The sequence below is a fragment of the Hevea brasiliensis genome, chromosome 1, assembly GCF_030052815.1.
Source record: "Hevea brasiliensis isolate MT/VB/25A 57/8 chromosome 1, ASM3005281v1, whole genome shotgun sequence".
In the NCBI taxonomy this organism is placed as follows: domain Eukaryota; kingdom Viridiplantae; phylum Streptophyta; class Magnoliopsida; order Malpighiales; family Euphorbiaceae; genus Hevea; species Hevea brasiliensis.
Window position 1 is genome coordinate 99,562,776 of NC_079493.1, and position 72,089 is coordinate 99,634,864.

General features: G+C 32.0%; 1 protein-coding gene and 1 long non-coding RNA gene across 4 annotated transcripts; one reads left to right on the plus strand and one right to left on the minus strand.

Annotated features, from left to right (window-relative positions):
- The first annotated feature begins 11,894 nt into the window (after positions 1 to 11,894).
- LOC110661771 (probable LRR receptor-like serine/threonine-protein kinase At1g53430) lies at positions 11,895 to 58,390 on the plus strand. The gene is made up of 26 exons (XM_021820519.2): positions 11,895 to 12,047; positions 14,456 to 14,597; positions 14,691 to 14,765; positions 14,937 to 15,008; positions 15,183 to 15,254; positions 15,423 to 15,494; positions 15,588 to 15,659; positions 15,788 to 15,859; positions 15,953 to 16,024; positions 16,104 to 16,175; positions 17,161 to 17,232; positions 17,344 to 17,415; positions 17,619 to 17,690; positions 18,125 to 18,193; positions 18,286 to 18,354; positions 27,330 to 27,392; positions 27,501 to 27,512; positions 27,612 to 27,661; positions 27,869 to 28,206; positions 28,290 to 28,470; positions 28,561 to 28,686; positions 28,861 to 28,976; positions 29,074 to 29,287; positions 30,452 to 30,680; positions 57,670 to 57,820; positions 57,941 to 58,390. Exons 1-26 carry the CDS (start codon positions 11,951 to 11,953, stop codon positions 58,160 to 58,162), a joined length of 2,874 nt encoding a protein of 957 aa, XP_021676211.2. The 5' UTR covers positions 11,895 to 11,950; the 3' UTR covers positions 58,163 to 58,390.
- LOC110661772 (uncharacterized) lies at positions 32,493 to 57,429 on the minus strand. Of its 3 annotated transcripts, XR_009148379.1 has the most exons (4): positions 57,013 to 57,429; positions 56,236 to 56,304; positions 53,340 to 53,408; positions 52,600 to 52,710 (listed from the first exon to the last, which is right to left on the minus strand). It is a non-coding gene; the product is annotated as an uncharacterized LOC110661772 (long non-coding RNA). The 3 variants fall into 3 exon arrangements; XR_002496202.2 differs by lacking the exons at positions 52,600 to 52,710; positions 53,340 to 53,408 and adding an exon at positions 32,493 to 33,566; XR_009148378.1 differs by lacking the exons at positions 52,600 to 52,710; positions 53,340 to 53,408 and having other exon boundaries at positions 55,843 to 56,304.
- Positions 58,391 to 72,089: the final 13,699 nt, after the last annotated feature.

The following is a 72,089-nucleotide window of genomic DNA, read 5'->3' on the forward strand; positions in this document are numbered from 1 at the left end:
AGTGCCCATTGTTGAACCTATCAGAAGCACCGAGTGTTCAGTACCGGGAGTCTATGTTGATAGTTACATAGAGACATCGAGTACCCATTATTAAATCAGTCAGAGACACCGAGTATTTAGTACCGGGAGTCTCATATCCAATCCATACAATTTTGTCATACGTTACTATAGGCACATAACAAATCTTAAAATGTGATTCAATTAAGTATAATGAGAATTATGTTAAACCTTGAAACTTTAAAGATTTCATATTATTGTTGTATCATTTAATCGATTTAGTATGTTTGCATTTGGAAATGATCATAGATTTGATATTTTGGATTTTTTTTATTCTTGAATATTATTTATAAAATCTCTTACAGTATGTATGCAAGTTTTATTTTTATTTTTTTTAAATTAAGAGTGCACCACTAAGCTGTAAAGCTTAGCGCGTAGGTTTTTCCTCGCGTAGATACAGAAGGTAAGGAATAGATAGTCAGACAGGAGAGGAAAGAGTGGATCTGTAGGAAGGTCCAAAGTCACCTCATACTTGGACTTTATGGTAGATGCACTACCAATACTAGATGCATTTTGTCACTCATTTTTTTGTATGCCCTTTTGTTATGTACCAAAAACACTTTATGTGAATTTATTTTGGATGACTATAAATTTAAGTACAAACATATTTTGTTACATTTACAGGTTAAAAAACTTATATATTTAACTAAAGGATGCCTAAATATATGTTATGCCATTATTTGCATATGATGAAGGAATGAAGTTGAATACAATATGATAAGAATTGATTGTCAACATTGTTGTAATTGGAAATTATAAATATTGTTATTAACAAGTGGATGTTAAATTTTTAGGGAAAACTCTTGTAGTTTTTCCATTTGAAATTTATGATTAAAATTCAAAACTAAACAATAATAAAGAAAATTATTCTAATACAAGTTTAGGTGCTCCGTGCACAGAATGTGGCATTGCTTTGCTCAGTTTCACTATAGATCGGGTATGGGTTATTACATTTAGTGGTATCAGAGCTTTGGTTTAGGCGTTCCTAGACCTAGATAGATAGAAAGACATGACATGTATGTAATCATGCATTGCATCTATAGGGAATTGAGGTAACACTAATGCATATCTACTCTTTTGTCTATTTTAGGTTAAGGAATAGAGTCAGATTCACAGAAGGCTATTAATGAAGAGGTAAAAAGTCATGCCCCTGGTACTAGTGGTGACAGAGGCATAAGAGATCCAGGTTCTACACATTCATACATTTACACCACTATACCAGAAGAAAGAAGTTTACAAAAAAGCACAATTGAGCAAGATATTCTATTTACAAACCCTTTAGGCCATTGTGTGACAGTGAATAGGGTCTATAAGGATTGTCCTTTGAGAATTCAACAATATTAGTTTCTAGGTGATTTGATAGCATTACCTTTTCATGATTTTGATGTGATTTAATGGATGGATTGGTTGTTAAAACACCAAGTTATTGTGGATTATTGCCTAACAAGAATCACATTAAAAACTTATAATAATGAAGAGATGACAGTTATGGGTGAGAGAACGGATTATCTGTCTAATGTCATATCAGCCATTATAGCAAGGAAATTTATAAGGAAGGGTTGTGAAGCTTACTTAGCTAGTGTGGTTGATACTATGAAGGTAGGGCCTAGTATTTATGACATACCCACATTGTGTGATTTCCCGAATGTATTTCCTGAGGAATTACCTGGTTTGCCATTAGAGAGAGGGGTGGAGTTCACCATTGATGTGATGCTTGGTACAGCACCAATATCTATTGCTCCTTATAGGATGGCACCTACTGAGTTGAAGGAGTTGAAAAAACAGTTTTAAGAGTTGCTTGATAAAGGCTTTATATGCCCTGGTGTGTCACCCTAGGGAGCACTAGTGTTATTTGTGAAGAAGAAAGACGGGACACTCAGATTATGCATTGATTACAGATAATTAAATAAGGTGACTGTGAAGAATAAATATCCCTTGCCCAGGATAGATGATTTGTTTGACCAACTAAAAGGAGCTAGCATTTTTTCCAAGATTGATCTTAGATCTGGGTATTACCAATTGAGACTAAAGGAGTCTGATGTGCCTAAGATAGCTTTCAGAACCCGCTATGGGCATTATGAGTTCCTGGTGATGCCATTTGGACTAACTAATGCACCAGCGGCTTTCATGGACCTTATGAATCGCATTTTTCGTTCTTACTTGGATTGATTTGTAGTGATCTTCATTAATGACATTTTGGTGTATTCTAATAACAGGGAGGAACATGATGAACATCTAAGGATTGTACTGCAGACATTGAGGGAGAAAAAGCTATATGCCAAGTTGTCCAAGTGTGAGTTTTGGTTGAATGAGATCTCTTTCCTTGGGCATATAATGTCAGCTGATGGGATTAGGATTGATCCCAAAAAGATAGAAGCCATCGTGGAGTGGAAACCGCTTAAGAATGCAACAGAAGTTAGAAACTTCTTAGGGTTGGGAGGCTACTGCACGAGATTTGTGAAGGGGTTCTCACTCATTGTAACTCAATTGACCATATTATTGCATAAGAATGTCAAGTTTGAATAGAATTGTCAAGCAAGTTTTGAGAAGTTGAAGGCAATGCTTACAGAAGCATCCATTCTTACACAGCCAGTATCAAGGAATGACTTTGTGATTTATAGTGATGCCTCGCACAATTGACTGGGATGTGTGCTAATGTAAGAAGGAAAAGTGGTTGCTTGTGCTTCCAGGCAACTTAAGCCGCATGAAAAGAATTACCCAACTCACGATTTGGAACTTACAGCAATTGTGATTTCATTAAAGATATAGAAGCATTATTTACATGAGGAGAAGTGTTATATCTATACAGATCACAAAAGTCTTAAATACTTGCCAACTCAGAAGGAACTCAATTTGAGGCAAAGAAGATGGATCGAATTCTTGAAAGATTATGATTGCATAATTGATTACCACACTGGGAAGGTGAATGTAGTAGTTGATGCTTTAAGCAGGAAATCTCTGGCAGCTTTGAGAGCCGTGAATGCTCGCCTGACTCTAGCACTAGATGGAGCTATTGTAGTTGAGCTGAAAGTAAAACCAAGTTTATTGCAGCAAATTAAAGAAGCTCAGAAGCTGGATGGGAAATTGGTAACTATTATTGCATAAACCCAAGAAGGGAATGAGAGTGAGTATGAGATCAAAGGAAATGGTCACTTATATTATAAAGGGAAGATATATGTTCCAAATGACAAAGAACTTAAGAGAAACATTCTTAAAGAGGCACATAGCAGCTTTTATGCCATGCATCTAGGAAGTATCAAGATGTACAGAGACTTGAATACTCATTATTGGTGGCATGGTACAAAGAAAGATATTGTCAATTATGCGACAAAATGCCTGACATGTCAACAAATCAAGATTGAATATCAAGTTTCATCAGATTTATTGCAACCAATCACAATACCTGAGTGAAAATGGGATCGCATCATAATGGACTTTATTATTGGTCTGCCTCTTACACAGAAGAAGTATGATGCAGTATGGGTGGTATTTGACATGTTAACTAAGTCTGCTCACTTTTTACCTGTCAGAATCGACTACTCATTGGAGAAATTATTAAAACTACACATAAATGAGATAGTTCAGTTACATGGAGTACCTGCATCCATCATTTCTGATAAAGACTCGAGGTTCACATCGAGGTTTTCAAAGAAGTTACATGAAGCCTTACGTACCAAGTTGAATTTTAGCATAGCTTTCCACTCGCAAATGGATGGTCAGTTAGAAAGAGTGACCTAGGTACTTGAGGATATGCTTAGAAGTTGTATTATTGATTTTGGAGGGAGCTAGGATAGGTACCTCCCATTGATGAAATTTGCATACAATAATAGTTACCTATCAAGCATAAAAATGGCACCATATGAGGCTTTGTATGGAAGAAAATATAGAATGCCTCTGTGTTGGACTGAGCCTAGTGAAGATAAGTTAATAGGATCAAACTTGGTGAGATAAACTGAGGAGAAAGTAAAGATCATCAAGGATATTTTGAAAGCCGCCTCGAATAGATAGAAGTCTTATGCATATTTGAAGAGGAAATATATTAAATACGAGGTTAATGATAAAGTCTTCTTGAAAGTGTCACCATGGAGAAGGTGCTTAGATTTGGAAAGAAGGGTAAGCTGAGCCCTAGTTTTATCAGTCCATACGAGATCATCGAACGTGTGGGTCCAATAGCCTATAGGCTAGCATTACCACCAGAACTGGACAAGATTCATAATGTATTTCATGTCTCGATGCTAAGGAGATATAGATCAGATCTCTCACATGTCTTATCGATGGAGACCATTGATGTACAACCTAATTTGACATATGAAGAGGAACTAGTAAAGATCATAGCTCGAGAAATCAAGAAACTGAAGAATAAAAGAATTCCATTAGTGAAAGTGTTGTGGAGAAACCACAAAACGGAGGAAGTGACATGGGAGAGCAAAGAAATTATGAGACAACAACATCCACAGTTATTTGAATCAAGTAAATTTCAAGGATGAAATTTATATTAAGAGGGGAAGAATTATAATACCCTCACTTTAGATAGTTTCATACATTCTACTGTTCTAGTGACTAATGCCTGCTTGGATGGCTGGAATGTCTGGAACCACCCTTAAATTAAAGTAAGTAGTTATAATTTAATTTAATAAAGATCAAGTAAGGTTGAAGGAAAATAAAAGAAATGGATTAGAAATTAGTTAAATGTGCACAAGTCCCGGCGATAAGTAACTCCCTTGGGAAGTGGCTAAAAATTGGCATTACGGGTCTATTTACTACTTCAATTTGTGTAGGACCATGTAAACTGTTAATTAAGACTTAATTAAGGTATAACTATGAATTAAAAAGTCAAGGAAATGAAAAGAAGTAAAAGTATTCACATAAATGGTAAACTAAGTGGGTCTGCACTTGCTTCCTTTTATACCTAGGAAGTTAGCCGCTAAGAGTTAGAAGACTAAAATGAATTAATCAATAAGTTAAAGAGTAAATAAAAGATTGGAGGACTAATTTGAATATATTAAAAAGTTAAGGGAAAAATTTAGGAATAATTGAAAAACATCTTTATGGATCAAGGGTAAAGAATGATGGACCATTGGGTAAAAACTAAGAAGCTTCTACATAAAAATCTCCCCAACTAGACGGTAACCCATTTCATCCTTCTCCTCTTCATTTGTTCTTTCTTTTAACAGCCATTTTTTCTGAAATTTGAAGGAGAGAAACCAGACCAAAACCCTAGATTAGACCATTTTTGGAAGGCATAAGCAAGGAAGCAAGAAGAATTAGTGATTCAAGCTTAAAGGAATCTACTTTCCTTGAGGGATTTGGTGGAGTCTTGAAAGGAAAGGGATAGTAGCTGGTTTTCCCTTAAGGTTAGTGCTATAACCTTTAATTTTGATCAAGTTTGAGTAAGGATAACACTAGGGATAAGGGAAAAATATAAGATAGTGAGAAATATAATTGGTAGGGGTGATGGAACCCTAGTTCTGCCAGTAGGATTGTAAGATCAATTAATATTTAAAAATTCATAACTTAAGCTAAGAGAGCTAAATTTCTGTGCTCTTTATGTCTATGAAAACCATGATGAATGCTCTAAAACTTTGTAGTTTTGTGCTAGACCCAATTCCCCTGCTAAGATGGTGGTTGAGGGCAAAACTTTTTGTTGCTCAAATCTAGAAAATTGGCCTAATGGTTTCTAGAAGCAGGACACCCGACTTTGAAAATTCATAACTTGTGCTGAAAAACTTGAAATAGTGTGATTCTTAAACCATTGGAAAGCTAAATGAATACCCTAAAACTTTGCAGTTATGACTGAAAATTGATTTTATTAGATGTATAGTGAAATTCTTGTATTTCCTGTTACTGCTCTAACTATGACTAGAGACTGAAATAGTTTACACATTTTCATTCATAACCTGAGTTGTAGCCCTGATTTTGATATGATTCAAATTAAAGATTGAAATAGACATATGGAAGTTCAATTCTGGAAAAGATGCCATGAAACCTTATTACTAAAATTTTTGGTGGAATTTTAACTTTGCTACCCTGTTTACCTGAATTGACTAAAAATTTAGGATAGTAATGATTCATATGCCTATAATTTGTATTCTATAATCCCAAATGACATGAAATTTATGGCAAATGAATGTTAAGACATAAGGCTAAAACTTTCATGAAGGAATGTTGTCCAAAAATTGTGTGTAAGTGACTTTAAAATTTGCTAGAATATAGGGCACAGAATCTGGAACTTGGTAGGAGTGCATTCTAGATTGTGCAGAGTAAAATAGGTATAACTTATCCTAGGAAACTCCAAATGAGGTGATTCATGTTTTGTTGGAAATTTAAGATCTAAGGGAACAACTTTCATAGAGAACGAATTGGCAAAATTAGATTGCAACCTGTTCAAATTTAGACTCAAAATTTTGTCCAAAACCTGCCCTGTAACTAGTGAAGTTGAAATTTTTCCTAAGGACAACTGTTGATTAATTAGTCATAACTTTTGATCTTTGAATCCAAATTAAGTGATTCAAAAACTATATTAAAGTTAAGACATAGATTTAAAAATCTCATGAAGAAAGTCGAATTTAATTCCTGCAATTACTAGATTAAAATGCTTGAGCAAAGTAATGCATAAAGTCTTATTTTTGTTGGAATTTGACAATGGTCATCATATGGATAAATTTTGCATAAATATATGAAATTTAAATGCATGCGATATGAAAATATAGTAATGGAAAAAGTTTATGTGCATACAAGTATTATTGATTACATCATGTGAAAATAAAAATGATAATTACCTTATTAAGCCCGTGTAAATCTAGACAATGAATTATAGTTTTGGATAGATTGACATGCTAATAAGGGACATCATTAGTAGTATTGCATTAATTATGTTACTGGACTAATAAATGACTATTAGAGGCACCGAGTGCCTATTGTTGAACAATCAGAGACTCCGAGTGTTCAATATCGGGAGTCTATGTTGACAGTTATATAGAGGCACCGAGTGCCCATTGTTAAACCGGTCAGAGACACTGAGTGTTCAGTACCGGGAGTCCCATATCCAATCCATACAGTTCTGACATAGGTTACTGTGAGCACATAACAAGTCTTAAAATGTGATTCAATTAAGAGAATGTGCACAAATATAATGAGAATTATGTTAAATATTGAAACTTTAAAGATTTCATATTATCATTGTATCATTTAATCTATTTAGTATGTTTGCATTTGGAAATGGTCATAAATTTGATATTTTGTATTTTCTTTATTTTTGAATATTATTTATAAAATCTCTTACAGTATATTTGCAAGTTTTACTTTTATTTTTTTTTTTAAATTAAGAGTGCACCGCTAAGCTGTAAAGCTTAGCGCAAAGGTACAGAAGGTAAAAAGTAGATAGTCAGACAGAAGAGGAGAGAGTGGATTTACAGAAAAGTCCGAAGTCACCTCATACTTGGACTTTGTGGTAGATGCACTACCAACACTAGATGTATTTTGTCACTCATTTTTTTGTATGCTTTTTTGTCATGTACCAAAAACACCTTATGTAAATTTATTTTGGATGACTGTAAATTTAAGTATAAACATATTTTGTTACATTTACAGGTTTATAAATTTATATATTTAACTAAAGAATGTCTGAACATATGTTTTGTTATTATTTGCATCTGATGAAGGAATGAAGTTGAGTATAATATGATGAGAATTGATTGTCAATATTGTCGCAATTGGAAATTATAAATATTGTTATTAACAGGTAGACGTTAAATGTTTAGGGAAAACTCTTGCAGTTTTTCCATTTGAAATTTATTATTAAAATTAAAAAGTAAACAATAAGAAAGAAAATTGTTCTAATACAACTTTAGGTGCTCCGTATAAAGAATGTGGCATTTCTTTGCTCGATTTCACTGTAGATCTGGTAGGGGATGTTACAATAAATGAAACTTTGCACGTAAATAAGTTTCATACGTAATATGTTTCTTATGAAGTTAATGAGAGTTTAGCAAATTGCTGCCAAATTTATTTCTTATCAATATATTATTATTGTGGCAAATTCCTTAGACTTATCACTCACAAGTATGGCATCTAACCTAGTTATTGGTCTTCTTTTGTGGTTAAATCTTCTTATCAAAAGAATATCAATTACCACCCTTGCTTTGGAGTTCTTATGGCATTTTCACAAGTTATCAAGTTCTTCTTTGCAAGAATATCACTCTTATTTCTACCTTTCTTTTACTTTTGTTGCAACTTTAAAACCATAAAATTTCAAAAAGATTGGCATGAGCCAGAGCACAGACATGTTGTTAAGGCATGCACCAATCTGCCTAACTTTAAATTATTCCTATTTTTTTTAATTTGTTTATTCTTTAAATATCACCAAAGTCTTTGGCGCGTTTAATTTCTTACGTTAAACTTTGTTTGATTTTCATTTTAATCATGTTTTAGTTTGTCAATTCCTAACCTAAAGTTCTGGTGTTACTCATATACAATTTCCCTTTGTGTTTAGGCTACCAAAACAGTCCATATTCTTTTATGTTTCTTTAGGCACATTAGTTTGGTATCAGAGCTTAGGGATTTTTGGTAGCACTTTGCGAAGAGTGAAACACATAAGGGAGTGTTCTATAAAAAAAAAATTCATAATAAGTCATGGAGAGATGGTATCGCAACTTCACCACATCAGTCAAGCTTTGGAGAGAATGAATAGGCTTTACAACTTGAACTAAGGTGACAAAGTGTGTGCAAAAGAATACTTGATGGAGTTCATAGAGTGTTATGATTTTCAAAAGCCTTGAGAATTAACAATTGTGAGATTCCTTATAGGATTGAGGCATGATATTGGAAGGATAGTTGAATTGCAACCATTTGAGTCTTTAGATGAATCAACTCAACTTGCATATAAGGTAAAGTGGCAATGTGTGCATGGTGCATACATATTCAATTCAACTTCTACATCATCAAAGTTCCATCAAAAGAAGGAGGAAAGTTTGCAACCTTCACAAGAGGTCAAGCACAAATTACTCTAGATGAAAGGAGAGCAAGAGAGGCCTATGGAAGAAAGTGTTGTGTATGTTAATGAAAAGGAGTTACTTGCCTTGATTCATAAAGCACATGTTGGAGGGAAGCAATAAAAGGATTTAATGCCTCTTTCTCTAGCCATTGCCAATGAACTTGCACTCTCTTTTTCAAATTATAGGTCCTTCATGGAAGAAGAGGTGTGTGAAATGGTGCCTATGAGTGTCAATCGTCATTTCGTAGGAAGTATTTGGTAATGCGATAAGAAGGAACCTATTCTCAAAGCAAATGTGTTTGATTCTTTTGTTTGTCCATTGATATAAAAGGATCATGATGTGTCTGATCAGGGAAAGAATGGATACTCATTGATGAAATAAGTTCTAAGAAGGGGAGAACTTCAATATTCATATGCCATTATTGTCCTTTGCAAAAAAATCATATTTGAGTACAAATCCTTTTTCAAGAAGGGGATATGATGTGCCTCAAGGGGGAAAAAACTTTTTATCAAATTTAGAATCTTAAAACATGTTCATCAAAAAAATGGAAAGTGGAATCAACATGGGGAACACCCAAACTATGGTTGTATGGGCTTTATTAGAGCAAAGAATTATACCTATTTGGGGTCAAGAAGAACAAAACCAAATAGAGCAAGCCCAGTGAAGCATACTAATAGGGCATGTATGGGTTAGTGTGGGCCTAAATGTGACAAGTCCAAAACCATGAAGCCCAATACACAAAAGTGGCATCTAGGAGTGATGAGGCTTGTGTACTGTTTGAAATGGACAAACACCAAGTTGTGCAAGGAATTGTGGGCTGCCAATAAAGTAACAAGGTTTGAAAAATCAAAATCCAACTTCTACTTGGACAAGGATGGCATGCGCAAAAAAAGAAGGAAAGGAAAATCCTAAAACTACATGGTTTGACTTATCAAACTCCACTGCAAATAGAATTCTTTCAGCCTTGAATTGAGAGAGGAAGAAGACTTTTTCAAGCTTGTTTATTCCTATTTTGCTTCCTTAAAATTCCATATTTGTATCAGAACAAATTCCTAATTAGTTTTAGCTATTAGTTTAGGTCATATTTTCCAAGCCAACTTATTTTTTTTCCTAAATAGTTATTGCAACTATGCATATAAATAGGTTTCATATGTAAAGTACTTCTTATGAAGTTAATAAGAGTTTAGCAAATAGCAGCCAAATTTATTTTTCATCAATCTATTATGCCTTGTGGCAAAATCTTTAGACATATCACTCACAAGTGTGGCATCTAACCTGTTGTTGGTCTTCTTTGGTGGCAAATTCTTCTTGTCAAAAGAACTTCAATCACCATCCTTGCTTTGGAGTATTGTGGTATTTTCACAACTTATCAATTTTTTTTTTTTTGTAAGTTTATCATTCTTATTTCTACCTTTCTTTTACTTTTATTGCAACTTTAAAACTATAAAATACCAAAAAGATTGGAGTGGGTTGTAACACAACCATACTAGAAGGGCATGCACCAATCTACCTAACTTCGAATTGTTCTTGTTTCACTTAATTTATTTGTTCTTTCAATATCACCGAAGTCTTTTACTTACGTGATTCTTACACCTTAAGCTTTTTTCAGCTTTCGTTAATTTTGTTTTAGTTAGTCAATTCCAAACTTAAAATTTTAGTGTTACTCATGTTAAGATTTTTCTTTTGTGTTCAAGCTACCAAAATTATCCATATTCTTCTTTGTTTCTTTAGGCACATCACATAATATTAATAATATATTTTAAATAATTATATACATAATAAGGTAATATTATTTCTAAATTTAAGTACATCTAAATTCAACAACCAAATTAAAATTTAAAATAATTCCATAAAAATATATTTAAATAATAAAATATAATAAATTTCAAGGCATCACAAATTTTCCCAAGGGTATCAAAAATATAAATATGCACATGTAGCATTATTTTGAAGGATTTTATTTGTCTAAATTTTGTTCACTATAATAAAAATATAAATATGTAAGATATATAAAATAGATAAATTTCAATATATACATATATATTTTACATTCACGAGACGTCATTTATTTCCTGCTTTAAATGTTTGAAAGAAAAAAGCGAAAGTATTGCTTTCTTTTTCTTTTACTGTGAATGCATCTTGCATTTAAAAAAGGGGAAAAAAGTAGTCTTGTTGGTATTGCTTTTTGCTTTTTGCTTTTAAAAGGCATTGCATTTTGTATAATTTTCTTTTTCAAAAAAGAAGGAAATGTTTTGTCAATCATAAGTGTTTTTGTTTGTCTCCTCAGTCTTTAAATATGAAAATAACTTTGAAAAAACTTTTTTTTTTCAACATTTAAAATATTGCTTTTCTCAAGAGCACTTTTTCATTCACTTAATCGTAATCTCAAATCAAACTGGCGAGAATCCCTAGGCTCAAAATTAAATCGAACCTTATAATCACTAATACAGTTCTTTGAGCTGTCTGGAATCGACGAGCACTGAACAATTTATGTTAAAACTCAAACGAATTGGACCATGTACCAACAAGTGTGGCATGAAGAACATGTTACTAATTAAATAAAAGCATACGTGTTGAAAAGATAAAATGCCAAGCTCGATCAAGCGGTAAAAAGATATAATGAAATTGAAGAACTTTTTAACGTAATAAAATCATTGGCTCACTAATGAGATGCTACGTCAGCTATGACGTTACGCTACCCATAGGATATTGGTAAAGTTAAAAAATTCTCAATTTAATTGATAATTTTATAATATGTAATAAAATTATAAAAATTCTAAGACACAAGGTTTTTTTTTTTTACAATAATTTAAAAAAATTATCGCTTTTTGAGCTTTGTCGTCATTCTGATTTATTTAAATCTAAGAATGGCAAACTGAACATGCCAAACAGAGGACAGAATGGGCCTTGGTATGGCTAAGCTTATTCCCTTCTTCATCTTCCTCACCTGTCTGTTCGGATATGGGAATTCTGATAGCAAATTGCCCAAGGATGAAGGTACTTATAATTTATTTCTTTTTCTTTTAAATTTTCTTAAAATTATTCTTGTTGTTTATTAACTTCATATTAGTAATTTAAATTTGCTTCAATAATTTTTGAAGTTTGAGAATTATAATTTGTAAGATGGTAAAACTGTGTGCATGCATGCTTTCCTTTTTTTTATTTTTCTATATATTTCACACAATCCATTTTATGGAATCCTTCATTTTCCAGCTGAATTGACTGGTTCATGGTTATCTCAGAAAATTTTCTTTTAATTGATAAATAAAAGAATCACGCTTTAAAATAGATTTTTGTTCTATGAACTTGTTTTGGGTCTGTATTTGGCATGATAAGTCCAAAGAAAACAAGCCAACGAGTTCGATATAACTACTGATTTTTTTTTTCATTTTCTAAAATTCAGAAACTATTTTTGCTTTTTATTGTCAGTTCCCTTAAAAACTATTTTATTAGCAAGTAATAAATATGTACAGCAACATCAAACATTCCAAGGACACAAGTTGATTCTCAAAAGAAAACGTTGTCGTTTCCTTCGCTTTTCTTCTCTTTTCTTACTCTACTTACTACCCCTGCTCCCACTCCCCCTCGCCTGCCACCAGATTTTCCAGTTGTCTTGGTCGGGCTTCCTCCCACACGACCCCGTACCAAACAATTGGATATCGTTCGCATTGCTGGTGACCTTGATCGCCGGCCTGACCACTCCCTTGGATCCTTTCTACTGGATGCTTTTTGCTTTTGTTGTCTTGGCTTTTAGGATAGTGGACGATGGGGATTCAGGTGCTTTTCTGCTGTCTTGATTGATTCGTTTGTGGTAAGTTTGGGATGGTTGTTTCAGAGAGGACTTCTTTGATTGTTTCTCCTTCAAGTGAAGCAGGTGGTGGGGTTATGGCAACATGAGATTTCTTGACTTCTTGGGTTTTGGTGCTGGAGGTTTTGGAGGAGAACTGTGGTGATCTTGGGCTTTCCGTTGATGTGGCTCTCTTTCGGCTCTACAGCTCATTCGCGAGAATATGGCTTTGAGTAAAGAGTACTGTAGTAGATGTGAGAGTTAAGTGACAGAGAAATATTAAAAAAAAAAAAAAACAAAAAAACCTGGATTTGTGGTTTTTATTTTTTAGGTTTTTATTTCAAAACACCTTACCTGATAAGTGAGGGCAATAAAATGGCATCTGTTGTCACTGAACAAGTTGTGTGTTTTCTTTTCCAAATAAAAAACAAAAAACTGAAAACAACGACCATATTCAACATGCGTTCGTACTATATATTCCACCTTTTTCTTTCTGAAAAGTATTTTTAATTAGCAAAATAAAAAGAAATAGATTGAGAATTTAAAATAATTTATGGAATTATATTCAACGTATATGAAATAGAACTGTACATAACATTTTAGGAATTATAGAGTAACTTAATTGTAAATTTCTCTCCCCAAACTTATCTACCACTAAAAAAAGGTTTTAAAAAATTTTAAAAAAAATTTTTTAGTGATGGATATATTGACGAATCAAAATTCAGTCGCTAAGAATATTAATTAGCAACAATATTTTTGATGGTGAGTTGAAATTCGTTGCCAAATGTTAGATTTTAATTAACTATGACTTAGCGACAGTCATAATCGTCAGCTACCAATTTTTGGCGATGGTGATTACAATTCTATCATGTATTTGATATTATTTGATATTTTTATTTTAATGAATAATAAAATTTTGATTAACAATATTAGAGTCATAATTAAAATTTATAAAATCTTATGCAAACTTTGTTGCTGATTGTTTAGCAAGGCAAAGATTATCTAGAATTACAGATTTTGTCGCCTTTTTCTTACGTTGACTCTTGTTCAGTAGCTTTTGGTTCTCCACTGCAGTAGATTGTTCTTCCCTGGTTGTCTCGCATCTGTTTCTTGTGTTTTATTTTCATTTGAGTGTCTTTTTGTTGATCATGTTGAGTGGAAAAAGAGAATCTATATAGCGGATCTTAAATTTTTGGAACAAAAATTTAGTTGAGTTGAGTTGACTCTTTTTGTCGATTATGTTGTTTTGCTTTTCTTTTAGTTTCAAGTATGTTCAAATTTGTTTCTTTGGTACGTAGTGTGGTCTCAATGTGTTAATTTTGTAAGTTTCAGATTTTTTCACTAAACATAATACCTTTTAAGTCAAGTATTATTGGACTGGTCTGCTGACCTAAGTTAGTTTGATGTTCTCATATTAAGTTTTTCCTTGATTAATATTTTGCTTATAAAAAAAAATAATCTTAAATTTAAATTAACAATAATAAGAAGACCATGACGATGACGATGACGATGACGATGACGATGAAAAGGATAAAAATGCATGACTTAAAACTGATAAATTAAATAAGTTGCTTAATTAAAGCAAATTTATATTAATATTGAAGTACTAATTTTGCAGCGGATGCTCTTAGAGCAGTGATCTCTAAATTGAGGTTAATGCCAGCAGCATACAGTTCCCCCTCTAATTGTCCATCGGCTCCAGGTTCTGTCATCTTATGCAACTGCAGTTATCCAGACAACACTTGCCACGTAACCGAGATGTATGTGATGAAGCCCAGAGCAATAAAAATCAATGGTTTCTGTTCATTTTATTTCTTTTCATTTGTGAACATCTATTTTTGTTTGGGTTGCAGAAACACGGATGGCATGGACTCAAGCGGTGGAGTTATTGATAATAATATATCTCGCCTCAAGTACCTGAAAGTTTTGTGAGTCTCATATCACATTCTTATATATTATTTTGTTTTTATAAAATTCATTTATACCCAAAAATAGTTATGTATGAGAATTTATAAAAGTACATATAAATTATAAACTGAGATTTTGAGGTATCATATTGTTGATGGATTTACCTTCATATGTTATATATTTATAATCAGAAATCTTGGAAACAGTCAATTGTCTGGTTACATACCATGGACCTTGGGAGACCTGCCACATCTAGAAACACTGTAAGCCTTGTCAATGAATTAAATTATGGGCATGGTTGTCGATTAATTTTCTTATGTTATATATTAGCATCTGATTTGTAAACTCCACTTGTACTTTTTCTGTAATTTGTCATGGATATATATAATTGGTTAACTGCTAAACTCATAGCACTCTTCCGTTTTCCCACCTTACAGAAATCTGTACAAGAACTTACTCACAGGCTTCATACCTTCATCATTAGGGAACTTGTCATCCCTCAAAACTCTGTAAGTTTCATTTTCAAGTGTTCTATAAATAGAAGCTGAACAATTATTTGTTAATTATTATAATTAAATATTAAATTATTCGTTAATTGTCGAAAATTTGATTGCATCTGCAGTCATATATTCTCTATCGCTCACTGTTTGTTTCCTTTTTCATTTTTATTTTTTCAGTAGACTACATGGGAATGTGCTGTCAGGTCAAATTCCTAGTGCATTGGGCAGCCTCTCTAACCTCGAGATACTGTATATAACCTCATTTAAATATACTTAATTAGTTAATTTCAATAATTTTTATTAATTTCTGTTTGTACACGTTCTTCTATTGGTTTTCAAAAGGAGACTAGAACAGAATCAACTCAGTGGTTCAATTCCAATGGAGATTGGAAACTTGACGAATCTTAAACAACTGTAAGACTAATTACATTTGTCTCGCATCTCTCTCTCTTTATATATATGGTTCTTATTTCTTAAGAATTATTTCCTTCTTGTATTTAGCCATTTGTTTTAATTTTTATCTGGTTAACTTGATTTTTAAGGAGATTGGATGAGAATCAACTGGTTGGTGCACTTCCATCTGAACTTGGAAACTTGGTAGATCTTTCACAACTGTAAGTTGCCAAGACAAATAAGCACAAAATGAAACTTATTGTCAAAAATATATAATAAAGGCACATTATAATTAAGTCTTCCTACTGTTGCAGTGATGTGAGTTCTAATTATCTCACTGGAGAACTAAGCCAAAGTTATGCGAAACTTAAATCTCTCAACTTCTTGTAAGTAAATTTTCATGCCTTGTTCGCCTAAATATATAATGAAAATAAATTGACAAAAGGAAACTTTCTGGCAATGCAGTGCCGTGGCTGGGAATTCGTTGACTGGTCCGATTCCAAAATTTATAGCCAGATGGACAAGTCTCACTAACTTGTATGTGAATAATACTGATTTTACTTTCTTTCTTTATGTCCATTAATTAATTATCTACAAACTTAATTGTTTCATATATCTTTATTTATTAATATATCTTTAATTATTGTAAGGATGTTTAATTTCCATTTATTTATTTAACTATTTTTCATATCAACTATTAAAACTAAAAATAAAATAGGCTGCAGAAATTAAAATAACACTGTGAATTAAAATTAAAAGATAGAAAATTGCTTAAATAATTAATTTGAAATAATTTTTTTTTTTAGTATTTCTTGTAATATATATTCTAGAGTTGTGGTTGACTATTGTTTTTATTTTGCTAATTTAAATAAAAACTAGAGGCAAATATATTTCAAATATTTTACTTTTTTTTTTTATTTTGTTCTTCTCTTGAACTATTTCACACTAAATTTTAGTCATATTTGTTCTGCCAAGGGCAACTTGTTATAGGGTAAGCAATTTAGATTAAACTGAAAAATTGATTGAATCGGCTTAATTTTATTTAATTTTTAGTAATTCGATTTATTTTGATTTTTTATTTTGAGAAATTTAATTTATTTAATTTAATTTATTTTTTAAAAAAATAAAATAAATCAAATTAAATTGATTTTTTTAATTGATTATTAAATCTCAAATTAAAACTAAAAATATAAAGTATAAATGATATTGAATATAAAATAATTCCAAAATAAGTCTTAAAAAATGTTCAACATGAAGTTTACATTCAATCAAATTGAATCAAACAAGTTTGATTAAATTTGATCTGCTAAAAATTTAATTTATTTATTTTTTATATTTTTTTAAATCAAATCAAACCAATTGATACTCTAGTTATAATGGTATGGGACATGTTTTAAGTAACACATTTCTAGAATAATTTCAAGATTTAATGTAGTATATATTAAGGGGAACAAACTGTTAAAAACAAAAAAAATACATAGTCGATTATTCAGATGATTGAATTATAGTGCACTCATCACAGATATCTCATCGGCAATGACTTTGAAGGAGGGCTGCCTCATGAAATTTTTGATATGTCAAATCTTGAATACTTGTAAGTGCAGTTTCTGTATTCTAGTTTTATTTTATATATGATTTTCATAAACAAAGCTTAGTAAAAATATTCTATTAATGTTCTAATTATTTTTGTGATTATTTGTTATAGGTTGGTTAGTGACCTCAGAAATTCAAGTTTCTCTTTCCCACAGCAAGCAAATATGACAAATATATATACTTTGTGAGTGATTTGTTTGACGTCCAATTATTCAACAAAAAATATATAAATAAATAAATAAAAATAAACCATCATATTCGATTCACTCTTTTTGTGGACCTAATTCATCGCATGGCTTATGAGCCACCCAAAGAAGCAATGATATCAAACTGACTCATCTGACTCAACTGATCAGCAGATCTTATTTTTATGCATGGTTTTGGTAGGGTATTAAGGAATTGTTCGATTTCTGGTTATATCCCTGAATATATTGGAAATTGGTTATCACTCGAATACCTGTGAGTTCTTCTTCTCTTCATAAATTTAATAACATTTTTTCTTGACTAAAATCTATTTATCATAAATTTAAAATATAAAAATATAGTATCCACATATTTAGAATTCCACTATATATATATTTATGTTGTATTTTAAATTTATAATAGACCAGATATAGATAATAATTTTTTCCTAACAATGTATATAATAAAATTGTCATACCAAATATGACCTAATTTTCATATCAAACATATATATAATAAAATTCATATATTTATATTTTAAATCTACAATAGATCAGGCCTAGGTAAGTTTCCCCTTCCCTTGCATTTGAATTTTATGCTGCTTCCTCTTTATATAGGAACTCATCTCTTATATATAGATGAAATTACAGTAAAAATCTCTCAAGTTAGCCACAATTATTTACTAAAATGTATTTTTTTTTATCTTACAGTGATTTGAGCTTTAACTACTTAACTGGTCAGATTCCAGAATCATTCAAGAATCTAAACTTAAATGAAATGTATGTGAGCAAAATTTAGCATTCTCAATTATTATCTGGCCTCTAATTTCTTTAAGAGAATATGATAGCTTACTGTTGATGGATTTTTCTAGGTTTCTTACGAGAAATTTACTCAATGGAAAAATTCCTCTGTGGATCCCCAACATCGTCCAATCTAAAGGGTATGCTTAATTTCCATGATCAATAAAATTCCTTGCTGATTTTGAAACCTCTTACCGCACGATAGCTAATATATAGCGATATCAATTTTTTCTTTTTTCTTTTTTCATATAAGAAAATTTTTTATTGATTAGAAAGTCTAGGAAAAATTTAGCATAAACTAATCAGGCCAATAAGCCAACCCCAATACACCCAAAACTAGACGTATCATTAGGGGTGCGCAAATTTCGGTCTGAACTGAAAAATCAAACCAAATTAAGTCAATACGATTCATTCGGTTCGGTTTTAAAATTCAATCAGTTTGGTTCGGTTTATAAATTTTAATAATTTTGATTAATCAATTCGATTTGGTTATTTTTATAATAAATCAAAAAAAATCAAACCGAACCGAAATTACTAATATATATATATATATATATATATATATATATATATATATATATATATATATATATCAAGGAAGCCCTAAGATTTTTGAATTTTGATTTCTAAGTTTTTTTATGTTTTTGTTATTGAGATTTAATGTTGAAAGTATGAAATCTTACAAAATTCGATTTGATCGGTTTAAAATCAAACCAAACCAATATTATCGGTTTGGTTCGGTTCGGTTGTCTCTTAGTGATCAGTTTGATTTGGTTTTCAAATTTTTGATTCTCGATTTTTGATTTATCAACTCAGTTCAGTTCGGAACTGAACCGACTATTTGCACACCCCTACGTATCATAATAAGTGAAAAAACTGAGAGAAACAAAACTGATAATCCTAGACCAAAAATCATGATCAAAACAGAAGGGTCCAAGAAAACTAATGCAAACAGACCCGAAACCAGAACAGAACAAAACGAAATACAGCTGCAAAAAACACATAAAAACCTCGCGAGAAACAAGACCAATTGATACACAATAATTCAATCTAGAAAGAATGGAGAGATGATTTGCTAATTAATCTCGATGAACTTTATTCTTTAGAGATGAAAGTTTCTCAAACGTAAACTGAAAAGTTTTCTTTGAAACACTTGATTTCATGCCTTTAATTCGTAAAAACATGTTGAATTATATAGCTAAGTTTGAAAACTAGTAGTTGTTCACTGGTACAGTGACCAACGAATCTTAGAAAACTTAAATATGGTTGTTATTTTATCTTTCAGTGCACTAAGAAAAATGCTCTTAGGAGCCAAAAAAATAACTTGTTATCTTTGAAAGTAACTGATTGTTTTTTATAGTAGCAGATCTACTTTCATCACTAGTGTCCAAAAAATTATATTTTTGAAATAATGCTTAAAAAAAATTTCTACACTACAAGACATCATATCTTACGACCATAATCATTTGTAAACATTTGAAACTCATGGTTTTGAAAATTTTGATAAAAAATAGCAAATTCCCTTTTTTTCTTTTCACAAACAACCTAAGCCTAAGTAACTAACGGATATTACCTAACTTTAAGTACTCCTCATCATACCTTTAAATCATCATCCTTGAATGTTCCTTCAATCCTTGGCTTCATCCTTGATATCCCTTATTGAATGGAGGCGTAATACCATTGTTGAGAAAATCAAGGATCAATTTTATAACATCATTACCCACAACATGTGAACCAAAAAAATAAAATAAAATAGGAATACCATCAAGCTTTCAAAGTGATGTTGCCTGAGATTCTTAGATCAGTGGATGGTTCTAGAATTGCCTGCGAAAATGAGTGAGATGAGTTCGAAAGCCTAAGCGGGGCCACTTTGAGGTTCAAGTCAGTAGATACTAAAATAACAAAGCAAATACTAAAAAATAATAAGAGAATGGAATTGCGTACCTTGACAGTCATCATGAGTCATATTTATAGGATTAGGGATGACACATTTTCCATTACAATTAGGATTTTGCCAGTTCATATCCAATTGATTTCTTTCATATATCACATAAATAACATCTATCACAGTTATATTTTCGACAAAAATATAGTGTATCCTAACAGCATGTGCCCGTCTTCCAAAGTAATTTATTTTATCCGAGCACCTGAATTTACCCGATCATTCTATGTCCCATCCGAACACTATTCATCTTACCTGAACATCTTGTGTTCTCATCCGAACACTATTCATCTTACCTGAACATTTTTTGTTCTATCCATACTCTCTTTACTCAAACATCCTTATCCTTTCCAAACATCCTTATCTTATCCGAACATTCTTGTCTTGTCACACTTGACCCCTCTGTAAGGCATAATATGATTCCGTAGTATACCTAATGAATTATCGAACTTCGCCTACCGATAACTCGTTAAATATACAATAAGGAATTTTGAACAAATTCAATTCATTTTATAGTGTAAAATAATATTAATTAATTATTAAAAAGCTTTTAAATGAAGTTTATGTCATAACTGAAATTTTAATTAATTCGGAATTTTCTAAAATTTTATAAAAATTTCGGCAGAGTGCTGGCTAGAATTTAAGAAAACAGTTCTTCAAAACATGTTAAAAACACTTCCAATACATGTAATGTCCACAACTCCATTTAAACCAACACAATCCACCCTCAACTAGCACAATTTCAATCATTCTCAATATCATTTAATTCAATTCAATTCATATATAAAATTTTCAATTCAAGAAAAAGAGAATAATATACTATTATTACAAATTTATTGTACAACTGCTCATTTGGTTCTATAGATACATATGAACAAACAATTTATATCAAAAAGTAATTTACAAGGGTATAAATATTATATCCATAAAAGATCTCAAAATTTGTTTCAACTGCAACTATAAGTAGCTCACTCTGCTGCTTTATCCTTGTCCTTATCTGCGACAGCAAGAAAAAGCTATTGCTGAGTAATTTACTTGGTGGTGCACAACAATAATTTTTAAAACTCACTAAAAACATAATCATCAATTGGTAAACAAGAATTTAAAAATTTTCACAATCCATAATTCACAAAGCTGATGCCAATATTTTTAATAATAATTTATCAAAATAAATCATAAACAATAGTGTTGCCAATAATTAACATAACTTAGGTCATGACATAAAATTTCAATATTAATGTCGTGTTGTACATCACGACAAAGCAATCTACAGCCTCACTAATCGATATTAATGAGGGAGGTGGCTAGCTAGCTATATGAGTACTCATCCAAACTCAATCTCAACTGGCAAGCCAGAGAGGGAGGAAACATAGTCAAACTCAACTCCATGGATGGAGGAGGAACACAATAAAATTGTCATGCCAAGTGTGGTTTCAAAACCCAATTCAAAACTATATCATTCAAACATTTCATACAAATCGCTAATCATATTTCATTCTAAATTCTCATTTTTAATAAGTAGGCAACACATTATTTCTCAAATAAAATTCTCAAGGCCATAACAATAAAAAATCCATTCACAACACTTATTCAAATAAATTTTCAAATGGAATACAAAGAATTAAAATTTGTTGTGCACAAACCTTCTTTATTTGTTTTGATTTTATCCAATTTCTCTCCTTCCTTAGAAGGCTCTTTTCCAACTGAAACACATAATTAAAGTGTTTCAATACTCTTCCAAAATGTTTCCAATAACTAATCCAATAATTGCATTATGCATACTTAAGTTACTTATGAAGTTTCATAAGGTTTGAGTTCTGGACAGTTTTACTTCCTAGCTTTTGAACTCAATTTTGACCTAGTTCTAGCCATAATCTAATGAGGCGTCCTTCATAAAATTTATCCCTCTATGTCTTAGTTTCATTTCCAATTTGAATCACTTTATTTGGAGTTCTGGTTTTCAAGTTATGGTCAATTTATCATGTGTTGGTCCAATGACTCTTTATAGTTTCGGAACCAGGCAAATTCTGGAACCTCACTTTGACCAGCCAATTGAACTAGTTACAATCTTATTTTGGCCTAATATTCTTCATATAAGTTGTTTCCATATGTGTCCTGGTCACACAGGTTCAAAATCATAATTTTTAAAGTTATGTATGGTGAGTTATAGAAATTTAATTGACTTGGACTCATAAACTCTGTGCTTCAAGATTCCAGGTTCAGGTTAGTGTATTGTATTTCACATTTGAGGTTCTTATCCTCAAAATTTGGGTAAGGTTGCTCATGCAAAGTTATAGCCCTGTTTCTTAGATTTTCAGAACAGTTTGGCTCATCCCAATTGGGGTTTCCTAGTGGGAGATATGACTTAAATACTATTCTGAGGTCAATGGCTAATTAGTTTACTTTTAGGATTTGAATTGCTAAATTGTCCTAGCAAATTGCCCAAGTTTCATTAGGTTCTGGATTTTTGTCAAAACACCAAAATTGTAGTTCTAGGTCTTATAGAAATTTTGGCTTTAGTTTCACTGTATTTGCAGTTTTGTGGACCAAGTTATGGCATTTTTGCCAAAACTGGTCGGATGGTCATTTGTCCAAGATTTCAAGTCAATTTTGGTTCTATTCAGTTTTGTTGACCTAAATTGTTCTAACAAATTGGTGGGGTTAGAGTTAGAATTTGGGCTCATGATCTCCATGAAAAATGTGCTCCTATGTTTAACCTTTAAAATAGTTCAAAAATCAGGTCATTCTGACATTCCTAGAGTGAGTTATGTCCATTTGAGCATGTATTATTTATTTAGTCATTTTTCCAAGTCCAGCAGTAGGTCATCCGGCTTTAAGCCAATTTTAGACGTTTATGGTCAGTTTTTTGGTAAGGTTTCTCCATGAAAATGTGGTATTATGACCCTATTTTTATCTTCAATTGGCGTCACACCAATTGGAGCAACACAACTCTACTTATGGCCATTTAACCTTGTTGGACCCATTGGTCTAGAATTCAGCAATTCAATAACCATCACTTCACTCAATTTCATTCATCAATTCATTTTAAGTCTTCACTCAAAATACACCAAATGACCACAATTAAGCATAATAACACTAATTGGTCAATATTTCATCAAAACCCTAATTTTCACCCAAAACTCTAATCCTCTTTTTCACAATTCATGAAAAATCATGTCATTCAAGTATATTAGTCCCATATACTTATTCATTTAAGCTCAAATACATGTTTAATTGGATTACAGTACATCAAAACCTCACTATACCATGGTTAGCTGAATTTCCCTCTTCCCCAAACAAATAATATTTCTTTCATTTTCCACCTTATTTCCACTTAGTTAACATCATTCTTATGAGTATATATGCCAATTTAAATGGAGAGAGAGACTCACCTCTATCAAGCTCCTTTCAAATCTTCAAATGTTTCACTTTTCCTTGAAATTCTTCCTCTCAATCTTCTTATCAAGGTTAAATTTAAGGGTTTTGGTGAAATAATTACTAAAATTAGGGGTTAATTTTAGGGGTTGAGGTGTTTAGATTACACATCAATGGAGGAATTTGAGAGGAAGAGAGAGAGTTAAGGTGGCCAGCATCTTTAGGGGAAGAAGAAGTGATAAATTATTTTCATTTTAATTAATTTTGTCCCTTTATAACCATATTTATCTCTAAAATTTAATAAATTAAATTTATAATTCTTTTATGATGTCATGCTAATGTCATCATTATGTCATAATTCAATTTAAATTTTGAATTCTTTTCTTTCATTTTCTTTTTACTATACATCTCTTCATTTTTAATTATTTTTCATTATTTTAATTTCCTACATTTTAATGGATATTTATATCGAAAGTCATCTCTGAGAGTGAATTGACCAAAATATCCCTTATCGGGTCTGATTAATTTTTCTAATAGTGCTTGGTTACTCCTGAATTTTGATTCACTTATTTGGACTTATTTTCTATTATTTTCTATGGTTCTCCCATTATTATTAGTTTCGCAATTATCCTTAGGCCTGGGGTGTCATAGGGTCTCATACGAATTTATGATAGCAACTGAGCTCGCAGTCGCTTCCCGGTTTGATCACCTATCGCCGGGACCTTGGCTCATTCAAAAACTTGTTTCGCTGGTTTTTCAACCACTGCAAGTGCACGGATCACTAACAAGTAATAAAGTAATGAGTAGAGTATCATTCCCACGAGGACCGTATTGAGTACCAAACTATAGTGATTTTAATTATCTAGAAGATCGAATTGTAGAGAAATAATGATTATATCTAAATTGAAAGAAATAAAATCTAAATAATTAACTAAAATAAAATACTAATGGTCAAAGGCATTCTAGAGCTAGGGGTTCACACTTCAATCAATTATAGAATCAATTTGATTCATTCAATAAATGAGATATTATTAATTTGATGGAAATTAATACTAAGTTATCTTAAGTCCTCTCTCAAGGCACTCAAGTTATATTTTAATTAACATAAATGCTACTTTCGTGGTGATTAAATTAATTAAAACCCTTTAAGATCTTTGATTAATTTTGGAACTCCACAAAGGTCATTAGCCTATCTCTAGGTCAGATTTCCTAGGTTCAAAATCCTGATTTTCTAATATTAATCTTTACCTTTCAGTCCTTCAATCAATATCTGTAATCAATACTAAATGGGTACCAACACATAGCATACATTAAGATCATAAGAGATTGAATTAAAGAATAAAATACCCAATGTATTAAATAAAATCAGACCAGATCCATAATGAAATTGAGAGTGCTCCACCCTAACCCTAGAATAAAGAACCTACTCACCCATGGTTAGTTTTACAATCAAGATTATAAAAAGATAAAGAGAAGACACGAGAAGAAAATAGAGTGAAAGAACCCAGAAAAAGAATTGCAGCCTTGGACTTTTGGAACTTCAGCTGAAAATTCCTTCTAGCAATCTTGCAGATCTTGTTTCTCCTTTGCTTTCCTTGAGGTTGATGTGTCTCCTTGAATGTAAATCGACTCTTGAATGTTAATTCTCCTCTTTGGATGTAAATTCTCTCTCTTTCTTCAATTCCTGACTTGTTCTATTTATATCTGGTGTAAAAACCCTAATTTCAGGGTCCTAGAAGCATTAGGAGTCCATCCGGGTCGAGTTAGAGGGAAAAAAAGTTGCATCAGAATTATTGTCATGGGACTTTACACGGGCCGTGTAGTGATACACACCCCGTGTAAATTTTAGGCTTTATTTTTCTTATTTTCATTTCACCTTCATGTGATTTCTATTAATTTTCACTTATGGATTTTCTAAATGGCTTAGATATGGTTCTAAACATCCTGATTGTCTGGACAAACTCTAGTCACTAGAACAGTAAAATGTATAGACTACTTAGTATGGGGGTGTTACATGTCTTATTTGAACATTCTTGTTTTTTATGAACATTCTTATCTTATCCAAACATTCTTGCGTTCAGTTATAAAAATCCAAATTCAACGTAAAATTCTCTTAAGATTATCTCAAATTTTTAGGACATGCTATATCACAAAGGGTGCATTTGCTACTATAGCACAAAGGGTGCATTTGCTTACGGGCCACAATCAACTCATTAGCTGTAAGAGGTGAATGAAGAAGTTGCTTCATATCCTCATCCAAAAAAGAAGTGATTGTCTCCGACTACACAACAATTAGATTTGGAAATCATTGAATCCCCACCTTCCTTGCCAAGATCAGCAATATTGTTTTCCTCATTAGTTAAAGAGAACGCTTCGCACAATCTTTCTAGTTCATTAGTCATTTCAACCTATTCTATTTAGCAGAACACTCGAAATCCTCCTTTAATGTGCATAGCAGCAACAACACCCCTTACGATAAATAAAAATTAAAAAAAGAAAAAATCATAATCTATAGCCGCACCACTTATGGAAGAGAAAGTTGTACGTCAAACAAAAGACGGTAAATTTTATTTTTAAAATAAAAATATAAAATTTCCTAGGGTTATTCTAAAATTAGAAAAAAATATAACGACTTTTATATTTTTATTTCATTTTAGTTATATATATATATATATATTGTAGATTAAATGGAAGCTCAATGGCTGGATAATAATTAGTGAGCTACACAATGAAAGGTAGTCATCTTCCTTTTTTACTACAAGTGTGAATAATCTTAGGCCATGTTTGGTATAATGTGATCAAAATTGTAATGTAATCGTGATTACATTGCATATTTGATTACATTATTTGGTAAAATAAAAAAATTTTATGTAATGAATGTCAATTATATAATATAATCAATTATGCTTAAAGTAACGTAATGGTTATTACATACAAAAATGAATGTAATCATGATTACCTATTTTAATTTTTTTCATTTATTGTCAATTCTATCACTATACTACCTGACTACCACTACCCCACTTTATCACTACTACCACCACCACTGTCACTACTACCACCACCACCCTTTTAGCACTGTTACTATCACCACTACTATTACTTGATCACCGCTATCATCACTTATCTATTGCCACCTCTACCACAACTACTGCCTCATCTTGCCACTACCGTCACCTAACCATTTCAATTATCGCTGCTGCCACCATCACCACTTAACTAACATTACCACTCGACTACCAATGACTGCAACCACTACCACTTATTATTAATATTATAAATAAATTAAATATTAAAATTAAAATTATCATTACATTACACTACTTATATTTTTTTTTACTACTAAACATAGGAATGTAATAACAATTACATTACATTATAACTTTGATTGCATTATATAATTGATTACATTGTATTATATTATGCTGTACTAAACGTAATCTTAGAACATATAGGAAGACTTAAATTCGAGACCTCCTCGCTCCCTCTATCTTTAAGGTGGAGGAAAACCAATTAGACTACTCTCATTGACAAGAATTAGAGCTATTAGGATTTGAACTCATGGCTTCTTATATCATAAGACTGATAATAGAGTTCAAAATCTTGCTTTGATTATTTTTATTTTTATTATTTACATTTTTTTGAATAAATAATTTTATTTATTATAACAAAATCCGCTTTACATGTGTTAAAGAAATGTAAGTTGTTATCAGGGCTGTGGCCACCTTATTGGCGCCCGCCCTTTGTTCTCAATTAACTGACAATGCATACAATATGCACCCCATTGTTATGATGCAGAGATTTTTCGGATAACAATTTTACAATGATGGATGAAACAAATCCTGCTCAAAAACTAAATTTGTAAGTAACTTCTCTTGTTATAAATTATATTCCATCTTAAATTTCACCTCATGAAGATTTTTTTTTTTCTTTTTGTAATTTGTCATGTTGTTGCTGCTCGATAACTAGTCGTCCAAACGGGTATAAATGATCTCCTCTCTATTTAACAATTACAATGAAGTAACATGAATTTCCTTAATTACAAACTTGCATGCTTGTTTTCTTTCTTTGTTTTTCTAGGAATGAAATACTTAACATGAGGAATGAATATTGTGGAAGCAAATCCAAGCGTAAGAGTTTTTTTCCTTTTCTTGATAAAATTATATGGTTATCATATTAAAAATCAAGGAAAAATAACATAATAGTCAAAGTAGATACAATACAAGAACAAAAGAAAAACACAGACCATCCAACAAAATTGAAAACCCATAAATAAAAAGAATAGAAAGAGAATCTTAATTTTATTTCATGTATACTAATGATCATGATTATTGCAGACAATTCCTTGTTTATAAATTGTGGTGGTCCACAGTTAGATTTTGAAGGGGATAAATATGACCAAGATAAAGCGACATCGAACTTTTTTGTTAGTCCAAACAGAAAGTGGGCATATTCTTGTTCTGGCGATTCGTCGTTATCAACTAGCGATTCAAGTGATTTCATTCAAAACGTAGGAACTGCTTCTAATGAATCTTTATATAAATCAGCTCGCCTTTGCCCTGTTGCTTTGACATACTACGCCTTCTGTTTAAAAAACGGAAATTACATTGTGAAACTTCTGTTTATGGAAACTGATAGCAGCTCATGGAAACGTGTTTTCGATGTGTATATTCAGGTATAAATTTCGTTTTCAATAAAAGTTTTTTTTTTTTTTTTAATCATTATCAGCATTTGAGGAGTTGTGCTCTTAAATCCTAGGGAGAGAGAGTGCTAAAGAATTTCGACATAAAACAAGACGCTGCGAGTCCAATTATAGAGCTGATAGCGCATGTACATGGCAATTTATTAGAGATCAATTTGTACTGGGCAGGCAAAGGATCTATATACAATCCACCTGCTAGTAATGGACCTCTTTTGTCAGCCATTTCTGTGATTCCAAGTAAACAATTTGCCCTTTTTGTCAAGTTTCACCGGTCTCACTTGTATTTCTTTTCACTTCACTATCTAGTATTTGTTGTGCATTCTGCAGGAAGTCATAGCGAGAAACTATCTCCTTCCCAAATAACAGGGATTACCTTGGCTTCTGTTTTGATTCCTTTACTTTTATTGGCTTTCATCTGGAAAATGGGTTGGCTAAGGAATAAGGAGTTGGACGGTGAGATTACTTATTTTTCACAACTTTATATTGTTGGATCAAGAATTATTGCTAGAAATTTTGGATCAATAAAAAGTACAGCGAATTTTTCAATTTTAAGACTTCTGAATTTTTCAGTTCAAAAGTTCCAAAATCCTTTCATACTCTAACTTCAATGATATTTTGTTTGGATAGAAACTACTATCAATGTTAGTGGCAAAAGTTACACCGTTAGGCAGATAATAAATGCTACTCGAAACTTCAGTCCTAAGATGCGGATTGGTGAAGAACGTTTTGGGGAAGTATACAAGGTAAAAATTCTACTGCCATTTGGTACTTTTTAATTTGGGGATATATTTTTGTTTTTTGATGAAACAAGTGTATACATTCTCTACTCAATGTTTGCAGGCTGAGCTGCCAGATCGGACCATACTAGCGGTGAAAAGGATATCAAATGAATTAAAGGAACGACAAACAAATGAATTACAAAAAGAAATTTTCAACTTGAAATCCTTGAGGCATGATAATCTTGTTCAGCTGTTTGGCCTTTACTCTAAAAAAAACATCCGTCTGCTAGTGTATGAATACATGGAAAGAGGCACCCTTCATCAAGCCTTGTTTGGTAATAATCGAAACTTTTTTTTTTCTTCACATTATTTATAATGCACAGTTATTCATCTAGCTGAAACCACTTACAAGCATACATAATTTATTACCTATAATATAAAAGGCAGTTTGCCAGTATAGTAAATGCACAATTGATTTCAAATGAATTGATTTACATTTTGTCGTTTGATATCTTTATGCTATGCCTTTCTTTTTTATCTTCTTCATTGGTTTCCCTTGTTTTGATCAACTCTTATTCTGGGTTTTATTTTTTTAGAAAAGTTTCATCAATTAATTTTTAATTTGACTTTGATTTTTATGAAAAAGAATTTTTTCTTTTTTTAAAGGGAATTAGGTTATTCCCCATTTGGGAAATCACGTTTATGTTTTTATCCATTTTAAATCAAATATTTGGAATTTAAATCACTTGTTTTAATTCTTTTTCAGATTTTTATTTATTTTTTTCTTTTTCACCAAATGGCCCTAATATAAGGAAAAGGCCTAAAAGGATTTGGTTAAATTAAAAGCATATTAAATTCAATTATTAGAGATGTTTGATAACTGATAAATATTATGATAGATATCTATCTGAAACTTGATAATGATAATTTTAATTAATTATTTGATAGAAATTCATAGTTATTATTAATATGTCAAATAATCATTAAACATATAATTTATTATTAAATATATTTTTATATATCTTATATTAATTATTATATACAATTAATAAAATTTATTATTTTAATCATAAATATCATAATTATTTCAATTATTATTTATATTAGTTCAATAATTATTTATTTTTTATAATAAATAAAAATAATTCTATCACATAAAAAATAATTCCCAATAATTATATTTTATTGTTAATAAGTTAAATAAAGTTAAAACAGCTGTTAGTTAATTAAAAAAAAAACTCTAAAATAAAAATTTTTTAGATCAGCAGCAGTTGATAGTTTAAAAACTATAAACTATTGACTATTGAATTTTTTTTTTTTTCCCCATTACGAAACAGGTTAACCTCTATTTTTGGTCACAAAGCTATAACTGCCATCCAATATATAGCAAAGCCAAAGACTCATATAAATCTAAATTAGTGATTTTGAAGCTTTTTTTTTTTTTCTATGATAGTAACTAGTTTGATCTTTACACAACAATTAACTTGTTTGACTCGCAGAATCACAAAACATCCTTGATTGGAAATTAAGATTTGAGATATGCCTGGGAATTGCTAGAGGTCTGAAATATCTACATGAAGAAATTGAAGGAATGAAAATTGTTCATGGGAATTTAAGACCCAGTACCATAATGCTTGATAGAAGTTGGATAGCTAAAATATCAGACTTCGGACTTGCTACTTTTTACGATGACGAACCTTTTATGCTCATGCAAAATAAAGGATCACTGTAAGTTTCCTTACTCATTCCATTTTCGAGTTTGGTTTTGCTTTATTTATTCTGCTTTTTTATTCTAAAGTATATATATAATTCTTTGAGATTTTGCTAAGCGAAAAATAATAACATCCTAAATTGCTATTCTCATTCAATTAATTGCATTTGAAAATAGAGGTGACAAATAGGTGAAATCTTTTTGGATTTCAGTATAATTTTTAGGTATATTTCATCTAAATTGCATGTTAGTGTATATATATATATATATATATATATATATATATTTCAATTTATATTTGAGATTGGAATTAATTTGCAAGTTTTGCACTGTTTCAAGTCAAAATATTAAATTTTCAAAAATTTTAATATAAAAATAAATTTTAATCGTTTTTTTTTTATCCAATTTGATTTGATCAGGTCAAATTTAAATAAATTGTCTTTAAGGGTTATATGAATTGTCAAATTAACTATCATAATCCTCAATTTTATGGATTATTAGAATTTCGAATTGAGTACAGATTTAAACAAATTACCTATAAAAGAAAACTTAAAATGGAAACCAATTTACTGTACTAGAAGAATTGCATGATAACACTGATTCAATTAGGAAATTTTTGTCTAATTCAATTTATTAATTATAAATTTAAGATTAAAAAATTAAAGTAATATACATTTATTTTATTTAAATTCATATATTTATATATTAAATTTATAAGTTACTAAATTTATTAAAAAAAAATCAATTGAATTTATGTCAATTAATGAAAATCACACCATGCATGCTCACCAAGTCTTCAACTTTAGGAATTTTTATTTGGTGTGACTATTGTATATACAACGGTTTAATTATAATTGTTGATTATAGTGAGATTTATGTGAAACTCATCACAATCAACTATTTCAATAAAACTATTGTATATACATTGTTTCCATTGAATAATTTTTCTCATTTTAAATGACGAAAAAAAAAACCTTTTATCCAAGTCTTCAACTTTAGGAATTTTTATTTGGTGTGACTATTGTATATACAACGGTTTAATTATAATTGTTGATTATAGTGAGATTTATGTGAAACTCATCACAATCAACTATTTCAATAAAACTATTGTATATACATTGTTTCCATTGAATAATTTTTCTCATTTTAAATGACGAAAAAAAAAACCTTTTATTCAAATTGAATAGAAATTGTCGTTAAGAATTACTGAAATGCTTAAAATAATTATAATTAGGCTTCGTTTGTTTCATAAAAAAAATAACTTGTATTTTTAAAACATATTTTTTAGGAAAATATTTTTTTATTTAGTTATAATTTTAAATTAATTATATATATTTATTTTATATAAGTGTGCTCACATTTTAATAAAATTATCAAAATTTTAAAAACGAAAAATAATTTCATTTCATTTTTTGAAAAATTAAAGTCATTTTCTTAAAAAATGACTTAATTTTCTCTTTAATCAAAAAAACATTTTTCATTTACTAATTTTCCTAAATACCCCAAACACCAAAAAATATAAAAATATTTTCCAAGAAAATATTTTCGGTAAAACAAATAAAGCCTTAATTTATTTATTCACTTAATTTCTCTTCCTATGCCTCTCACCATATGCTACTTCTCTCTTTCTCTCTCTCCCTCTTTCATTCAATTAATTAATTAATTTCCCTCAATTTCTCTTTCTCCCTCTCACGATGCTATCCTTTCTCTCCTTTCTCTCTCTCTCTCAATAATAAAATCACCCAAAATCTCAAAAATAAATCAACAAATTTACAAACCAATCCAACTAATCCACAAAAATCAAAAAGAGATTAAAGTTCACCATCCAAAAAGTAAAAAATTCAATTGAAGCTCAAAATTTTCACAATCAAATCTAAAATTAATTTTAAAAATAGCAATTGGATTTGGTGTTGTAGCCATTGTACGAAGTTCCATGCGTGTAGTCTCTCGATGCTAATAGTAGTGGTACACCATAGTGTGGTGCTTGGGATGCATCAGTAGTCATCGAAAACGTTGACGAGTTTAGATCAGCTGAGCCAATGAGCGGCTTTGTGCTTTCCTTAGCATCAACGTAAATGATGTCAATGTAGAGGGTGTGGTTCTCAATTAGGCCAAGCAGTAAGGGGATGATAAGGGTTTGATCCACCAAGTGTAGCTAAATTTTTTTTTTTTCTTGGTTCTACGATCAGTGGTAAATCCCTTATGATGTACCAGATCTGACTCGGTAATGGCATGGAGAGCAGTGGTCGTGGGGTTGGGGTTGTAATATCAGAAGGGAGTTAGGAGTTGTTGGGCTGGCGACAGAGAGATTTGTGACATTTGAGAAGGGATGGAGGGTTTTGTTGGTTTGCAATAGGGTGGAAGGAGGAAGAGTTGCAAGGCGGTCGGACGGTGGAAAATCGGCAAAAATACTAAAAGGGCATTCTTGGTATTTTAGTAATTTTTTTAATCACTGATTAATTCCTTAACTTTTAATGAAAGGATAACATTATTATTAGTATTAGTATTATTATTTATCGAAATGTTGTGGCTTCAAAAATGAAAATGCAGTAAAGCCCAGTTACAACTTGCAAGAGGTTAAAAAAAGGCCTAATTAGCAGGCATAATTCTAATAAAGTTCAGCCTATGATACCAACCGAAGCCCACAACTCAAAAGCTAGAAACCTACACGCCTGGCCCATCAAACACCCAAGACCATATCTAATAACTTTAGCTAGGGCAAGGGATAACCCAGAGCAAAACAGCGGAAAGCCATGGAAGCGCCACCACCAACTCCACTGAGCAGTCACAGGGAATCTACACATGCCGAGGAGTACATGAGTCCCATGCAAGGCTAAGTCAAATCAAAGAGACCCCAAAAAGCCATCCCTAGCAACAATGAGTGAGCCAAACCAGGAACCAATCTGGCCAAACAAAGTGCACAAACCATGAGGAACGAAAGATAGGAGGGCCGATTGCAGTAGCGTAGAGCTTTTCGGCAAACCCAAAACCAAAATCAACCTATATCTATAACCAGACCCAATAGGTGGGAAGGAACCCATTTACCAAGTCAGGGAAGGATGACCTTCCCTACATGAATATTGTCTTAAATATCATAGTAATACTCAAAAAACAATTAAAAATATAAAAAATCATAACCATTTCCTAATGTGTGATCTTCATTTTTTTTTTTTCTTTTCGTTTAAAATAGAATCTTTTTATACTTCTCAATATTTTTAAATCTTTATTGTTTTACTATACAATATTTTATATTTTTTAAAACAACATTCAGCTAACTATTTTATTGAAAAATTATACAATTAATAGCATACTTTTTGTTCTGGCCATTTGATAATTGAAATTTTGATAACCAAGACTTCAGTATTTTTTTCTACATTTTATAACATAACATTATCATATACATCAAGTAAATTATATTGCTTTAACACACATACAAATTATATTGCTTTATAGAAATTTATTTGTATGGATGGTGTAACAATTTCATCAGTACCATCTTGTTCAATCTTAAACTTTGAACTAGAACTCCTAAAGCTACTCGATAAGCTAGAAAATAATTTATCCATTTGTTCTAGATCACCGTCAATGATATTACTCCAACAACCTAACACGCCTTTCTTCACGGCTTCAACCGACACGCGACTTGAGTTTCACTAGAACTTATGAATAACTTACCTGCTAACTTGGCTCTGATACCAATAGGGGAAGCTAGCGCAAGAGAGAGAAGAGCAAGAGATAAAGGTGAGAAACTTTTAAAAATTATTATCTCTTAACAGTGCATCTAAGAAACCTATTATTATATTAAACAAAGCTAAAGTACGCTGATGCTCACGACAATCACAGAATTCATTATGTGTTTCCAGATGTTGATTAAACAAATTGGTCCCTTCACTAATCAATTCTCTTTTGAATAGTTCTACTTCACACCTATCAGTTAAATCTACAGACAACAAATTAAACATAGCACGCGAAATATAAGCAGGCATCAATAATCATTATTTAAACAGTAATACTTATAGTGCAATAGTCGTCGTCCCAACCTATAGGAGTAATTGCTGATATGGGAATCTTATCAGAGGCAGGTGCAGAATAGTATACCTAATAATCGTATTTACCAGAAGGCTGTCCCAACAGATCAATTGTGGTAGGAGATAGAGATTCAAGTTATTGATTTAAAGATTTTGCTTGATCGAGCAAAGTATCTACTTCATCACACACATGAGAGAATGCAAATTGGGCTTGAAAAAATACCATAAGATTTTATTAATAGAAAATAGTACAAGGCAGATTTTAAGGAAATTCACACTAGTACAATAAGACACACTCAGAACTCTCTATTACATTCTCTTTTCATACACACTTCTTCTTTTTTTTTTTTTTTTTTTTTTTTACATTTTGCCTCATAAGCAAGTCGGGAGCTCTTCTTATAGAGTCTGAAAAGAATCTTCAATCGTCATTGCATATGTCATTGAGAAGTGGCAGACATAAGTGGGAATCTTCTTTTAAGAATACATGATAGATGCTTTAAAGTGTGGCAAACACTCTTTAAGTGCTTTAGGAATCTTTTCGTACCTTTTACAGCTCATAAGGGTCTTGACTGTTTTCAAAGTATTGCCCTTCTATGTCAGTGTCGCTGTCGCTATCATCCTTCTCTTTTGCTTTTGAGTTGGAAGCCTCGCTGCCTTCTGCTAGTGCACTGAAAAGTTATTTCCTTAGTTCTTCTTTTGGCACCGACTTCAGTAGGTCTCTAAATAGATCGGTCAAATTTGTTGTTGGAGATGGAATGGGTGCGGTCGGCTTTTTAGCCAAATAGATCAATCCCTTGGATGAGTAGACTGATGGTGGCTCGAAGAATTCACATTTGTCCCACCATTTAATTAGAACTCGTCTAGTTAGCTAGAGAATATGTTCTATTGAGAACTCAGAAAATTTTTATATTTTTTAGCTGAGATAATATAATCCCAACGGACTATCCAAGGAACCTTGTACAGGATAGTAAATAATAATCTTTCATCCTTTAAGGATTTATTAGAGTTAACAAATTGCTCATAGATGTCTCGTACCTTATCAGGTAAAGAAATTGGGAAAAGTTCCAAATTAAAGAACCATTCATAAAACCGTGTGGGAAATTTCTATGACTCTTTTTCAAGCTGAAATTGTATAAACCAGCTGAATTTTCATTGCCTGTTTTCATATAATAAGACTCCTGTCCATGCTTGAATATAATCAAAGTAATTAAAATATCTAGGCTTTCTATAAGCCAATTCTCTCTGTTTAAAAAAAGAATCTCCCCAGTCATTGAAGGTTATGACTCTTTCGATAATAAATTTACTGAATGCCCACTCATTAGCAGATCTTTCAGTAGGTGAGAAAATTACTGAGTCAGTTTCAGCAAGGATAGCTTGTTAATATGAAAAGTCTTTAGGCAAATAAGGACTTGTTGAATGGTGTTCGATATAAAAATTTGCTACCTCATAAGGTCTCAAATCTTTATGTTTTTTATCAATGGGTGTTAAAAAGCTGTAACTGATGGGGATATATGGGTAATTTACCTCTTTACTATTTACTGCTTTGATGCTGATAGAATAAGCATCATCTCTGAGTTTATCCACACTTTTAGGTGGAGGTAACGATACCTCATGGGTTCGCTTTGAGGGAGTCATTGGTGCCTTTGAACTCATGTCTTGTAAGAAACTCACGAATTAAAAAATCAGGAAAAGAATTATTTTCTCCCTTGATAAATTCAATATCAAAATCAAATATTGATAAGATTGCTTGCCATCAAGCAAATATTTGTTTTGAAGCGATATTTTTAACATCTTTCAAAAGTATCTCTTTAGCACTTTTGCAGTGTATCTTTATAAGGAATTTCTGATTCAATAAATCATATTCAAATTTTTGAACACAAAGAACTATAGTAAGAATTTCTTTTTGATCGTTGAGTAATTAACCCGTGGTCCATTCCACATTCCACTAGAATATCTTACTAGGGATTCTTTGTCGGCAATCCTCTGTTTTAGGATTCCTCCATAACCTTTATCTGAAGCATCTGTTTCTACTATCTTAAAACCTTCAGGATGAGGTAGGGCCAGGCATGGTAGGGTTTTAACCCTTTCTTTTATTCTTTTAACAACTAAGGTGTGCTCTTTTGTCCAGTTTAGTGGATTCTTTTTGTCTCTAGAAAAGTGGTTTGGCATCATGTGCTAGGCTTTTATAAAAGTCAGCAACATAATTGAGGCTACCTAAAAATCTCTGTAATTGGGTTTTATCTTTTATTTCATCAGGATATTTGTCAGCAAACTCAATGGTTCGATCTATAGGAATAATAGATCCTTTTTCAATATTATGTCCTAAAAATCTTATTTTAGTCTGGAGGAGTTTAATCTTCTTGGCTAAGACTACCAAGCCGTTTAATCTTATAATTTTCATGAACACATTTAAGTGTTTAAAATGTTGATCTATTGTCCTGGAGAAAATAAGAACATCATCAATATATACAATTGCAAATACTGTATAAGCATTAAATATTTTATTCATAATTTTTTAAAATTCAGACGGAGCATTTTTAAGCGCGAATGCCATTACGTTCCATTCGTAATGTCCAAATGGTACAGTGAATGCAGTTTTATACCTATCTTCTTCGGCTACTTGGATTTGCCAATAGCCTGACTTCATATCAAATTTTGAAAAAATATGAGCCTCATAGAGTCTGTTTAACAGATCTCTCTTATTAGGCAATGGGTATCTTATCCATCTTAAAGCCTTATTTAAAGGCTCAATGGATGACAAAGAGGGCCTAGGAGGCATAGGTTCAGAATACACTGTTCTTCCAGAAAATGAATTCCCGGACCTATTCCTGGCAAAGGATATAACTACAGTGCCTTGATTTGTTTCTATTACAGATTGAAGTTCTGTTGAGTCCTCCTTTTTAGGGGGTATAGCTTCCCCTATTGGTATCAGAGCCAAGTTAGTAGGTAAGTTATTCATAAGTTCTAGTGAAACCCAAGTTGCATGTCCGAAAAGCCGTTGAAGTCATGAAAAAAGGCATGTTAGGCCATTGGAGTAATATCGTTGACAGTGATATAGAACAAATGGATAAATTATTTTCTAGCTTATTGGGTAGCTCTAGGAGTTCTAGTTCAAGGTTTGAGGATAAAGAGAAGAAAAAATCAAAAAATAAAGAAATATTATTAGTAGCCGATATAGATAATAGTTTAAGTAATTGGAAGTTACCACCAATCTCTACAAATCTTATTTATAAGTCTAATACTAGTTTTCGTTTAAAGTCTAATAATGTGGTCAAAACTGTGGAACAAGCTACTCCTATACATGAAGGATTAGATTCTAGGAGTTTGTTTTCTGAAGAACTTTCGAAAAAACATAAAAAAGAATATTCTTTTCTCTATATTGGAATGGTTTAAGTTGCATTAAAACCTGCAACTAGACTAGGTTTAAATACTCAGCCTTATTGTGTGTCCGAGATAAAAGACATAACAATTTTAATGATTCCTTATTAGGAGTTGTTGAATCATCACTATGTGATGGCCCAATTTATTTTTCGTGCTATCCAAATTTCACTTTGTCATTAAATGACCCACACTTAATGAAAGCCTTGTCTTTAGACATCAAAACAACTGGATATAACATGTTACCAGGATCTGAAAATATAATCCTTATATATAGGATTCATTACAAAGCAATGAATACTATAGTACCTAACCTCAGAGAACAAACCACTAAGGTAATAACTCGAAAAGGTACTACCACTTTATTTATCACAGATCTGTCTAAAGGAAACTTAATAGTTCCAAAGTCTATTCAATAGGATCAGGTTAAATTACCTGAAGATTGGGTCTTAGAAGAAGCTATCCCCCTAAAAAGGAGGACTCAACAAAACTTCAATCCATAATAGAAACAAATCAAGGCACCGTAGCTATATCCTTTGCCAGAAATAGGTCTAGGAATTCATTTTCTGGAAGAATAGTGTATTCTGAACCTATGCCTCCTAGGTCCTCTTTGTCATCCATTGAGCCTCTAGAAAGATCTAGTTCTATTGGAGGTATCCATCGAATAGAGGAATAAGTAGCACAGCCTGTATATGGAATCCCAAAAAGACCTGAAAGCCCAACACCCTCTGACATGGGATATGATAAAGAAAGTTTGATAGATCGTTTAAAATAATGGTCTTGTCCAAAGAAGAAATGGCATTTAATAAATGGTTTCAAATAACTTTTTCAAAAAAACAACAGAAGTCTTATCTAGACCAATAATAGTGGTATAAAGGAAGAGGAGGAATTAAAAATTTCCCAGAATTTTTAAGGCATATGTTTTCCTTAAGGGGAAAAGAACTTCCTGATTTTGAAGATAAGTTATTTCTAATAAGCTTAGAATCTTCTTATAAAAATTTTATTTCAAGAAAGGGAATTCATCCACCCTTAACTGATCTATGTTATAAGATAGCAGAAAAACAAGAAGTAGATTGTAGTCCTTTTACCAAAACAGACAAGCAAAGAAATTTCACAAATCTAAGCTTATACACTATAGGACAACAGTTAACCAGAGTAGAAACACAAATTCAAAATTTTAAATCGAGGTATTATCATCCAGAAAAGGGAGAGCCATCTAAAAGTGGCATTGAAAAGAAAGTTTTGTTCAAACCAATCGAATCAGAAAAGTTAGGCTTAAAACTAGCCAAGGAAGATCACTCTGAAATGATTAGTGAACTAACTAAAAGGTTAGCAAAATTAGGTTTGGAATCTAAAAAGAAAGCCTTAGCTCCATTAATAATGGAACCCGAGGAACCTAAAGAACCTAAATGTGAAGATCATTCAGAAATGATGCAAGAGATAACCAAAAGATTAGCTAATTTGAAGCTAAAAGAAAAGGTTCTAGCTCCTTTAACAGTAGAAGTAGAAACTGAGACTTTTTCTGAAGAAGAAAACATAGCAATAAACAAAATAGAATCAGTGCTGAAAGCATCTGAAGAACCAAATCAAGTTAATAGGATAATTTACCCTAAGTCAAGTGCTAAAATGAGTCTAAAGCCTTATTACCCTAGGCCATCTCCAGTAAATTTACAATGTGAAGACACAAGTTACAGCTATATGCAGTATGATGAATCTTCAATTGTAGAATGGATTATTGATGGATTATCTTATTATCAGATTAAAAGTACCTTCAATACATGACCATGTATGCTACAGCCTCTAGGGCTAAAGGAAACAATGATCAAGCCATAGCTAAAGCTATGATTGCTAGTTTTACTGGAAAACTAAAAGGTTGGTGGGATTTTACCATATCAGAAGAAGAAAAAGCACAGATTTTAAATGCAGTCAAAACTGAAAATAGAACTGACGGTTAAATTGTAGTCCCAGACTGCGTTAATACCTTATTATATACTATAGGTATACACTTTATAGGATCTGCGAATATGTATATGGATAGATCTTAGGAACAGCTTATGAACCTTAGGTGTCCAGATTTATCTCATTTTAAATGGTATAAAGATACCTTTTTTGCTCTTATTTTCACCAGGGAAGATAATCAATTTGATTTCTGGAAAGAAAAATTTCTTTCTGGATTACCCTTTTTGTTTGCTGAAAGAATCAAAGAACAAATTAGAGGTAAAAATGAAGGTGCAATTCCTTATCATCTGTACACCTATGGAGAATTAGCATCTGAAGTAGTGTCGGCAGGAATAGCATTATGTAATGAATTAAAAATTCATAAATAAATGCAAAAGGAAAAATTGATCGGCCAAAGAATCTTAGGAGATTTTTGTGAATAAATAGGTTTTCAACCAATAACTTTCCCTTATAAAAGGAAAGTTAGGGCTCTTTAACCTTTTCTTCTATTGTCTTATAGGACACTTCCCGTTTTAAGGAATTAATACATTTTTCTTTATTCTTGATGTTGCTTTTAAGCACATCTATTTCTTTTATTTTAGGCTGAGAGATAAATTCAAAAATAATCTCTCTTTCATCTATTTTAGTAATAATGCCCTTTTCTGATATCGATATAATCACAAACAACATATGTAAGAATGGATTTCCTAATATAACAGGATGAGATAATCCCTTAATTAGGATGAATGGGACTTCAAAACAGATTCCTTGATTATAGATAACAGTGTTAGATAATTTAAATCTAACAATCATCTTACTACTATCTCCCGTATGTAGTTCTTCTACGGTTTTAGAGAAATACTTAGAAAAAACTAACTCTTCATTTATACAGTTGAGATCAGCGCCTGAATCAATTAAGGTGATAGTACTAAATAAGTACTCTTTATAGACTACCACTATTATTTTAGTGTGCCATTTGTGGGTAATAACCCTATCAATTCGGCTAACATACTGAAAATTATTGATGTTATTAACATTTGGCTCATTTTCTTCCTTTTAAGGAATATTATTTTGATTTTGTAACTCTATAAGAGTTATTCTTTCTTTTATCATTTGTAATTCAGATTTAACCTAAATTTATTTCTTATTTTAACTCTTTTATTGCTGGCTCTTTGGGCATTTTAGCCTTTTTTACTCTTTCCATTATCTCTTTTAGATCATAAAGACTTTGTTTTTCTTCTAATCTTTTTTCTATAGGATTTTTATCCTTGTATAATATCATGTATTCTTCTAGTCTTTTCCTTTTTTCCTCAGAGTCTTCTATTTGATCTATAAGATCTAATATCAGACTTTCCTCTTTAGTAAGAACACAAAGACCATTTAAGGCACACAGGGATTTATAATAGTCACAGTTTCCGTCACAATCTGTTCCCTTTTCAGATTCGCTAGAATATTCCTTCTCTTCAGAAGTGTAATCTATGGCATTTACTTCTAGGTTTTCTTGATCTGAGCTATTTAGGAATATTCTAATTAAAGACTCTTTTAAGTCGTTTTCTATTGATAATGCTTGTATTTGCTATTTAACTTTACACTTATTAGCATAATGACCTACTTTTCCGCATTTATAGCAAACAACTTCTTTGTCTTTTTTCCTTCTTTTTAGAAGGCCCTTTTCCTTTTTTACGAGTATTCTTTTTAGAAGACTCAGGCTTTTCTTTTGTATGATGCCTTTTAGGCTTATAATATTTTTTCTTTCTCCTTTTTTCCCCTCCATAGGTGTACAGATGATAAGGAATTATACCTACATTTTTATCTCTAATTTGTTCTTTGACTCTTTCAGCAAACAAAGAGGGTAATCCATAAAGAAATTTTTCTTTCCAGAAATCAAATTGATTATCTTCCCTGGTGAAAATAAGGCAAAAAAATGTATCTTTACACCATTTAAAATGAGATAAATCTGGACACCTAAGGTTCATAAGTTGTTGCTGAGATCTATCCATATACATACTGAAGGAGCGGAAGCATGAAAAACACAAGTTTAGATTATTGAATTAAAAAATTTTTCATCTAGGGTCACATGCATCATGCAAGATTCATTTTTATCTATTTGATTTCAATGATAAACAGCATATTAAAACTCTTTTAATATATTTTTGGATCTACATTTTTCATTTAAGATTTTGGAATTAACAGATTAATTCATTAGAACCCTAGATTAGATCAAGAATAAGTGCACTAACCTTTTGATGCACTACAGTGTGTTTGGCACCTTTGGGATGCGCCTTAGGACACCATGTGTTGTCCCTCTAGCTTGTCCACACCAAGATCACCAATGGCAGCCCCTTGAACAGCTTCTAAAGCTTTTCCCATCAATTAGAAAATTAAGTTTTTCCTTTTGAGAGATTACAGATGTAAACAGGACACTAGAAACGATTTCTAGTATTTTTAATTCAAGAGATTGTTTGCTAATATCTTTGAATTGATGAGAGATGAAGAAGAAGAGAAGGGAGAGGTAGCCAAGGGTGGTGGCACCAAAGAGAATGAGTAGCTTTTTTTTTTTTTTTTTCTTTTCATAACAACACATTATATAGCTAGGTCACCACTTAAAACCCTTGCCACATTTCACCTTTTGATTAGCTCTAGGTTTAATTGACCCAATCACATTATACCAAATGTCAAACCTATATTTAATCTTGACTTTGATCATCTTACATGATTAAAAGACATATGGCAAGCTTATGTATAGTGCCATGTGTCACCATCTCATGGTGCTACATGTCACCCTGTGAAATGACCAAAATACCCCTGTGTCATAATTTTGAGTTCTCAACCCAATATAATTATTTCTCTTATTCTAATCAATTTATATCAAATATAAATTAATTAATTAATCTTTATTAATTAATTTCTCATTAATTAAATTCATATCTAAACACTTTAAATATAAATTTAACTTCTACTATACATCCAATAACCTAGTTTGGTTTCAAGCCATGCTAGGGATTTTGCAATCTAATTTCGAACCAAACCTATTTAATTAATCAATTAAACTCTTTAATTAATTAATTAAATTATATTTAATTTGGTGATTACTCGTGTATGTGTGTGACTTACTAGGCTCATCACTAATTGGCAATGAGACGTGATATCAACTCTTAATATCATCAGAACTCTTTCTTACTATAAATGATTTCTCTAAATCATTTTATGCACCTCATAGACCATGGTTAACACCTAGCATAGCATGCCATGGCCACCCAATCAGTAATAAGGTTTACGTTAAATGAACCTATAATCATATGTTACCATGCACTAGAATCTCTCTGTTACAAAATCCCAATTCGAGCTGGAGTCATGGTTTATGTCAAACCCCATTTGCTATGAATATTATGTTCTCTTTTAATTCTAGTTCTTGATTAAAAAGATTTTCTCATCAGAAACTCTTTTCTGATTAAATCTATCTGTCCTGGCCAGGAACTTGAAACATCAAGAACAATTAAATGAATATAGGATTTTATCCCTATTTACTTAGAGGAATAGGTTCCATCTTGATCCACACCTACCTCCAGATATAACTAGTAGGAGCCAACACATGCCCATATACCCATACACAGTACAAGTATGAAAGCAGTATCAAACTCAAACCACCTATATACAAGATAACTATGCTATCTCAAGTCTAAAGATTATATGCACTGATATGATTTATGACAATGCATTAACAAGAGTAAACTCCATGTGCTTGTCATAAGTGTCACTGGTTCGACCTACTTATCAAGTATAAGTGCCTATCATATTTGTTATATGGCATGAGACTCACTATTCCATCTTATTTATATCTCATATAAATAACTTGGGAACAAATATGATTACAATCTTTCTGGATAAGTCATGTCCTTATTGTGAAGTATCCTCGATTGTGAATCAATTTATGATACTTTGTGCTAGAAATACTGTCACTCATATTCTTAACAACTTAAGAATAGAATTTCTAACAAAATATCAATAGACCTTTTCTATTACACATAAATATATTATGTAAACGAAAAAGTGAAAATACCTTTTATTAATAAAATATGTATAAGATACATACTAAATGATATGCTCTAGGGTATACTACTAACACATACTGGCAAATCCTATAAAGTATATACCTATGATATATAATAAGGTATTAACGCAGTCTGGGACTACAATTTGACTGTCAGATCTATTTTCAGTTTTGACTGCATTTAAAATTTGTGCTTTTCCTTCTTCTGATAAGGTAAAATCCCACCAACCTTTTAGTTGGCCAATAAAACAAGCAATCATAGCTTTAGCTATGGTTTGATCATTGTTTACTTTAGCCCTAGAGGCTGTAGCATACATGGTCATGTATTGAAGGACACTTTTAATCTAGAAATCAGATAATTCATCAATATTCCATTCTACAACTGAAGATCCATCATACTGCATATAGTTGTATCTTGTATCTTCAAATTGTAAATTTACTGGAGATGGCCTAGGGTAGTAAGGCTTTAGACTCATTGTAGCACTTGGCTTAGGGTAAATTATCCTATTAACTTGATTTGGTTCTTCAGATGCTTTTAGCACTGATTCTATTCTGTTTATTGTTATGTTTTCTTCTTCAGAAGAAGTTTCAGTTTCTGCTTCTACTGTTAAAGGAGCTAGAACCTTTTCTTATAGCTTCAAATTAGCTAATCTTTTGGTTATCTTTTACATCATCTCTGAATGATTTTTAGATTTAGGTTCTTTAGGTTCCTCGGGTTCCATTATTAATGGAGCTAAGGTTTTCTTTTTAGATTCCAAACCTAATTCTACTAACCTTTTAGTTAGTTCACTAATCATTTCAGAGTGATCTTCTTTGGCTAGTTTTAAGCCTAATTTTTCTGATTCCATTGGTTTGAACAAAACTTTCTTTTCAATGCCACTTTTAGATGACTCTCCCTTTTCTGGATGATAATCCCTCGATTTAAATTTTTGAATTTGTGTTTCTACTCTAGTTAACTGTTGTCCTATAGTGTACAAGCTTAGATTTGTGAAATTTCTTTGCTTGTCTATTTTGGTAAAAGGACTACAGTCTACTTCTTGGTTTTCTGTTATTTTATAAGATAGATTAGTTAAGAGTGGATGAATTCCTTTTAGAATTTTTCCTTTTCCTGAAATAAAATTTTTATAAGATGATTCTAAGGTTATTAGTTTCTGCTTCTACTGTTAAAGGAGCTAGAACCTTTTCTTTTAGCTTCAAATTAGCTAATCTTTTGGTTATCTCTTGCATCAATTCTGAATGATCTTCAGATTTAGGTTCTTTAGGTTCCTCGGGTTCCATTATTAATAGAGCTAAGGTTTTCTTTTTAGATTCCGAATTGTTACATAAAGAAATGCTAAATAGCATTTGTGCTGATATTTCTAATGCCTTTTGGGATAGAAAGAAACATGTGGTTAATCTACCATATGAGCCCAATTTCAATGAAAAAAAGATACCCACAAAGGCTCGGCCCATTGCTATGGGTCCAAGACATTTAGAAATATGTAAAAAGGAAATTGCTAACCTCGAGAAGAAAGGGCTTATTAGAAAAAGTCAAAGCCCATGGAGTTGTCCAGCATTTTATGTTGAAAATGCTATTGAACTTAAATGAGGTGTTCCAAGGTTGGTTATTAATTATAAGCCTTTAAATAAGGCTTTAAGATGGATAAGATACCCATTGCCTAATAAGAGAGATTTGTTAAACAGACTCTATGGGGTCCATAATTTTTCAAAATTTAATATGAAGTCAGGCTATTGGCAAATCCAAGTAGCTGAAGAAGATAGGTATAAAACTGCCTTCACTATACCATTTGGACATTACGAATGGAACGTAAAGCCATTCAGGCTTAAAAATTCTCCGTCTAAATTTCAAAAAATTATGAATGAAATATTTAATGCTTATACAGCATTTGCAATTGTATATATTGATGATATCCTTATTTTCTCCAGGACAATAGATCAACATTTTAAACACTTAAATGTGTTCATGAAAATTATAAGATTAAATGGCTCGGTAGTCTCAACCAAGAAGATTAAACTCTTCCAGACTAAAATAAGATGTTTAGGACATAATATTGAAAAAGGATCTATTATTCCTATAGATCGAGCCATTGAGTTTGTCGACAAATTTCCTAATGAAACAAGAGACAAAACCCAATTGTAGAGATTTTTAGGCAGCCTCAATTATGTTGTTGACTTTTACAAAAGCCTAGCATATAATACCAAACAACTTTTCTAGAGACTAAAAAAGAATCCACCAAACTGGACAAAAGAGGACACCTTAGCTGTCAAAAGAATAAAAGAAAGGGTTAAAACCTTACCATGCCTGGCCCTACCTCATCCTAAAGCTTTTAAGATAGTAGAAACTGATGCTTCAGATAAAGGTTATGGAGGAATCCTAAAACAGAGGATTGCCGATAAAGAATCCCTAGTAAGATATACTAGTAGAATATGGAATGGACCACAGGTTAATTACTCAACGGTTAAAAAAGAAATTCTTGCTATAGTTCTTTGTGTTCAAATATTTGAACCTGATTTATTGAATCAGAAATTCCTTATAAGGATAGACTGCAAAAGTGCTAAAGAGATACTTTTGAAAGATGTTAAAAATATTACTTCAAAACAAATATTTGCTAGATGGAAAGCAATCTTATCAGTATTTGATTTTGATATTGAATTTATCAAGGGAGAAAATAATTCTTTGCCCGAACTTTTAACTCGTGAGTTTCTTACAGGACATGAGTTCAAAGGCACCAATGACTCCGTTAAAGCGAACCCATGAGATATCGCCATCTCCACCTAAAAGTGTGGATAAACTCAGAGATTATGCTTATTTTATCAGCATCGAAGCAGTAAACAGTAAAGAGGTAAATTACCCATATATCCCTATCAGTTACAGCTTTTTAACACCCATTGATAAAAAATATAAAGATTTGAGACCTTATGAGGTAGCAAATTTTTATACCGAACACCATTCAACAAGTCCTTATTTGCCTAAAGACTTTTCATATTACCAAGCTATCCTTGCTGAAACTGACTCAGTAATTTTCTCGCTTACTGAAAGATTCGCTAATGAGTGGGCATTTAGTAAATTTATTATCAAAAGAGTCATAACCTTCGATGACTGGGGAGATTCTCTTTTTAAACAGAGAGAATTGGCTTATGGAAAGCTTATATATTTTAACTACTTTGATTATATTCAAGCATGGACAGGAGCCTTATTATATGAAAACAGGCAATGAAAATTCAACTGGTTTATACAATTTCAGTTTGAAAAAGAGTCATGGGAATTTTCCACATGGTTTTATGAATGGTTCTTTAATTGAGGACTTTTACCAATTTCTCTACCTAATAAGGTAGGAGACATCTATTAGCAATTTGTTAACTCTAATAAATCCTTAAAGGATGGAAGATTATTATTTACTATCCTATACAAAGTTTCTTGGATAGTCCGTTGGGATTATATTATCTCAGCTAAAAAATTAAAAAAAATTTATGAGTTCTCAATAGTACATATTCCCTAGCTAACTAGAAGAGTTCTAATTAAATGGTGGGATAAATGTGAATTGTTCGAGCCACCATCAGTCTACTTATCCAAGGGATTGATCTATTTGGCTGAAAAGCTAACCACACCCATTCCATCTCTAATAGCAAATTTGACTGATCTATTCAGAGACCTACTAAAGTCGGTGCCAAAAGAAGAACTAAGGAAACAACTTTTTAGTGCACTAAGAGAAGCGATGAGGCTTCCAGCTCAAATGCAAAAGAGAAGAATGATAGCGACAGCGACATTGACATAGAAGGGCAATACTTTGAAGACAGTCAAGACTCTTATGAGCTGTACAGGGTATGAAAAGATTGCTAAAGCACTTAAAGAGTGTCTGACATACTTTAAAGCATCTGTCATGTCTTCTTAAAAGAAGATTCTCACTTATGTCTGCCACTTCTCAATGACGATTGATGATTCCTTTCAACACTCTATATGAAGAGCTAGTTTTAAGGTAATGTGAAGTAGAACTGTTCAAAAGAGAATTGATTAGTGAAGGGACAAATTTGTTTAATCAACATCTGGAAACACATAATGAATTCTGTGATTGTCGTGAGCATCAGCGTACTTTAGCTTTGTTTAATATAATAATAGGTTTTTTAGATGCACTGTTAAGAGATAATAATTTTTAAAAGTTTCTCACCCTTATCTCTTGCTCTTCTCTCTCTTGTGCTAGCTTCCCCTATTGGTATCAGAGCCAAGTTAGCAGGTAAGTTATTCATAAGTTCTAGTGAAACCCAAGTCGCATGTCCGAAAAGCCGTTGAAGCCGTGAAGAAAGGCGTGTTAGGCTGTTGGAGTAATATCATTGACAGTGATCTAAAACAAATGGATAAATTATTTTCTAGCTTCTCGGGTAGCTCTAGGAGTTCTAGTTCAAGGTTTGAGGATAAAGAGAAGAAAAAATCAAAAAAATAAAGAAATATTATTAGTAGCCGATATAGATAATAGTTTAAGTAATTGGAAGTTATCACCAATCTCTGCAAATCTTATTTATAAGTTTAATACTAGTTTTCGTTTAAAGTCTAATTATGTGGTAAAAAATGTGGAACAAGCTACTCCTATACATGAAGGATTAGATTTTAGGAGTTTGTTTTCTGAAGAACTTTTGAAAAAACATAAAAAATAATATTCTTTTCTCCATATTGGAATGGTTTAAGTTTTATTAAAACCTACAACTAGACTAGGTTTAAATAGCTCAGCCTTATTGTGTGTCCCAGATAAAAGACACAACAATTTTAATGATTCCTTATTAGGAGTTGTTGAATCATCACTATGTGATGGCCCGATTTATTTTTTGTGCTATCCAAATTTCACTTTGTCATTAAATGACCCACACTTGATGAAAGCCTTGTCCTTAGACATCAAAACAACTGGATATAACATGTTACTAGGATCTAAAAATATAATCCTTATATATAGGGTTCATTAAAAACAATGAATACCATATATAGTACCTAACCTTAGAGAACAAACCACTAAGGTAATAACTCCAAAAGGTACTACCACTCTATTTGTCATAGATCTGTCTAAAGGAAACTTAATAGTTCTAAAGTCTATTCAATGGGATCAGGTTAAATTACCTGAAGATTGGGTCTTAGAAGAAGCTATACCCCCTAAAATGGAGGACTCAACAGAACTTCAACCTGTAATAGAAACAAATCAAGGCACTGTAGCTATATCCTTTGCCAGGAATAAGTCCAGGAATTCATTTTCTGGAAGAACAGTGTATTATGAACCTATGCTTCCTAGGTCCTCTTTGTCATCCATTGAGCCTCTATAAAGATCTAGTTCTATTGGAGGTATCCATCGAACAGAGGAACAAGTAGCACAGCCTATATATGGAAACCCAAAAAAACCTGAAAGCCCAACACCCTTTGACATGGGATATGATAAAGAAAGCTTGAATTGATCGTTTAAAATAATGGCCTTATCCAAAGAAGAAACGTCATTTAATAAATGGTTTCAAATAACTTTTTCAGAAAAACAATAGAAGTCTTATCTAGACTAGTACTAGTGGTATAAATGAAGAGGAGAGATTAAAAATTTCCCAGAATTTTTAAGGCATATGCTTTCCTTAAGGGAAAAAGAACTTCCTAATTTTGAAGATAAGTTGTTTCTAATAACCTTAGAATCATCTTATAAAAATTTTATTTCAGGAAAAGGAAAAATTCTAAAAGGAATTCATCCACCCTTAACTGATCTATCTTATAAGAGAGCAGAAAACCAAGAAGTAGACTGTAGTCCTTTTACCAAAATAGACAAGCAAAGAAATTTTTCAAATCTAAGCTTATACACTTTAGGACAATAGTTAACCAGAGTAGAAACACAAAATTTAACACACATACAAATTATATTGCTTTATAGAAATTTATTTGTATGGATGGTGTAACAATTTCATCAGTACCATTTTGTTCAATCTCAATCTCATGCTTATCATGATTCTTTTGCATTTCCTGAGAAGAAGAAAAAAAAAAAAGAAAAAGAAAAAGAAGAAAAGAAATTTGATTTCTCTCCATTCCCTTATTTTGACATAAGTAAAAGAAAGAAAGGAAGAGAAATAAGAAGAAATGAGGAGAAATGGAATTTCTCCTCTCCTTTGTAATTAACCCACACCATTTCTCTCCAAATTGATGGAAATGGAGAGAAATTTATAATAATATACTAAAATGTCATTCTACAACATAATAGACATAAAAAAGAAGTATTTATGTCATTTATTTTCTTTTAAGAGAGAAATTACATTTCTCTAATTCTAATAATTTATCCAAATAATAAAAAGTAAATTAAATTTCTTTTCTTGTCTTTTCTCTTCTGTTCATTTTTCTTATTTAATTTCTCTGCAATTTCCTTGCACAATTAAAGATCCAAATATAGGGTTAGATATTTCTTTTAATGCCACGTGTCAAATAGAAAAATTAGAATTTTACCTTTTTCTCTACATTGTTGCTTGAATTATGTTTTCATTTTCTCAATAGACTAAAAAAATCTTTCACATAACATAGTTTCCCTATCCATTTTTCAAATTGTAGTCATTCAATTAAATTATTAAAACAAATGTTTTCTCACATAAGTAAATTTGATATTAAATTTTAACTCAAAATTTGATCAATATAATTAGCCTAACATAAACATGAAAATTTGATGGCCTCAACAAAAAAATTGGGCCAAACAATTCGAGTTTTAGATAAACTCAATCTGGTTTACAGTTTAGTTTTATCTAATAGGACAACTATGAAGGCCTTCAAAATTTGCAAGGCTATAAAATCAATCATATTATTTGTATTTTTATTACAACTGTTTAGATAATTTTCATTTTTAATGACTTTAGAATTGTAATAAATGTCAAGAAATTTTCAAACATGAGACTTAGATATTTATTTTAAAAAATATAAAGTTATATACCATTAAAATTTTAAAATGATTTGATTAATAAATTATGTCACATGTCCATTTCTATTGAATCATTCAAATTCTAGTGGCTTTGTGTCTTTCAAATTGAGTCTCATCAGAAATTTCAACCTTGATTTTAGGATTAAAAATTTCTATAATTCTCTCTTTTTATAAGAAAAAAAAATAGGAGTTCAATAATTTTTTTTCTTTTTTTTAATAGCCAAAAATCATTACAATTTAGTTTAAAATTAAAGTAAATCTAAAAATCAATTATACAAAAAAACAATTAAAAAAAAAAATCCAATACCTTACTTGGAGACCAATTATAATTTGGTTTCAATTAGGACTTGGTGAGGTGTATTAATTGGGTTGATTAATATTAGAGTGTGCAAATAATCAGTTTGGTTTTAAATCGAACTAAAAAATTGAATAATCGAAATTTATTATATGAGAAACCGAATTAAACCAAACTAATAAGACTACCACGCCAAATTAAATTGAAATAAATTGGTTCAATTTATTTGATCAAATTCTATTCCAACTCCCTTCTTGCAGGCCACAGACTTTCACCCCCAAACCAACCCAAATTTTAACAATCAAACATAATTTTTCTAAACAAACTCAAAAATTTTAATAACCAAACAAACCCAAATATCAGAAGGAACATTACCTTTGGATATATTGAAATAAACAGGGCAAAGTATATTTTAGTACCTAAACTAGGGGTGAACATTCAGTTCAAACCTAACCGAACCGAATCGAATCAAATCATAAAAATTGAATTACATATTTTAGAAATCGAACCAAATCGAAATGGATGAAAATTTGAATTGAACCGAACCGCTCTATTTTGGTTCGGTTCAAACTGATCGATTTTATTTTTTTATATTTTTTAATTTAGACTTGATTTTCAAGTTATTTTGTCTGATTTTGATCTTGATTTGAATCTAATAACCATTAATCAATGAAATTAAACAATTTATATATATAAAAATACATATAATTTATAAATTCTCCATAAAAATAAATCAATTCAAAAATCAATAAACCTATTTGGTTTAGTTCGATTTAACCGATTTTTTTCTTTTCAAAATCGAAACGAACCGAAATAACCAAAATTTTTATAATATAAAACCGAACCCAACCAAATTATATTAAAAATTGAACCAAATTACCAAATTAAGGTAGTTCAGTTTAGTTTATTTGGTTTGAACCGAATAATGCTTACCCCTAACCTAAACTTTTGCACTTTTTACACTTCAGGATTGAAGCTAAGTTTCATTGCAATCCACGAATGGAATTTGCTGTTGTTAGCACTATCTAATTTCAACGCCACGTTGACAATTTTTATGACTTTTTGTGATCTAAATGCAAAAGGCTGAAAGTACATGTCTTGAATTGCCAACAAAAAAAGTTTAAGCCCTAGACACTAAAAGCATAAAAATTTCAAAAGTACATAAAAAAAAGAAATAAGAAAGAGATGAAGAGAGAAAAATAAAAATAAAAATTGGAAAGAGATGGAGGCATGGAAAAGGAAGGGAGGGAGGGAGGGAGGGAAAGAGGCAAAAGAGTATCTCTCCCACTTGGCTTATATATATATATATATATATATTTTATGTCACACCCCAACCCTCTACAAATACCTTATCCTTTACTTCCCAAGACCGTAGAGTCTAGCCAATCAGAGCTCTAAAACTACTAACTGATACTAAACATTCACTTTATAATACCTGCAAAACTGGTGAATTAGGAAGGGTGAATACAATTACTCAAATAAACAGATAAATAAATAATAAATAAAGAACAGATAAAATTTTGGTACTTAATAGTATTAATCTGCTGTGCTAGAATAAGTCAGCTAAATAAATATCATTTATTCAAATCACATAACTAAGCTAAATAAATTCATGTTTTCAAAAAATTGTTGAATTAAAACTTCCTAAAATGTAACAAAATCAATAAGATCCTCATACGCTCACAATACACTTCCTATGGATAGTATTGACATCTTGGAAGTATAAAATAAACTCTGGCAACCTAAGAGCAATATTGGCATTTTGGGCATTATAATGACACAAATAAACCAAAAGAAATAAAAATGTAGGTCATACATATATATGTATATCAAGCGCTATCCCATAGACAATATAAATATAAGCTGAGTCAAAAACAAATCATCTATCATCAAGCTGCTATCTATTCGGTGTATATATTGAGTGTATTTGGCCATTTATTCAGCTGTAATTTTAAATCTCATTTCTTTTAATTAATAAACACATAACTGCATTCCTTGTTCCCATTTGCATAGCAATAAAATAATATAAATAATATGCATAGAAATCCAAAATTATATATTTATTCACTCACTTGTTCGGTAAGGTACTAACTCGCAGATACCACTCTTTTATCCATTTAAACCATAATCAAAAGCTCCTCCTAAAACCATAACAATTCAATAATCCAAATCAATAACAACTTCACATTTCATATTAAATATCTAATGCAAATTCAACAGCATTTCTCCATGAACTACACTTTCCCCCAGAATTACAACACCAGTAAAGTGCACTCAGAAACACAACATAATTCAATAAAATTGCCCATTCCGGACTTGCATAATGTTTATATATTCATCCACTATTCTTAAATTCAACTCTTCATTTCATAATCCCTTAGTAGTAAAAGCTTTAAATTAACTTTTATTTCTATTTCTCTCAAATCCATAGTAAAGATTCCATCACTTGTTATCACTTTATTCCCAATAAACAACATTTAAACTTTCCAAAACTTCACTTCTTAAGCATCGTTTTATAAATGAATTTCTTTCTCAATAATATTGAGTTCCATGATTGAATTCTTAAAATAATTTGAAGCTAATGCTCAAGTCAACTCCCAACTTTGCTATTCAACTCTCCGATTAAGTAAAAATAAGCCAACAATATTTTTTTCTTTCTTGATTCAACCACAACATAGCATTATAATTCCTTAATTCCATTTAAAAACATCATGAAAAAGCCCTAACTTGACACAAACAAATATGCACATTTCACATTTTCAATTCTAAAACAAACTTATGAGAAAAGAAATTGACTTACCAAACTGAAGAGTGCAAAGGAGAGTTAAGGATCTGTTGGAATTCCACATTGAAATAATATGAAGTAAAAAGGGCAATATATAAGTGGTTGGGTTGCAACATTGACTTAGCTAGTCATTTTGACGTGTAAAACAATTTAATCACTTATATAAGCTCAAATTAAAATGAATTAAATTGTAATTTTACCTGCAGTCTCCCCGAATTTAACATGGTCTCAGAGCCCGAATTGGGTTTTGAGTTTTAGCCACCCATAAGGCTGTATAATAAAGCCCGTATTGGGTTAAAAATAAAAAATACAAACTAATTGTCAAGTAACAACCATGTGGTTGCACTTAAGAGGGGGGGGGGGGGGGGGTGGTGTTGGAATTCCACATTGAAATAATATGAAGTAAAAAGGGCAATATATAAGAGGTTGGGTTGCAACATTGACTTGGCTAGTCATTTTGATGTGTAAAATAATTTAATCACTTATATAAGCTCAAATTAAAATGATTTAAATTGTAATTTCACCAGCAGTCTCCCTAAATTTAACAAGATCATAGCTTCACCTTGCAGAAATTCCATCGGAACCCAGTAAAATTGAATCCACAGATTATTCTTCTCCGTCTTTGATAAAACACTCACAATTGAAAGTTGAGGCTTAGGGAAGTGTTTAAAAGCTAGTAGAGGAGAGAAAGTGAGGTCTGATGAGTTCAAAAGTACTGGGAGAGCCAGAATAGAAAAGGGCACCTTTAAGTCTTCCCTCTTACTCTCCCTCTTATAATATTAGTTTTCTTTTTTCTTTTTTTTTTTTTTGGCAAATTAGAAGGCAATATGAGTTCAATTATTGCTTTGGGGAAGGATTTAGGTGTTATTTTTTGATGAGATTGGTTGGATTTTAGCTAGGTTTCATGGATTGCTGTTGAACTCTACCTCTTCTTCAATTCTTCTTCTTCCCTTTCTTTTCCCGATTCTTCCCTTCTTTTATTTTATTTCACTTTTTTTGCTAGAGAGGACATTCAGTTGGCTAGAATGAGTGGGAGAAACGCAACCAGCTGTACCTTTAAAACAAAATTCATTTTGGTCCTTTATTCTTTCCAAAGTTCTATTTTTCCATCTCAACACTTCTAATCTTCACTTATAAGTCCAAATTGATATTGAACTATCTCCCAACACTTCTATAAATTGAATCTCAATTTTCTATAAATTCAACTCTAACCTCAATTTCTAATCCAAACCCACCATGCTTCCACTAAAATTACACACTATTCATCTATATACTCAAAAAAACTATCATACATCAATCCCTTCAAAATATAATAATATAAGATAACCAGAATAACTCCAATTACTAGAGTCTACTTCAAAACCTATGCTTTGATACCATTAAATGTCACACCCTAACCCTTTACTAATATCACATCCTTCCTTTGCTTCCCATGACCATGGAGTCTAGCAAATAAGAGCTCCAAAACCACCGACTGATACTCAACATTCAGCTTATAATACTTGCAAAACTGATGAGTTGAGAGGGCTGAGTATAATTACTCAATAAGCAAATAAATAAATAAATAACAATGGAAAAACGGATAAGGTTTTGGTACTTAATAGTACCAATTTACTATGCCATAATAAGTCAACTAAATAATATCATTTATTCCAAATCACGTAACTAAGCTAAATAAATTCATACTGTAAAAATGTTGCTAAATTAAAACTTGCTCAAATGTTACAAGTAATATCCTCATACACTAGCAATACACTTCTTGTAGATAGCCTCATTCGCATAAAACAAACTTTGGCAATCTGAGAGTAATGCTGACATCATGGGTGCTATAATTACATAAATAACCCAAGAGCAATGCAAATACTAATCATACACATTTGCAGAGCTATCCTCAAAAGATGACCGCCCAATATATGTCTCAAAGACTATGTTTATATCAAGCATTGTCCCAAAGATAATACAAATATAGGCTAAGCTAAAAACAAATCACCCGTCATTAAAGTGCTACCTATTCAGTGCATACATTGAGTGTATTCGGGTATTTATTCAGGTGTAATTCTAAATCTTATTTCATTTAATTAATAAACACAACTATTATTTTCTATTCTCATTTGCATAGCAAGAAAATAATATAAATAATATACATTTAATAGAAATCCAATGTTATATATTTATCAACTTACCTGTCCAGTAAGGTACTAAATCACATATACCACTCTTCCATCCATTTAAATCATAATCAAAAGCTCCTCCTAAAACCATAACAATCCAATAATAAAAATCTACCACAATTTCACATTCCATATTAAATATCTAATAAAAATTCTACAACATTTCTCCATGAACCACACTTTCCCCCAAAAATTACAACACCTGTAAAGTGCACTCAGAAACACAACATAATTCAATAAAATTGTCCATTCAAGACCTGCATAATGTTTATAAATTCATACACTGTTCTTAAATTCAACTCTTTATTTTATAATTCCTTAGCAAAAGCTTAAAATTAACTTCTATTTCTATTTTTCTCAAATCCATAGTAAAGATTCCATCACTTATTCTCACTTTATCCCCAAGAAACAACATTTAAACTTTCCAAAACAAAGCACATACTAGCAAGGAATTATCTTCATAACTTCACTTCTAAAGCGTGTTTTATAAATGAATTTTTTTTTCTCAATAACATCGAGATCCATGATTGAATTCTTAAAATAATTCGAAGCTAATGCTCAAGTCGACTCCTAACTTTGCTATTTAATTTTCTGATTAAGTAAAAGCAAGCCAACAATAATTTTTTTCCAAATTAAGTTTATCATTCTTGATTCAACCACAACATAGCATTATAATTCCTTAATTCCCTTTATACTCATCATGAAAAAGCCCTTACTTGACGGAAACAAATCTGCACAATTCACATTTACAATTCTAAAACAAACTTATGAGAAGAGAAATTGATTTACCAAACTGAAGAGTGCAAAGGGGAGTTGAGGATCATAGCTTCACCCAGCTGAAATTCCATCGAAATCCAGTAAATTTGAAGGCAATACGAGTTCAATTGTTGCTTTGGGAAAGGATTTAGGTGTTATTTTTTGTTGAGATTAGTTGGATTTTAGCTACGTTTCATGGCTTGCTGCTGAAATCCTCTCTTCCTCCCATATACTTCAATTCTTCTTCTTCCCTTTCTTTTTCGGATTCTTCCCTTCTTTTATTTTTTCTTTCGGCTAGAGAGGACATTCACGTGGCCAAAATGAGCGAGAGAAATACAACCAGCTGTTTCTATAAAACAAAATTCATTTTGGTCCTTTCTTCTTTTCAAAGTTCTATTTTTCAACGTCAACATTTCTTATCTTCGCTTATAAGTTCAATTTGATATTAAACTTCCCCCCACCACTCCTATAAATTGAATATCAATTTTCTATAAATTCAACTAGATTATTTTCAAAAATTGGGCATTACATTTTAAGAAATAACTTTCATTTCTGAACCACAACTAATTTTTACAACTTCGTTTCCCCCATGATTAACAGCCTTGTAGAGTTTGTCCGTCCCCATTAGTTAAAAACAATTTTTTGAAAATTACTAGGTTTTCTAAACTAACCATTAATCTGTTATGACAGAATGCATATGGCACCTGAGCTTGCTTACAGACCTCCTACAGTTCAAGCCGATGTGTACAGTCTTGGGGTTGTCATGCTTGAAATTGTCAGCGGTAAACCAAGCATAGATTATAATCCAGCTGGAGAAGAAAACAGATATCTGATTAATACTGTGAGTGAATTTGACAGTATTATGCTTTAGCTCTTTGAAATTATGCTCTATTATATTATATTATATTACCATGCACCAAAAAATTTACCAATGTTAGGAAAATCTAATGCAAAAATGCAGGCTTCCAGTTTACGTAAACAAGGAAGGATGCTGGATTTGGTTGATGAAAAACTATCAATGACAGCTGATTGTCGATCTGAGGCCATGACAATTTTAAACATAGCAATGCAGTGCTTAAACGTTGTCCCTGACTCGAGGCCCACAATGTCTGAAATTGTCAGTGAACTTCAAAGATGCTTCAACATTATTCCACAAGTTGATACTTTACTTCCGGCTTCTTAAACTAGTTTGTTGCTTGGCGCTTATGTACATGTAAAGTTAAAGTGTGGCTTTTCCTTGTATGTTGTTGGACACAACCGACTTGTGTACAACTTCCTATTTCGAGAACTTATGCTGCGGAATGGTACAACAAGCATCGTGTGGATTGCTCTTCTTGTCCCTTTCTTCACTTGCAAATCAAGCCAGAATGTCTTATGATATCAATCAATCCTACAAATATTTTAAGGACTATACTTCCCCTGCTGCTAAGAAGTCTTTGCACAAAAGGAATATGATGACCATCACATGTTTATAGAATACATTAAACAGTAGTAGTAATAGTAGTAATATTAATAATAAAAGTCCCCATTTCGAAGGAACCTTTTCAATGTATTTTATATTCGGAACATGCAAAGCAATCTTACCCTGCACTAGAAGGGGTTCCCCCATCACAACCTGTCGGAATTCCTATCCAGTATCCACACAAAAGTTGCACCCCTACGCCATTTTGACCTAATTTTGCCCCAACTTTAAAAATTATACTTTTATATATACAAATTTAATATATATATATATATACACACACACACACGCCCAATATCTTAAGCACGTCTCATTGCAATTCCTACCAATATGAAATTGCTTATGCTTTACCAAATTGCACAAGTATGAAATGGCTTACAACTAGTAACACAAATGCTACATCAAAGAGGAGAAAAAGGTTCTACTGTGACATTTACCAACAGTACTCTTTTTTACAATCCCGTCCCTTCTGTTGTCGTTTTTGTCTTCAGAAATTGCAAAAGGAGGGGTTGCAAAAACAAAACATCTTCTGAAGTATGGCTTAACACACTTTAGTCCCTCCTTTTTCAACAAAAATATAACCCTTGAATGTTACAACTAGAGTTGTGCAGTTCCGAATTTGGTTCGATTTTTTGTAAGAACTAGAATCAGAATCAAACTTCGGTTCTTTCGTGTTATAATAAGCACGCAAATCTAAGGCACGCACACAAATCGCACAATCACATAGTATTGAAAAGAGAATAAGAATAACATATGATTTAACGTGATTCAACTGTAAAGTCTACGTCCACGGGCAAGACAAGAAAAAAAAGTTCCACTATGATGAAAAGAGTAAGATACAATCAATCAGAACTCTCAAACCCTAACCCCAGTGTGTTTCCCGAATATCTCACAGCTCTATCGCAAAGGGTAGAATATTACAATATTTATACTGGTCCCCCGCAGCCGGGCTTATCTGCCCATGCCCTCCTCTACTACCACAGATCTCACTTTTTATCCCAATCGGGTCGCAATGCGAAACTTTTGGATCGGGTCACAATTCGAGTCCGTAAAAACATATCCAAAATTCAAAGCTAAAAATATAACAATTCTTCCCCTTGGCTTGAATTTCCTCTATCATCAATAAAATAACCACAAACACTCTGTCTTATCATATGCCCTCGCAAGGGCATTATTGAGCACTACAAACACCAACTAAGTCTAGGAAATACCTAAACTTGCTAACTGAAACTCCCTTGGTCATAATATCTGCTGGATTATCATGTGTAGATACTTTCTGCACAACTACAGTCCCTTGAGATACAATGTCCTGAATGAAGTGATATCTGACATCAATATGCTTAGTTCGCTCATGGTACATCTAATTCTTTGTGAGATGTATAGCACTCTGACTGTTACAAAATACTATTGCCTTATTCTGTATTAACCCAAGATCACCCACTAAACCTTGTAACCATAAAACTTTCTTTACTACTTCTGCTAAGCCCATATATTCAGCCTCTGTGGTAGACAAAGCAACTGTAGCTTGCAATGTTGCCTTCCAACTAATAGCACTTCCAAAAAGAGTAAACAAATAACCTGTCAAAGATCTCCTCTTGCCTATGTCCCCTGCAAAATCTGAATTCACATAGCCAACAATTGAATCACTCATCTTGGCCCTGTCAAATGTCAGACCAACATCTGTAGTACCCTTCAAATACCTCAAAATCTATTTCACTGTCTGCCAATGCTCTTTCCTAGGACACGCCATGTATCTACTCACAACACTAACTGCATGTGAAATGTCAGGTCGAGTGCATACCATAGCAAACATGATGCGACCAACAACACTCGAATAGGGAACACTAGACATGTGCTCCATCTCCTCATCTATTTTTGGTGACATGTTGGCAGATAACTTGAAATGGGCAGCAAATGGAACAGTCACAGGCTTAGTATTATTCATGTTGAAACGCTTGAGCACTTTCTCAACATAGGCCTGTTGAGACAAGAAAAGCTTCCCAACACTTCTATCCCTAGTAATTTCCATTCCCAATATCTTCTTTGCAGCACCCAAATCCTTTATCTCAAACTCATCACTCAACTGCTTTTTTAGAATATTAATTTGTGACATGCTTTTAGCAATAATAAGCATGTCATCCACATACAACAGTAAATAAACAAAGGAATCATCTGAAAGCTTCTTATGATACACACAACTGTCATATGAACTATGATTAAAGCCATTACGAACCATGAATGTATCAAATCTTTTGTACCACTGCCTGGCAGACTATTTTAGACCATATAAAGATTTCTTAAGTAAGCAAACACGATTTTCCATACATGGAATGACAAATCTCTCAGGCTGACTCATTCAAATTTGCTCCTCCAACTCACCATGCAAAAATATTATCTTCACATCTAGTTGCTCAAGCTCTAGATCATGAAGAGCAACCATAGCAAGTAACCATAGCAAGTAAGACTCTGATGAAACTGTACTTCACAACTGGAGAAAACACTTCATTAAAGTCAATCCCCTCCCTCTGAGTAAAGCTTTTTGCTACCACCTGTGCCTTATATCTGTAACACCCTTACATGCATAGTCCTGTGCAAATCACTGTTTCGGTGACCGGTGTTAGTCCGGATAATTAAGAGGATTAGAACCATATTGAAGTCACCTAGAAAAGCCCTGAATAAAAATTAATAATGATTACCAGAAGGTAAATTATAAATAAGAAAAATAGAACATAAAAGGTTAAATGAGCCGGGGGTCACAGCGATGGGTGACCACACTGGGAAGTGACTGCGAGATCAGTCAAAACCCTAATTTTGTACGGCACATTGTGACACTGCGGTCCTAGGAAAAATTGTGAAGCTAGGGGAAATGTGAAAATCATAGAAAAAGGTAGAGAACCAGATCAAATAATTAGATCAGGGTTCCGAAAGAAATACAGAATTATTGGTAAACCGGATCAGACCGGTGAGGGGCAAATTGGTCAATTCACCCTTAGAGGTGACTCATGGCCTAACTGTCCGATAAAATGTGAGAAATTACAATTTTGAAATATATATTTAAATTAAAAAAGTATAGGAAAAGAAAAGAAATTTAAAAGAAAATTTCCTAATGACCTAAGCAGGAGATCATAAATAAATTATCAATTAATAAATTATTTGACTAAGTCAATTAAGAGATAAATACACATAATTAAAAGAAAAAAAAATTCATTTGGTCATCTTCTTCTCAAATTGATGTCTCTCTCTTAGCTCTCTCTCTCTCTCTCAAAAATTCACCATAGCCATTAAATTTCAAGCTTTTAAAGCTTTAATTTACCCCATCATCTCACAAATTTCTTCCTCAAACCTTGTTTTTGACTCTTGGCAAGTATATTGAGAATCAAAAGGAAGAAGAAAATCAAAAGAATTGGAGGAAAGAGTGAGGATTCAAGAACTTCACATAAGGTTAGTGTTTTAACTTTCAATTTTCTATTTAAATGCATGTTTAGATACTTGAATTAACTTAGAAATTGAAGAAATGAAACAAAATCAATTATGTGGGAAATTAGGGAATTTCAGCTGCCATGGTGGTTGTAGGAGTTCATGTGTTTTGGTTTGATAAAACATGTATACAGATGAAATTAAGTGTGTAGATATGAATTAGGTACTTTAATTTCACCTATTGTGCAATTTAGAAAAATTAGGGTTCTTGACTTAGGAAAATTGGGGGAAAATTTTTGGGATTTTTTAAATTGAGGCAACTTTACCTAATTGAGACTCAAAATGGTCAATTGGGGCCAATTGGAGTGTGTTGGAGTGATGAGAATTGAAATGAAATTCGGATTGGTAGGGGTCCAATTATGGACAGCCAAACCTAGGTCCACTTCAGGGACCAAAACTATAATTCTACCACCCCAATTAGTGTGAGGCCAATTGGAGATGAAAGTAGACACATAATGCCACAATTTTCATGCAGAAACCCTGCCCTGAAAATGGCTTTAAGTTAGAGAACAATTAGGTTGAACCTGGAATTGGCACACTATCACTGTACAAGAATGACCAAATAAATAGTATTTGTTCATTTGGCCATAACTTGGTCTAGGAAAGTCCAAATGATCTGATTTTTGAATCATTAGAAAGCTATGACATAGTACTACAACTTTCATGAAGAACACAAACCCAAATTCTACCTATAACCAAGTCAATTTGTCAACCAAAATTAGTTGCTCAAAACTGCCAGAACCAAGAATTGCCCAAAATTTTGGGTTGTAACCAATCTGACTAGCCTTAGAAAAATGGCCATAACTTGAGCTATAAAACTTCAAATGGAGTGATTCAAAAAGGCAATTAAAGCTAAGACATTAAGGGACAATTTTGATGAGGGACATTTAGTCAAATTCTTACAGTAACCAGACCAATGGAAAGTAGAAAACAGTTACCTGACACTGAAAATTTACAATTTCTCTTAGGAAGTTTAGAAATTGAAATGGCCACATGTAGATGTAATTGGAATTCACATACTTATTAAGAAGGAACAAGTCAATATTTTGACTTAAATAATGCAATGAATAGTGCCACTATACACAAAAATATAAAGGACCCAAATTTATAAACCATAATGAGTAGGATAAATCTGTAAAGAAATTTTTGGAATTAATTATTAGAAATGGATAGAATGGATACTGAAGCACTTTAAATTTATGTCTTTCAGTTGAAAATAGATCTTCAAAGGAAAAAACGAAAATTGGAGAGTAAACTAAGTCAACAAAGAGGTTTGTGCACAACTAGTCTTCAATTTATAAGATTTTGCATATTTCATTTGCTTAAATGATTTTATTTTCTTTATGTATTATGTTTATCAAGTATTAAATTTATTTTATTTCAACAATTATTGAAATGTGTTACAGTATGAATGAGTTTAGTTTTGAGAAATAGATAAGTTATGATTTATTTTTGTTATGGATTGAATAAAATTTGCTTTGAAAAAATTTTGATTGGAAAATGATTTACATAGAAAAAGGACAAATTATGCTTTGAATTTGATGGGATCGGTTATTGGAATTGACATTTTGAATTGTATTGTGATTTTATGCTCACAAAAAGGATAATGAAATTTATGATGTTATTTTATATCTCACTACAAATGCTCGACACGTTATTACCCGTCTGATAAGTGCATAATTTATCAATTTTACTCCCATCACATTTAGTATTTTTAGTATGTTTTTATATTTAATTCAGTTGGTTAAAATATATTTATCATTTAGATATATTTTTAGATAGTTGTGGAATAATTGTGTTAAATGGAGAAATTTTCAGTGTTTGACCCTTGCTATATTTTTTAGGTATTTCTAAAGTTGTGGGTTTCCAAATTGATTGCTGTTTAATCCATTGAAAAGCTAAGATAGAGCACTTCAAATGATAAATAGGGACCAAAGCCCAAATCAGTTTCCAAGGTTGACAAAATGAGTTATGGATCTATTGCAAAAGCCCAGACTCGATGGGTCACGACCAGTTTCAGTATTTATTTTATATCTGGAGTTTCAGACATCCAAATGAAGCAAGGGCAAGCCCAATTGAACCTTAAGAGCCACATCTACAACTTCTATGAAGGGCTGGACGAGAGATGAAACCATTTTAATTATCAAAAATGGCAATGAAGTCGTCACAATGGGCTGGACTGTCTGACTGAACCAGTCTTGGTTTTTGGGCTATAACTTGGGCTGTAGACCTCGGATTTGGGTCCATGAGTACCCATTGGAAAGCTAAGAAATAGGGCTATAACTTTCCTGAAGAGAGCAGAGGCAGATTCAGAAAGAAAGTTGCTGAAAATCTGCCTTGATTCCAGAAATGTGAATGCAGGCTAAAAATCTGCATCTTGAATTTCAAAACCTTTCGTAATTTGGTTTGGTTCCTATCTTTGGGATTAGGTTTTTTTTTAGTATAAATACGTCTTTGGGAAGCTGCTAAGGGCATTCCAATCCAGACCTTCGTTCTCCATAGAACACCTTCGCTCTCTATTCTTTCTTTTTAGATTTCTTCTTTATCTTTCTTTATTTTTCTGTAAGCCATGAACATGAGTGGCTAAGTTTTTAATTCAGTTCAAGGGATTCAAGTTCCTATGTGTGATTTGTGAGACCAGGTTCTTAATTTAATTTATGTCTTTTTGAATATCTATTGTTTGCTAAAAGGCCTATTAGTTAATTGTCTAATTTGATCAATTGCTAGTTCATCTTCATAATCCATAATTATTGTGTAAGATTGAACATGAGTAGCAATTAGGTTTTATTGATTATGATTCAAATTTTCGATAATAACCTAAGGAAACAATAGGGTGGATTAAATGATTTATGCTTTATAAATTGTTATTCAGCTTAACTACTTCCTTTTCTTAAAGCAATTATTAATTTGATGACGATTGCTTTATACCAACTCAGTTAATAATTAGAGTCAATAAGAGTGTTGGGCTCGAATTAATGAGTATAGGGAAGTCAGGGGTTGACCTCATTGTTTGGTAAATCTACATTATGTATTCAATAAGATATAATTATATTTCTTTTGTCTATGATCGAATCAATGCATTGGAATGCGAATTACCTTTGACTGAAATTTGTTTAATTGGAGATTTTCTTATTTTTAGATCTTAATTTTGGATTTTTTATTTCTTTTTTGGATTGTGAATTAACACCCCTCCCCCCCCTCCCCCCCAAAACCTTTGTTTCTTTTTCCATTACACAAGTGCACGAAATTTAATAATTCAGTCTCTAGGGTTCGACCTGGATTTACCACTTATTGCAAAAAATATTTCATAATTGGTGATTTCAGTTAATTTAATTTCTGGTGGATTCGACACCATCAAGAATTTTGGCGCCGTTGCCGAAGACTAAAATTTATTGGAATTCATATTTTTGGTGTTAGGATATTTTGTTATTAATTTTGTTTGTGAAGTGTTGCTATTTTCAGGTTTTCAAAAAAAAAAATTAATTACATTGTTACTGTTCATTAAGGATTTTGGTTGAATTTGGAGGGCGGCCCATACCTATTTTGAAGGAACGACGCTCTGATCAAGACCAATCAATCCATAGGATTCCTTGGCCCCACCCTTTTGAGGCCAAATTCGATTGTTTTCTAGTGTTTTAAGGCAATTTTCTATTTTTACTTTGATTTCTTTTTGTTTATGACAAGAATTTCTCAATCTGGTGAGTTAATCTTTGTTCCAGAAGTAGAAAAAACATCTAAACATTTGAGAAAATTGGCTAAGCAAGCTAGGCAGATTCTGAGTAAATCTGAAGGAGTTCAATCTCTAAAGGAGCTAAGTTCGGATTCGGATTCAGAGTCAAGTTTCGAAAACGAGACCATGGCTACTGCTAGGACTTTGAAAGAGTTGGCTACTCCTGATCTAAACCAACAGCCTTTGTGTATCCAATACCCTACTTTAAATGTTGCTTTTGAGTTGAAATCTAGACTAATCTATTTGTTGTCTAAGTTTCATGGTCTTGCAATTGAGGATCCACATAAGCATCTAAAGGAATTTCATGTTGTGTGTTCCAGCATGAAACCTCAAGGAGTTTCAGAGGATCAAATCAAGCTTCGAGCTTTTCCCTTCTCACTAGAAGGCACAGCCAAGGATTGGTTGTATTACCTTCCTTTCGGATCTGTCAACTCATGGAATGAGATGAAGCCGATATTTTTGGAGAAGTATTTTCCTGCTTCCCGTGCTGCCAACATAAGAAAAGAAATTTGTGGCATCCGGCAGTACAATGGAGAGAGCTTGTATGAGTATTGGGAACTATTTAAGAAACTGTGTGCAAGCTGTCCCTATCATCAAATAAGTGAGCAGCTGTTGATTCAGTATTTCTATGAGGGATTTCTACCAATGGACCGCAGTATGATAGATGCTGCTAGTGGAGGAGCTTTGGTTGATAAGACACCAGAAGAGGCAAGGAGGCTGATTGCTAACATGACAGCAAATTCTCAATAGTTTGGAATGAGAATGGATCACACACCTATGAAGATTAATGAGGTAAGTACATCTAACCTTGAGAAACAGATTTCTTATTTAACTTCTTTAGTGAGGCAGTTGGTTGCAGGGAAAATGCAAACTGTTAAGGTGTGTGGGATTTGTTCGGGTTCGGGTCATGCTACTGACATGTGTCCTGCATTATAAGAGGATGAATCAATGCAACATGTTAATGCAGTAGGAAATTATGGACAGCCACAACACAGGTATGATCCCTTTTCTAATACTTATAATCCAGGATGGCGAGATCATCCCAATCTGAGTTATGGAAATCAACCGGTACAAAACTGATACCATCAGTAGAGACAAGTGAATCAACCACCTCCGCCTCCCTCAAATCAAGGTATGTCACTTGATGAAATTGTTAAGGCTTTGCCTAACAATACCCAACAGTTTCAACAGGAGACCAAAAATAGCATTCAAAACATAGAGAGGCAGATTGGTCAGTTAGCTTCATCTGTAAGCAAGCTTGAAGCTCAAGGTGCTGGAAATCTTCCATCACAAACAGTCATGAACTCCAAAGAAAATGAGAGTGCGATACTATTGTGGAGTGGAAAGAAGTTGATAATCAGACTCCACATGAGTCAACGAAAAAGAAGAAGCAAGGAGAAAAAGAGTCTGAAATTGAGGTAAATACTAAACCTAAACTGAATAAGGTTAATAATTCTGTTCTTCCTCCATTCCCATGCAGGTTGGCTAAAAATAAGAAAGAAGAACAAGAGAAAGAAATTTTGGAGACTTTCAGAAAGGTGTAGGTGAATATACATTTACTTGATGCGATCAAACAAGTTTCCAAGTATGCTAAATTCCTTAAGGAATTATGCACTACAAAGCATAAGTTGAGGAATAATGAAAATATCAGTGTGGGGGAAAATGTGTCAGCACTAATTCAGTGAAAATTACCCCCTAAGTGTAAAGATTCAGGTTCATTTTCTATTCTCTGCAGAATAGGTGATTCTAAATTTGAACATGCAATGGCAGATTTAGGAGTACCTATTAATGTTATGTCATATTCAATTTTCCACACTTTAAATTTGGGTCCTTTAAAAGAAACCAATGTCATTATTCAGTTAGCTGATCGTTCTAATGCTTACCCATTGGAAGTAGTTGAGGATGTGTTGGTGCAGGTTGCAGGATTGATTTTTCCTGCAGATTTTCACATTCTGGATATGGAGGATGATAGTGTTCTCTCATCAAATTCAGCTTTGATTTTGTTTGGAAGATCTTTCCTAAAAACTGCCAAGACAAAAATTGATGTGGATGAGGGTACCTTAACTATGGAGTTTGATGAAGAGACTGTCAAATTTAATATCTTTGATTCCATGAAGTATCCTGCTGATAATCATTCTGTCTTTTCTATTAATGTTATTGATACATTTGCGCAGGATGTTTTTTAAGATGAGTTAGAAAGAAAATTACAATTGCATGAATTAGAGGAAATTCGCCTTAAGGCTTATGAGAATTCTAGGATCTATAAAGAAAAGACAAAAGCATTCCATGACAAAATAAGGAAGCAGTTTGTGATTGGACAAAAAGTTTTATTGTATAATTCCATATTGAAGCTGATACCTGGTAAGTTGCGTTCTCGTTGGATTAGACCCTTTGTTGTTACTAATGTGTTTCCTTATGGTGCAGTTGAAATTTAAAGTTTAGGAACTAATAAAGTGTTCAAGATCAATAGTCATGAACTCAAGCCATTTTATGAAGGGTTTGAGGAGCATTCAGTGGATTAAGGAGCTTTGCCATGTTGAGCTAACGACGATAAACAAAGGCGCTTCTTGGGAGGCAACCCATAGGTGGCTTGTTAACCACAATCAGATTTGTTTTCTTTCCTTTTCTTTACTTTATTTTCTAGCATTTTTTTTCTTTTCTTTTGCATTTGGGCTTTACATTGGGGACAATGTAAGTTTTAAGTATGGGGGAGGAGAAATTTGTTGCTCCAATTAAAAAAAAAAAATCGTTCTCATAAGCTTGATTCATGATTCTTTATTAACTCTCAGAGAGAAGTGCTTTGTCATTGAAATAACTTTTCAATTTTAGATTGAATTTTTGAGATTTTAGACCAGCTAATAGTAACTTTAATGATGAATTTTTCCTCTTCTCCATACCATAGAGCAATTTTTTCCTGCATAAATCATTGAGGCTTGATTTAATGGTGAAATAATTAGTTATGTGTGCTTTAAACTAGTGTCATGCATATTTCATAACTTTGTTTAATCTATCAGGGCACTTTATAATATATAGATGCATAAATTGGGGGAAATAAAAGGTTAAAATTGAAAATTGCTCCGCTATTTTAGTTAAGCAAACTAACCAAGGGTCTTCATGAACCCCATGTCGATTCTCAGGCCAAAAGCTAGCTAGGATATAAGCAAGGTACTTTTCTGAAGGTGACAGTTGAAATAAAAAAAAAAGTGATAATTGTAACAAGAGAGAAGTACCAATTTTAAATAAGATAAAATAAAAAAAAAATGGGCATTTCTATCTCCCCTAAGATTTGCAAAGAGTTATAATTGTTGTGTCTTGATAAATTAGCCTTGTGTTTTGGCATGTATTGACTTAAAATTTTATGAAACTTTAATTGTGTGAGCTTAATTGATTTCAAACCTTTTGTTTTATGTTGGAAAATTGTTGATATATTGATATGGTGTTGATAGAATTTGTTGTGATTGTTATTACCTTACTTGCCTTTTCTTTCAAAGTTTTAATCTTTTGTTAGAGAATGTTGTGATAGGATGAAGTTAAGGAACTTCTAAGTGGAGTTGATTGAGAGTTTAAGTCATGCTTGAGGACAAGCATGGAATAAGTGTGGGGGAATTTGATAAGTGCATAATTTATTAATTTTACCCCTATCACATTTAGTGTTTTTAGTGTGTTTTTATGTTTAATTTAGTTGGTTAAAATATATTTATCATTTAGACATATTTTTAGATAGTTGTGGAATAATTATATTAAATAGAGAAATTTTCAGTGTTTGACCTTTGCTGTATTTTTCAGGTGTTTCTAAAGTTGTGAGTCCCCAAATTGATTGTTGTTTAATCCATTGAAAAGCTAAGATAGAGCACTTCAAATGATAAAGTGGAATGAGCTATGGATCTATTGCAAAAGCCCAGACTCAATGGGTCACGACCAGTTTCAGTATTTATTTTATATTTAGATTTTCAGACGTCCAAATGAAGCAAGGCCAAGCCTAATTGAACCTTAAGAGTCACCTCTACAACTTCTATGAAGGGCTAGATTCTAAGATTTGCAAAGAGCTATAATGGTTGTGCCTTAATAAATTAGCATTGTATTTTGATGTGTATTGACTTAAAATTTTATGGAACTTTAATTGTGTGAGCTTAATTGATTTCAAACCTTTTGTTTTGTGTTGGAAAATTGTTGATATATTGGTATGGTGTTGATGGAATTTGTTGTGATAGTTATTACCTTACTTGTCTCTTCTTTCAAATTTTTAATCTTTTGTTAGAGAATGTTGTGATAGGTTTGTTGAGGAGACACTGGAGTTAGCTTTGTTTTGATTACCATGGTACGTGCACATACTTAGATCTTTCTCTTATTAGAGATTAGATCTAAGTTAAAATTGGCCCTTTTCGGAAGTAATTTGTTAAGGATGTAATGTGCACGATTTGATCTCCCTGACCATAGGGAGTGAGAATCATTTTGAAGATGGTCCTTACGGATTAGTTCTGCATAATTAGTGAGATTAAGAATGATTTTTGGAAAATAAGCAATGGTAATTTTAAAATGAGATTTGTACATAACTGATCTTAGTGAAATTTACTCTTTATTTTCATAAATTGATGGGATTATTTTAAATGTCCATTTATGATTTGATAAATTATGATTATTGTTCAAGGTCATTTAAATAAATGATTTATATTATTGGAAGTTTTCATTTTGATTTGAGGAAATATGACGAATTTAAAGATTTTCAAATTATTGTTATAATTTTGTCAACGTGTATTATATTACATTTTAAATTATAGTTGTGCACCACTGAGTTCACCGCTCAACGATTGCTTTATAGACTATCGCAGGTGAAAGAAAGGATAAAACAACTGAGTAAGACCACTTGAAGCTGCACCTTGTAAACATATTGGGACTATCTCCGGGTATATCATAGGTATACCCTTGTACATTAGATTTTGATGTATTCATATAGATTTATTTGAGCTGTTGTACAAAAACTCTTGTAATATTATTTTAGTATGTAATTAAATGTAAATCATTGTAATATTAATTTAAGAATTTATTTACCTGTATATTTTTATAATATTATTTTTATTAACCTAATGAAATTTATTCCTGAATTTTGTAATTAATGAAGTGTTTCCTTTATGATGAGTTTGGCTTGAAAATGAATTGAGTTGATTGTTGGAAATGATTTATTAATTGTTGGGATTGAATTGTGAGGTGAAATAGATTTTATTGGAGTTGTGGTTGAGAAAACATATTGGGAGTATTTTTCTTTTTAGGTTTAAATAACTGTTTTATCAAAATACAGCCGGCACTCTGCTGAAAATTTAAAAAATTTTCGTAACATCAGATTTTAATCGAGGATTTGATCCACGACTAAAATTTCAATTAAAGGCTTTTAATAAATATTCAATGTTCCCACCACTGTAAAAATGATCGTAAATTGTTGTAAAATCTCTTGTAATATATTTAATAGGTTATCGGTAGGCGAAGTACGATAATTTATTAAATATATTATAGGATCATGTTACATCTTATGAGAAGTAGGGTGTGACAATATCGAGGTGCTTCAGCCCCTGGAGTGCCTTCATTTTTCTTGAACACCCATTTGCAACCTGCCACTTTTTGTCCCTTAAGCAATATTACAAGCTCCCAAGTTTGATTCTTGTGAAGAGATTAAATTTCTTCACTCATAGCATCGACCCACTAGTCTGCATCTGAATAAGAAAAAGTTTCTCTATAATTGCTGGGTTCATGCACATCAACTGTTTTAGCAACTGACAAGGTAAACGCAACTAGATCTGCATATGTATATCTCTGTGGTGCTCTAATTTGTCTTCTCTCTCTACCAGTTGCAATGCTATATGGTTCCTATTGCTATTGCTCAGGTGCATCCCCTTATTGATCAGGATCTTGCACCTCATCCTCTGAATCACTTGATTGAACTATTGAAGTATCAATATCAAGCTCCACCTGTTCTCTGACACCGTGATCTGATTCTGCTATTGACTTCTCCCTCTGACTATCCAATGAAGCAGACTCATTAAATGTCACATCCCTGCTGATAATTAATCCTGGAGACTTTGAATCATTGCACCACAACCTGTAGCCTTTCACTCCAAATGCATACCCTAGAAATATGCATTTTCTTGCCCTAGGCTCAAGCATACCATCTCTCATATGAGCATAAGCAGGGCAACCAAATACTCTTAACTGAGAGTAATCAGCAGGTGAACTGGACCAGAACTTAAAAGGAGTTTTGTACTCAATAGCTATAGATGGAGATCTATTAACTAAGAAACAGGCTGTATTAATTGCTTCAGCCCATAAATCCTTTTCCAATCCTGAATGTGAGAGCATGCTTCGTGCTTTGTCACAAAGCGTTCTGTTCATGCATTCTGCAATACCATTCTGTTATGGTGTCCTTGTACAAGTGCGATGTCTCACTATACC

Bases quoted from the DNA above. Each gene is read 5' to 3' on its own strand.
- LOC110661771 (XM_021820519.2), top strand. From the start codon at position 11,951: ATGGGCCTTGGTATGGCTAAGCTTATTCCCTTCTTCATCTTCCTCACC. The intron at 27,662-27,868 runs GTAAGAGTTTTT...TGATTATTGCAG, and splicing joins TTGTGGAAGCAAATCCAAGC to ACAATTCCTTGTTTATAAAT. The intron at 28,207-28,289 runs GTATAAATTTCG...CTTAAATCCTAG, and splicing joins TTTTCGATGTGTATATTCAG to GGAGAGAGAGTGCTAAAGAA.